Source organism: Cynocephalus volans, chromosome 4 (genome assembly GCF_027409185.1).
Source record: "Cynocephalus volans isolate mCynVol1 chromosome 4, mCynVol1.pri, whole genome shotgun sequence".
NCBI classification, from domain to species: Eukaryota; Metazoa; Chordata; class Mammalia; order Dermoptera; family Cynocephalidae; genus Cynocephalus; species Cynocephalus volans.
In genome coordinates this window covers 168,923,603-168,993,366 of record NC_084463.1, presented here as the reverse complement: position 1 = coordinate 168,993,366, position 69,764 = coordinate 168,923,603, and the positions used below count along the sequence as shown (strand labels likewise).

Here is a 69,764-nt window from a genome sequence, read left to right as displayed (position 1 = left end):
TATCAGTTAGCCATCAGGGATATTTCTGGTGGTGATGTGCAAATAAACGTTTTGTGCAACTAGAGTGACGTGAAACAAAACACTTGGCTAGATTGCAAACTTGCTTAACTTGAGTAACAGGAATGTTTGGATTGAGGGATATGGTAGACATCTAAAGTTAGGAGAGAGGAGAGAAAGATCTGAGATTTAGATGAGAGGCTGTATTAGTCAGTTTTCTATCGCTCATAACAGAATACCTGAAACTAGGTAATGTATAAAGAAGTGAAATTTATTTCTTAACAGTTTTGGAGGCTGGGAAGTCCATGGCTCATGGGGTGCATCTGGTGAGGGCAGTCTTCTTGGTGGTGGCGTTATGTGCAGTCCCTTGGTGATGCAGGGTATCACATGGCGAGAATTGCAGGAAAGAGAGAGCTAACCTTCTCACTTGCTCTCCTTATAAAGCCATCAGAACCATGCCTATGCCTATGACAACCCACTAAACCGTGAGCCCATTACTCCATGAATGGACCAATCCATTCATGAGGGCACAGTCCTTGAGATCCAATCACCTCTTCAAGGCCCCACCTTCCACTACCATATTGGGAGTTAAGTTCCACCATGAGCTTGGGGACACACTCAAACCACAGCATCAGGCTAATTTTTATCAATGAAGTGTCCCCTCCCACCCTCAGCTTTTAGAACTGATTTTCACTGTTCTTTTAAAAAAATGCCTGACATGATTGAGTAACCTAGTTCTCCCTTGTTTAATTAGCTGTTTTCAATTCTCTTTCCCCTCCCAAATCCCCAAAAAGCAAATTGCTAAATTTCATACATCTGTAGTAGAAAAAATTGTATGAGAAAAAAGTGCTTTGGCTAAATAAAAGTCAGTTGGTTTTTTTGGTAGCATCACAATTCTTGGATCACATGTCACATGTTATCTTACATAGATTGCACTATACTTTTAATTTTATTGTCAGATCAAGTTAATTAAAATAAAGAAATTCCTTGTTTTTGTGTAATGTTTTGGCTGGATTTAATAATAAACTTCCAAAGTAATGTGATAGCAGGTATTAATATTCAACTCTGTACCCCACAGATATGTACAATTATGTTTATTTTTTATTAATATTATTTTTTTACATTGTAAAATTTTGTTTCAATTTTTTTAAAAAAAGCAAAGACAGAACAAAACAGAAACTAAAATAACCAAAGTAATGTGATGGGGTTAAGGACATGTTACTCTAAAATATGACACCTGGGCTTATTGAAGAAAATGGCAGAAGCAGAAAGATAACTCACGTCTTCCCCACAACCTCCTCCCCTGTAGCAGGTTGTAAAACGTAGGAAGAATTTTCTGACCTTCCCCTGCAGCGAGTAAGCCCCTCCTGTGAGAGGTGCCCCCCTGTATGCAGAGGAGAGGAGTATCCCTGTCTCTCAAGATGAAGGGTCACCGAGAAGAGTCTGAACAGGCCTTGCTAACGTCCCCTAGTTTAGTACCATTAGATCCTGCCGCCTGCGTCCTGTCGTATTTCTTCTACGACGATCCAATTCTTCATCAAACTGGCATAAAAATACACAGGCTAAACTGTTTCTTCAGGTCTTCATTTTCTTATGAAGGCTCCTATTCCACATAAAATTTACACTATTTTGTTACAGGGACCTCAGCTGTGAACCTGTGATGGGTAAGGAAAATATTTTCCTCCCTTACGGTGATGGTCGCTGCTAGTTTTGAAAAGAGTGGATAACTCTGTGCCTATATGGTACCTTCCTTCTCTTAGCTCTGAAATTATGCCTTACGTTTAAACAGTACATTGTAAAGAAACAAGACATTCTGACTGTTCTCCTTTCCTGCGGTTAAGAAGCAAAGTACTTCACAGTTTGAAACAGAAACATCTGAGTAGCAGAAGGAATCATTCCATTTGTGGGTTTAAAACAATTATGTAATATCATCGAGGTATCTACAAGAAAATGTGGAAAAATTGTGGGGTAGACAATTAGTAAAAATTAGTCGTATTTGGGGATTCGTGGGAGAAATGGGGAGTTACTGCTAATGGGCGTGAGGCGTTTTATGGAATGATGAAAATGCTCTAAGACTAGATTATGGTGGTGGTTGCGCAGCTTTGTAAATACACTATAAATTGTTGCGTTGTATAATTTAAAGAGTTGAACTTTAAAGTATGTAAATTGTATCTCAGTAAAGCTGTTAAAAAACATCAGCCATAGGATAAAATCTGATGCTGTGTAAACCAGGTTGGCTATTAAGAACTATGAAAATATTCTTAGATGCTGTAATGTGACTTATGGGAATGTATATTAGGAAGTGACCCAAAATATGGAAAACTCACATCAATTATTTCCTCCCTCTTCTTCTCCTCCCTTCCTTCCTTCTGTGTGTACGTGTATGTATTTATGTGCAATATAGTGAAATTAAAAGTGATCTAAATGAGTGATAGGGGATGGTGACTAAATATCAATGCGTTGATTCAGTGGGTTATTATGATGCTATTAAAATTAAGTTTTGTTTGGTGAGATGAACATTTTGCTCATCAATCTTTGTCTACATTTCTTGATTATTTCCTTAGGATAGGATGGAGAAGTTATTAAGTCAGACAGTTTTGTACAGTATTTTTTTCTCAAGTTGAAAGTAGCTTTCCTCCTTGAGTACTGTATAAATAGTGAAAAGTACAGAACAGAGGAAGAAGAAAGTAAAAATCACCCTCAAGATGTGCACATTTCAAAAGAAAGCCCATTTTCTAAGTCTGATGTCTCTTGTGTGTGTTTAATGTGCGCCTCTTCTGGTCATTCTTTCAATTTGAAAACTTTCCTAGATTTGATCTGAGTTTAAAAAAGAAACAAAAATTTTTGTTTTATACCTTCTTCTGTATTTCATTCGGTTTTTTGTTGAATTATTACGTTGGGCAATCATGTTAGTAGTCCTCAAAGAAGTAATTGCGCAAAAAAAAAAAAAAGAAAAAACCCTAGCGCTATTTCATTTTATTTTATTTATTTTTAATTTTAAATTTATTTTTATTCGCCCCTGCCACCCCGCCCCCAGCCCTGTTTCAAACAAACATGTTTTAAAATCTGGGAAGGCAGTGGGAGGTGTGTTTTGTACGTGCATCAGAATGAAGTGCCACTAGATGGCAGTGCTCTACAACTTTGGGCGTCAGCAGGTATTGCCTTTGAATAAGGTAAGAAATCACTAATGGAAGAATTTTGATCCCCAAATAATGCTTTGCCTTTTACTAAAGATCAGTGTAACTTCTTCAAGTTGCAGAAAAGTAATGGAGAAGTTTTTGAAAAAAATTATTTATAATAAGTAACATCTCATAGAGTATGATATAGAAGTACTTTCTAACTGTGCTTCTCAAATGTTAGTTTGCATTCGTATCATAAGTGGATCATGATAAAAAGACAGGTCCTGACTCAATTCAGATCTGGGATTGGACCTGAGATTCTGAATTTTTGATAGTGTTCCAGGTGATGCAGATATTGAGAGGTGTGCCACTGCATCTGCCAAATGCTTGTTTCGTCCCAGGCAGTGTTCTAAGTGCGTCACAGGTTGAAAAATTTGCCCAAGATATACTTAGTAAATGATGAAGGAGGGATTCTGACCTAGGCTTTCTGCATCCAGAAGCTTGTGGTGTTAACCACAGTAAATTGCCCCTCGTATCTGGGCTGTGAGTGAATTTACCTCCTTCCTAATTGAGCAAAAAAACTTTCCTGTTAGAAAGGATTATAGTTTGGTTTGGCTAAAGTTAAGTGTATAACTTTGGTTCTTCATAGATTATGGGAAATATGTTAATTTTTTGGTCATATGTGTGCTTCTTCAGTTTCATTGTTTTGGTTGGTGCTTTGGTTTGTAAGAAAAGTCCGAAAAAATTAAAAATAAAACAAAAGTTAAAAGTCTCCCTCAAAAGTACAACATTAATGGCTGTATTGTGTTTTGTTTTGTTTTGTTTTTGGTAGACAGGGATGTGTTTGAAGTTATAAAATGTTTCTAGTTTTAAAAATTTAAGTCTAAGCTGGTTTTTTTGGGAGGAATACAACTATATTTTTATAAAAATATTAGTTTATCTTTGCTTTTTATATTCTTGAAAACTTAATGCTTGCGGAATTCAGTGCGTGGAGTAAGTGTGGACAAACAAGTTACAGTTAGGAAATGGACTAAATCAGTTTTGAAAAGGTGGATTTGAATTGATTTCAAAATGTTATTAAAATTGGTAGAATTTATTTGGTAATTTGAACTCTACTTGTTTTTGAAAAAAGAAACAAAATGATATTCTGCCAGAAATTTACTTTGCTTTTGTTTCATTGTGTTACTAAAACTTCCACTGGGTTAACATGGTATTTTTCTAGTTAAGATAAACTTGCCATTTCAAAACAATATTTAGAAAAGGACAGCATTAATATTAACTGACAGACAGCCAGTGGTGGCAGAAAAAACATTATCGTTTTAAGGTCAACAACTACAAACACTTAGTTTAATAAAATAAGATACTTCATGTAGTCTGTGTGATGTATCTGGCTACTGTCAAGATATTTGAGCTAGAATTTCCTTTACTCATAGTCCGACTTAGAGACTCTATAGTCTGTAGTTAGTTACATCCTCAGTTACCCAAAATTTGCCCTGCAGGGCTCTGACAGGTCGATGAACCTTATATAGGAATCTTTCAGGCGTGCAGCAGGGACACTGGGAAGGAATTGTTGATTCATTGGAAGTGCATGGGAACTTTCAGGGACTGAAGCAATTCTGGAGTGTTATTCCTCCCTTGCATCGTTTTTCTTTCCATCCATCAGTCCATCCACCCATCCTTCCTTCCATCCATCCAATGTGTATTTGCTGAGAGTCTTCTGAGTGTCCAGGCACTGTGCTAGTTTCTTGGAGGAAAAAGATGAGTAAAAGACAGTTTATGTCCTCAAGCAACTCACAGTTTAGGGGGCAATAAAGGTTAAGAATTAACTATAATATAATGAGTTAAGTCATAATGAGATGAATATGTGCAAAGTTATGCTGCAGCCCTGAGGACGGAGCAGCTTCCTCCTAAGTGCTGAGTACATGAGTGCATGTGTATTTGTGTGTGTGTGTGTGTGTGTGTGTGTGTGTGTGTGTGTGTGTGTGTGTGGAGTAATTTAGGGTGGGGAGTGTGCTGTTACCTTTTTTTTTTTCCAGTACTTCATTTTTATCCACACTAATCCAGAGGTTAGTAATCCTAGTTTCTTATAAATGAGCAGCTTAATGGTCATTTGTATAAAGACCATTGCCCAAAGGTTGAACCATTCAAATTCCTTCAGGGATAGCTTGTTCCTCTTGAGAAGATTATATTTCAGACATTGTAGCACATTTTTTTTTTTTTTTAATTATCACTTTGCTTTAAAAAACCTTGCTATTTTCAGGTTCCTAAATTGACTTTCTGACCTATAGCTTAAAGCCTTCAATAAGGCAAAACTCTCTTCTTTAGCTAGCTACCAGATGATCTTTAATGGTGAAGGTGTAGTACTCTTCAAGAGCACTAGGGCTGTGTTTGCTGAGAACAGTAAATTGAAGGGTAGACAGGAAGAAGAACTAATGCAGAGATTAAGAGATACAAATGGAGAGACAGGAGAGCATGGCTTCATGGAGGGGGAGGGAAGAAGGTTTCCAGAGGTAACGAAAGAGTCAGGAGTGTCAGACTTAAGCAGCTGGAGCACCGACAAGCAAATGTTGGATTTGGCCACTTGGCAGTTATTGGTGATCATAAGGAGGGCAGTTTTAACAGAAGGGTGGGGTGGGAGCATTGGTCAAGTTGCCCTGTAATGAGGACTCCATAGAGAAGAAATGGAAATCCTGAAGGAAAGCTGCTTTGTGAAGAGGTCTGGCCATGAAGGGTAGGAGAAATTAAAGCCATAGCTGGAGGGGTAGAGGTTTTATAAGGAGCATGCAGGATGAAATCTGCATTTGATAAACAAAATGCTTTCCGTAATATTTTGTTGAAAAAATTAACTTGCACACACTTTGTTTTAAAAATTATGTTGTTTGGATTATGATGTGCCTATTTTGTTCCTTAAAATTTTGTTTCTCATCACATAATTTGTGCTTTATAATCATGTTGAATTATTGCCTTCTATTCATAATGAATTTGTGGTTTATGGAAAAACGACTCTTTATTGCTTCATTAGAGATTATCAACACCATCTGGTTCTTTTTCCATTGTTACTCTTTACCAACATTTTCCCCTTTTTAAAAAATTTTAAAATTTCTTTTCTTGATTGTGAAGCTTTGTTTAACATGGGGGTATTTATATTTTGAGCTTACTTGGTAACACACAACCCAAGACTTAAAAGAAATGTTGCTATCAGAAACCAAAACCTCAAGGCCAAGGGTTTGGGTACCCATATTGGCCTGCCGCAAACAAAACAAAACAAAACCCTAACCCTCCCACTCTCTGCAGAGGCCACAATTCCATGTGGATTTGGGTGTGCTTCTGTTCTCTTTCCAACCTTGCCTTTGGTACAACCAGGATTCCTTTGGTTGCAGCTCACAGTTGGCTTAAGCAACAATAGGAAATTGACTGGCTAATGTCATTTGGGCCTTCACTGTGCGGCTTTTCTCTTTTCATCTCTTGCTTCCATTTCCTTGCACAGGCTTTTTTCTCCTGGTTGCAAGATGGCTATAGCTGCTCTAAATCTTACTTGTTGGATTCTCATTCATGTTAAAGTATGTCTGCCTTCCTCCTAGAAGGCTCACAAAAAGTCTCTTTCCAACTCAGTGGCTCTGGTTGGGCCTTCTCTGAACCAGTCATTGTCACCAAGGAATGTGGTTAAGCTTGGGCCTGAGTTACAGGTGCAGGGAGTAGGGTCAAGCATGGGGAGGGGTGGATCTCCAGGGGAGTATCAGTGAATAATTAATGGTGGTGAATTTGAGGGTCTTGGAGCTGATCAAGGAAAAAGACATGACTGTGAGATGGCACCAGAACACAAGGAGCTTTTTTGGGTGATTCTTTGACAGGATTGCATGCAACGGGAAAGTCCCTCACAGCAGGAGACCTTCCAGAGACAGTGATAGGGCCATAACCCAGAAAGGGCAGAGGGCAAGGCCTCCCGCACACCCCTGTGGGGAGAGAGGAATCAGAGTGAGGCTTACGTGTCTAGGTGTTGTTGCTCAGGAGCAAGATGGGGAGTCGCTGGATCAGAGATCTCTAAAGGGCAGCAAGCAGCAGCTTGCAGTCCTTTACAGTCCTGGAGTTTGTTTTATCAATGACTAACAGATGTTGGGTGCAGTTTTGTGGGGTATGCAAAGCAGCCACATTCTAAATGGCTAAAAATATGCTTATTTGGGTTGTATCTAAAGCAATATGTGTAAAAAATTGAGTTTGGTATCTGGGCTTTGAGTTCACGGTCTGCTCGTTTGAAGGAGTAAACAACATGGGGCCGATATATACATGAGCCACCTTTAACTCAGTTAGATAACATTAACAAAAGAAAGTGAAATAGGGTGGCCAAAAAACTGTAAGTGTCTGTCTAGCTTTTGGTTTCACTTTCTCTCTTAGATCTTTCCCTGGGATGCTGCTTTAGAACTGTCAGGAGAGGCAAGCAGTGGTGGTCTGAGAGCGTGTCCTAAGGTGTCTGTGGGTTGGAGAAGGCAGGGCCAAGCACTTAAAGGCTGTGCCCTGCCCTGGGCGGTACCAGCCTCATCCCGGCTACATTATGGGGTGGTAATTGCTTCAAATGTTTATTGTATTTAGAGATTTGTTGTAATTCAATTCAGTTGAATGCTTTGCAATGCTATTTGTCATGTTTTTATTCCCACTATGCATAGACATTTTAAATTTTGGAGTTAGTATGTCTCAAGTTCTTTATAGAATAGATTAAAACTTGAAATAATATAGGACCTGATTTTTATTTGATCTTCTCCTCTCTTTCAATATTCCCCACCCCAAACATGTGTACTTTTGTTATAAAAGTAATCATGTTCACAAAGGAATAATTTAGAACACAGGGACTGTAGAAAAGACAAAGTGGATGATTCAGCTCCATCTCCTCATCACAACCACTGGTAACATGTTGGTGTACAGTAGAAAGCATCCCAGAACATTCCAACCTGAGCTAATGCAGAGTGATTTTAGAGTAATTTTATATTTCTGGAATTTAGTTATCTAAACCCCAAAAGGGCACAACCAGTGAAAAATTGTGTTTATCATGTAAAGTCTGGTGCTGTATAACATGGGATTCAAGCAAGATATGGCAATAAATATGTCAAGTGGATATTATTTCGTAGAAAAGCTTTTACTTCATATGCATGTATTTTGAAGTCAGCTGAAGAATTTATTAAGTATTGGCCCTCATTTTGCATCAGTTGAAAACATGGATTTACTACAAAACAGAAAAAAACCCCACATTACTTGGGTTTACCTGCAAACAGGAAAAATATCATGTTATATATGTTATTCCTAAATATTTAGTGATGGATATGTTTTACCTGTCAATTCTTGCACTTGAAATCAAAACTTGCCTATCCTTTAAAATGGCAAAAAGCCTTAATGTATAAACTATGCACATTTTATATTCTGGAAAAGTCCTCTTGAACTGCATGTATGGTGTGTCCAAATCGCAGCTCAGGTCTCTGATAACAGTGTCTGCAGGTACTGACGGGGAATGTGTACGACTTGCACTGTGCTGTTGTCCTCTGCTTATTCTTGCTACTTTGCCTTGCAGGTTCCTTTTTTAGTCTATATAGTTAGAGTAATGCTTGTAAATGACTTCTGTTCCATGAAATTTGAGATTTCCTGACATGAAGTAGTGTCTTAGTCCATTTGTGCTGCTTTGACAAAATACCTGTGACTGGGTAATTTAGAAAGGACAGATATTTATTTCTCACATTTCTGGAGCCTGGGAAGTCCAAGACCAAGACACTGACAGGTTCAGTGTGGGGTGAAGGCCTGTTTCTCATAGATGGCACAATCTAGCTGTCCTCACACGGTTGAAGGGCAGAAGAGCCAAGGGCCTAAACTGCTTCCCTCCAGGCCTTTTATAAGCACTAATCCATTTATGAGGGTGGAGCCCTCGTAACTAAATTGCTTCCCAATAGGTGCCATCTCTCAATACCACCACACTGGGGATTCAGTTTCAACATATGAATTTTGGGGGACATTTAGACCATAGCAGGTAATCTCTAATAGTCATTTTAGATCTGTTCCTTCTTCATCCTGTCTATTGTATGTGGATTTGGGCTGCCGTTGACCGACTGATCACTTGAGATTTGGTAGATGACACCACAACCATGTTTCACTTGTAAACAAATTGTTACTACATTATAATGTACCCCATCTATGGAAAACAACGTTATACACATACATATATAAAATATACCTGTTAGGGGTTTTGGTTTCATTTTGTTGTTTTAGTTCTCCAGCCTCCCATATCATCCTGTCATTGTGTGCTTGTTTAGTTTAATTCACATTCTTGATAAATTGCTCAGTAGTGTGAAATGTTTTCAGAAAGTTTTCTTCTGGTTCTTGTTTTGTTTTTTCTTCATCTGTCTTTTGCATGTTGTCTTCCCGTCTCCCTCTCTTCTTGTCTTTTTTCTGTAGTGCATTTGCGGATTTGCCAGGCCAGTCTCTTTCCCTCACTCAAGCTTAGCCTGTCCAGCTCGGTCTGGGCCAGTTTGCTTTTTCATGGTGCTGGTGAATTTTCCTTGCCTTCTGTCCCACCCAGTCACAGATGAGTTTGTTTTCCTTCTGACATGCTGCTTTGAGGGCTGGATATTGTCCATTGTCTCTGCTTGTCACCTAGCTATGGGGGCAGTGGGGAAGGGATGGGGAGGTGGAGAGGTTATCTGTGGTGTGGCAGCCTTCCTGGAGGATCTGGCCTCACCCTCTCTCCTGCAGTTTTGTTAAATGTCTTGAATCAGTGTTTACACTTCCTGGGTAGTGTGTAACCTGTTATCTTGCAAGGCAGGGGAGATGCTCTCAGACTTTGGATCTTCTCTGTGAAGACTTCGTCATCAGGTTTCCCAGAGCCTGTCCTGTTTGTTTCCTCCCCTGTTGCAGTTCTGCACCCATCACTTGGCTTTCTGGCCTCTCGTGGGTGAGTGTGTGAAGGCTCACATGGCAGTTCCTCATGTTTGTCATAATTGCTGGAGATATTGAGCCTGGCTGCTATTTTTATGGTCTATGGCCTTTCTTGCACTCTTCGTTTTTGCAGAAAAATACCAACATGGTAAAATCTGTGTTTTTCTTGTCTGCTAAGATGGGAATGTGGTGACAGTAGGGCTTTTGCTATTATAGACATTTTCATTTCTCCAGGCTGTCTACATGCCCTCTGGATCTGTCTTGCTCTAAAACTGGGATTTCTAGCGAGATTTTCAGGATTTTGTTTATTCACAACCTCACCATTCCTCCTCCTTGCATGTGGAGTTTAAACTTAGCAGCTTCTCAAAATGCACCAAATCTAGCCCTGGAGATTCTTGGGAAAAGTCTGCGTGATGGCCACCATTTTTCAAAGATGGTGGCGTGAAGCTTTCACAGCTGGAGGTGTATGTTTGTTATTCTTTATCATTTACTTATTTATTTGTTTAATCCATGATGTTACATTTTTGAAAGTCTTGAAACTAATTTCAATGCTAATTTGAAAAACATGTTCATAATAAAAATCCTTGTGGATTCAACAGTTCAGTTGTTTGGATGTTGCTGGTAGTCTCCTGCAGAGGCAATCTTTTATTTCTATTATTTATATTTATTTAGTATAGATTAATTTTGCTTATTTGTTTTTTTAATTGAAACATAATTGATTATACATATCTGTGGGGTACAGAGTTGAATATCAGTACCTGTGCACAATATGTGATGGTCAAGTCAGGTGTTATTTTTCAGAACAAATGTTAGCTCAGTGCCATCATTCTAGCCAACTTCTAAGTTTTGTTTTCTTTTTTAACAGACTTGTTGAACATCTGTTACAGTGTATGGGTTATGGTAGTCACTGTCTGTCATAGTGGTAAAGTGGGGGTGATCATGTGGCCCTTCTGGGTTCACCTTTACTCGCATTATTTCTCAATCTGCCAGGGATGCAGTGTTTATGTACGTCAAGCTTACCAGTAGAAATAAGTTTGCTCATCTACTCCTAGCTGTGTTTCGATATGTTATTCTTCCTTTTGTTATTAATATTTCTTCAGCATAAAGTGTGATATTCAGAACTGCTGTATTTGTGATAATGTTCACAAATCAAATGTTTTTAGTTTTCAAAAATTATTTAAAGTCTTCGCTTGGGAGAGCATGGTGCTGATAACACCAAGGTCAAGGGTTCAGATGTTCGTACCAGCCAGCTACACGCGCGCGCGCACACACACACACACACACACACACACACACACACAAAATTTAAATTCTTTAATAGTTAGCAGAAAAGGCATTTATCTTCCTCTTTAACACTTTTACCTCTGTTCTCTCTGCCTTGTGAAAGCTAATTTTCCTTTAACTCTTCCAGTTATTCTACTTGTTTTTTTTTTTTTTTTTCCCTCAAATAGAACTTTAGAAAAGTAGAATTTTTATCAAGGAAAGTTTAATGTCATAGAGTAGACATAATATGGGCATGGTATAGATTATAGAGGTCTGACAGCACAGTAGTCCCACATTTGTGACCAAGATGGAAAGAAAATACAGTATATGTTTGGACTATAATTGTCAGTAAAGGAGGTGAACAGAATTTTACCAATAATATATGAATGTGGCAGAATATTTTTTAAATCATAAAATGACTTCTACAAGCTTGTATGGGATTATATTGTTGCATAAATAAAATTTCATGAATTCTTTGGAATAAAAGGCCCGCCAAAGAAGACAGTAAACTGAAGGATAAGTCTGTCGCCTTTTGCCTCATTTTGAGATAACCCTAGATAATCAGATCCTCAGCCTTCAAATAACTTCTAATTGTCTAAACTGGAGCCTTTTTCTTGTCTGCCAAGGAAACGTATTAGTGGCCACATGTGGTTGCTGGGAGACTGTGCTTCCCAGAGCTGTCTGGATTCTTTGATTGCCATCCAGAGAGTGAACTGATATGCTTAGCTGGGGTGAACGAAGAGCCAGAACACAGCCTTGTTTTTTTGTGTGGTGGTCCTAGTGCTAATAAAAGATTAATGCTATTTTCCTCGTAGAGAATCAATGGATAATGTTTCGATAGCCCTTGTCTCACCAGTGAACCGTACGGCCCCTATTTTCTAATACATATGGTTGAAATGTTAGAGAATAACGTTTGAGAAGAATCTCTGCAGTGTATTGGCTCCTGTTCCTTACCTATGCATTAAAGTGTAGGTGTTTTATAATATTGGAGAACTTCCCTCATTTGTTTTTAAGATCCTTTATGGATCCACGGTGAGAAGTCAGAAGATCAAGGGGTAGTAGGATTGACTCTCGTCCTGTGCTGGCTTTTCTCATATATATGGCCTTCATTTATAAAATCTCTGGTCCAAGACCCATAAAACAGTGTTACTCTCAAATACCCTCTTCCTGTATGTTATGTTGTATAAAACCTTTAGTTCTTGGGGGAAGGTTGTAAAGAGAGTTCCCTGTAGTCTGCAAATTTGGTTTTTACATAATCATTTAAAGTGTTACTTTTCCTAAAAGGTGAATTCTGATTCCCTCTGTACATACGCTATAGAAATTTACTTGCCTGCTATTGCTAAGAGGGAGAAAGGCTAAAAAGAATATTTGAAGTTTCTTGGTCATTTTTGAAAAAAATAGTAATTTCTTTCATGGTGGCTGAATGTCAAGACTGGAAAGGCATTGTTGTAATGTTTGTGGGCAGGACTGCCTTTGACAAGAAGATGGTTAAGTGTGGTAGTCTTTTTTTTTTTTTTTTTTTTTTGTCTTTTTGTGCCCGGCCGCACCGCGCTCAGCTAGTGAGCGCACCGGCCATCCTTATATAGGATCCGAACCCGCGGCGGGAGCGCCGCTGTGCTCCCAGCACCGCACTCTCCCAAGCGCGCCATGGGGTGGGCCCAAGTGTGGTAGTCTTGATAGAATTTGACAACCATTTTTGATTTACATCTATATTTAATCATGGTCCCCTTTTAAACAGTGGGATAACTAAGCTATTAAATATTTTACTCAATTGAAAAGGAAAAAGTTTACCATAAACTACTTTATTCTAATGACGCTGTGATGTAAAGGGTTCTAACAGTTTCAAAATTCATCTACGAAATACATTGCCCTGAGAAACCACAGTCTCTGCTTCCCGCCCATCTCTCTGGAATTAAGATGATTCAGTAGACCTTTTCCATTCTACATGGAAACTCTTGCTTGCAGATTTAAATTCTAAAGCCAACGTAGAGATATACATGAATGCGTAATATGAAAAACAAATGTTCATGTTGACTACTAACATGTTAGAGCTATTTTAAAAGTAAGGTATTTTAAAAGTAATATTTGAGTAAGGGATTATATACATAAAATTTGAAGAGATTGCCGTTTTGATGGACTTTTGGCTAATATGAATAAAGCTATTATGAACATCCTTATGTAATTCTTTATGAGGACAGCACAAAAATAAAAGTGTCATACAAATGTAGGATGATTTTTTTATGTTGTTGAAAGAATTTCTCAATCTTTTTCACCTTTATAAAATTTTACTACACCCAAGAATATTGAGAGTAGAGTTTTGATATTAGTAGGCCTGTTTTATGTAGATGAATGGTATTGTATGTGTTTACCTCTTAAACTTTAAAGATACAAAATTTGTACCCTGTGTATTTCATACTGTGTATAATTCATCACTTCTGGCTAATTTAGAATATCAGAATAGTTAAGTGTGGCGTATCAACATAGGTCCTCCTATATTACATTAATATCAGTATTTGAATTGTATTTCTATCTAAGTTAAAAATGAGCTGAATTTTAAAGCCAAACTTCCTTACCTTGAAATTTGTAAGAACCTTTAAATCAGCATTTCTAGATCTTTGTTAAAATAAGACCGTGCTATTTAATATGGAAACAGTAACTGAGAAGTATTCCTAAATCTAATTTGGAAAGTCAGACTACTAATTTTAGGGGACTGTGAACATAAAATGTGTCAGTGGAAAATTAAGATTTCATATGGCTTTTTGCGGCTGGTTGATTAAGTCCTATATAATTCATTATCTTAAAGATGAAATTTGTACAAGGTTTTGGAAGGCAGGAGTTGTATATTAAAAGGGCTTGTTTCCAGGGTTGTACAAACTGGTTTTAACAATCTATCATCTCTCATTTACCAAAGGAAATACGTAAAAAGAAAAGGAAAATGTTAAGCAGGAACAAAACGGTGAAATGATGAAAAGCTACAAAGAGAGAAAAGACTTTAGAAAGACTACTAAAAAGATACTAGCTTTTCCCCTCAACAATCTGTCTGAATTGATTTTGCTTTCATTATATATCTAGCCTGGAGGCAACGTACGCAGAGTATTACAACAAAGAGGGTGTTATAAGGAGGACTTTTTTTTTTTCAATAATAAAGTATAACATATGTGTAAACTATGCAACCTTGTAACAGGAAACTTTATAATAAGGGAGGACTGTGCTTAGCTTTTCCACAATTTTGAAAGAATGAATTTTATTAGGTGTTAGACAAAGAAATTATCAACTGAGTTTTATGCTGTAAGGTTGAAAGATTTGTTATGACCATTTCTAGACTTCGGCAATGGTTTTAATGTGGGTCCTGATGTGTTAGGAATGGTGCCTAACACTATTAATATGTCTACTGTTGCCAGTTCTCTTAAGGTATATGATGTTTAACTTCTGCCTTTCAGTGAAAGATTATTCACAGTTCTGTTATTCTGTGGTTTTCTCAGTATCAGGCTGTTCTTGAATTGATCAACACACAATATAATTTGGGAACCCAATAAATGGCTCCTTTCTTTTTGAAAGATGGTGACAGATTCTTCTGAAACTTGGGAAACTGGCTCCATCATTCATCTCATTCTTTCTTTGCTGTTCCTGCCCAGCTTCCTGAAAACCATATTGTTTTGATGTCAATAGTAAAATAGATTATCTGTTGGGAAATCAATGTGTGTTAATTGTATTGTAATAAATGAAAGCCTGACAAATGATATGAGTTAGTAGGCATTGGGCCTAATGGGTTACTCAGTTAATGAGGAGACTAAAATCAGGGACCTCTAATATGCCTGAAACTTATTTCCTGTAAACTTTCCCCAGTTTCAAGATTAACTGGCAAGAGCTGTGTTTTTCTGGCTTTTAATGGCTAATATATCATGGTAGAGTTTTAGGCTTTATGTAGTGCTTATTATAGAATAGTTGAGCTCTTTATATTTATCATACGGTTATCGAAGCAAGCTAAAAGTATAGAAGCTATCCCTCTACCTTTTAACTTTTCAGCCGTCTACTTTTCTTTTTTATATTATACCTAGTCACTCTCCTCTCTTCCTTCTCTCATTTAAGAATGATTACACACACACACTTATGTATGCTTTTATTTTATTTATTTAAATTAAAAAATTTTAATTGAAACATAACTGATTATACGTATTTATGGGGTACAGAGGTGACTATCAGTATTTGTATACAATATGTGATGATCAAATCAGTACTGTTAGCATGTTCATCATTACAAATCATAATTATTCTTTGTGTCCATTTTCTCCCTAAGTCCCCTCTCCGTTATGTATGATTTTAAGTGAAGGTGGGAGAATTTAAAGACACCCTTTAATATGGTTCAGTCCATTGTAGGGCTGTTAGAAAATTAAGGATGAAGTTTCTAGGAGGTGGGATCATAGAAGGAGAGAGATGTTAGAAGCATACTAGCAAGGTACAGTATATTTTTAAAAATAGACCACTTGCTATAAACCTTGCAAGATCACAGAAACATTCAAGATAACTTTTAACCATGTGCAGTTAACTTGATAAAAAGAAAAAGAGAAATAGTACACACAAGCTTATGAAGGCATCAGTCTCCCCTCTCTCCCCTCTGCTCTCCAATATGAGTCACTACTGCCTGTGATGATTCAGTTCTTTAGGTTTTCTGCTTGAAAAATCCTGTAAATGGTCCTTTACTCGTGGCTCTCCTTAATGACTGAGTGAAAAATTAGTATCTATATACCTGACTAAACCTCTTCCTAAGCTATCCATCATGGTTCATATTTTGGGTTTGATTTCTTTGTTGCTGCTGTTTTCTTTGTTTGTTTGTTCAATCGTAATATTTAAAAGGGAAGTCCTCTGGGTCGCCTAACAGTCAGTCAGAGGTCAGCATCTCAGCGTGAGGATTACAGGTGAAATACAGAGAACCTGTGCCACTTTTATTGTTAGTCCAAATACAATGCACGGGGTTACTAGAAGTTGCAGATCAGGTATGAGTGTTTGGAAGCGGTAGATGACAGACACTAAAGCAAACCTCCCCCCCCATCACGTAACCAACCGGTCCCGTGGTGTAATTCTTTGGTTTGGATCAGGCTCGAGGGGCTGTCCTTGCCTGCATTCTTTCCTAATTCTACTTGTAACACTGAGGCCCCAGTGTGGAGAGTGAGGGGTCGGTAAGCTCACTATGCACCCTCCGATGTTCCACACCATTTTAGGAGATCTCACATGTGTTGAGAATCTCACATGTGTTGAGATTCACAAAGAGTTGTAGAATAACCAGCTGTATGAAAACCTGGAGTATGTGATGGTGGCATAGAGTTTGCATTTCCCCTCTTGCAATATTCACAATGGAGTGTTCTATTACACGGTAAGAGAAACATACGGGCATTTTTACGTGTTGCGTATATTTTACCTCAAATTGAATTCTAAATGTAGGGTAATAAATAAAATCTGTGCACACCTTTCAAGAAATGAATGAATGAATGTGCTGTGTCTGGGCATGTGCTGTGTCTGGAATTTCTAAATTGCCTCACTCCTATAGGAGGTTGTTTTTAACGCCCAAACCTAGACTTTCCAAGTTTGGCTCACAAAGAAAGAAAAAGTGATACTCACACACACACACACTGTCACACACACACACACAGGCTTTTAAAAGAAAATAACGAGGGGCTTTTAAAGAGGGGGATGAGGAAATAATACAGCAGCAGAGAGGGGTCACATGAGTAGCTAGAGCTTCATGCAAGGAAGGTCCCAGGTGCAAAGCCTCACCGTGATTCCATCTGGTTCATGCTACTGTCATTCCCTATCTCAGGGTCTGGGTCGTCCATGCAAGTGTGTAACTCCTGGCTGCCCGGAATGCAACTTTACATTCATCTAAGTCATGTCATCTCGTCCTATAACCAAGAAAGAGGGAAGTCAGAGGAATGCATGCCAAGAAAGAATAGAAAGTCTTTAAAAACTCCTTTAGAGCCGTTGTGGTTTTAGGTCCCAATATGGCTTCTGTCCTGATCACTCCAAGATTGTCGCCAGAACAATCCTCCATGCACTCAAGCTCATGACAGAATGCTAAGCCAGAAAAGTATCAAGAGCTTTCATAGCAGGCCTATATGGGACACCTCCTGAGAAGCTTCCTCATGCCTCGCTCGAATTCTTTCAGCGTTGTCTTTAAGGGCCGAAACTATCATGCCACCCAAGCCTGACCTGTCACTCCAAAGGGCCTACCTATTTCCCTATATGTGTCATGAGAAGGTCAGGTCATATCATCATGGCTAAGGCTTTTATGAGCAAAATAGGCAAGGAAGGCAACATCTTAGTTTTCTGCCACGATCAGACCTTCCTTTTTGTGTCCCCCTTTGAAAGGGCTGAATGGGAAGCAAAGCTAAACGAAAAAGAATTTGGATAGGAAAAGTCAAAAAAGGAAGGCCTCTCTCTCTCTCTCTCTCTGTCTGTCTGTCTCTCTTTCTCTCTCTCTCTCTCTCCAGCAGTCTCCCACAGGGTAACCAAAGTTCATCTGAGAGGTTAAAACTGGAGGAAAAATTGGAAGGCGGGGTCGGGGCATGGCAGCAGGCGGCTGGCACAGGGAGGATAAAGTTTGTAATGTGTCGATGATGGGATGTCCCTAATTATCTGAGTAGGCAATCATTCCTGGAACTACTCCTTTGCTTTGTTTTCATTTGTGTGTCTGTTTGTTCTGGAGGCTGGCCTGAGAGAGGATCAGAACCCTTGGACCTTGGTGTTATAACACTGCGCTGTAACCAACTGAACCAAGTAGCCAGCTGTGTGTGGAACTATTCCTCGTACACAATGAAATTTCTTCACAAAAATTCAACAATGAAAATGAGGCTGCAGCCAAATGAAGTCTCCAAGTGGCTCATTTATTTGTCACAGCCAAGCAAGGAAAGCCATTTACTGATGGTGACTTCATTCAATCATGTTCCAAGGCAATGGGTGAAGGAGTATGCCCAGAGAAAAGAAATGGAAGGCTTTCAGCCTTTGGATGACATGGGCTGTTGTAAGAGTTGAGAATGTCGAGAGCAATGTCAATATTGCATTCCAAATAGCAGGGTGATGTCCATTTTATTAATCTTTCAGAAAACCAACCTTTTTTAAAAAAAAGATGACTGGTAAGGGGATCTTAACCCTTGGCTTGGTGTTGTCAGCACCACACTCAGCCAGTGAGTGAACCGGCCATCCCTATATGGGATCCGAACCCATGGCCTTGGTGTTATCAGCACCAACCAACCTTTCTGCTTCATTGACCTTTCATATCATTTTGGGGGTTTCTATTCTATTTCGTTTACTTCAGCTCTGATCTTAATTATTTCTTTCCATCTGCTAACTTTGGGTACGGATTGTTCTTGTTTTTCTAGTTCTTTAAGGAGAAGTCTTAGGTGGTCTACTTGCCATCTTTCCATTCTTCCGAAGTAAGCATTTCGTGCGATCAATTTCCCCCTCGGTGCTGCTTTTGCAGCATCCCATCCCACAGGTTTCGGTAGGGTGCACCAGTATTCTCATTAGTTTCTATAAAGTTTTTGATCTCCTGTTTAATTTCTTCTCGGACGCCTATGTCGTTAGGTAGAATGTTTAATTTCCTTGTGTTTGCATAGCTTCCAGAGTTTCATTTGCTATTGATTCCTAATTTTAACCCACTGTGATCTGAGAAAATTCATGTAATAATTCCCATTTCTTTGAATTTGCTGAGAGTCGACTTGTGACCAAACACGTGGTCTATCCTGGAGAACGTTCCATGTGCCGATGAGAGGAGAGGACCAAATATCCTGAGGTTGTCAGATGGAACGTTCTGTAAATATCTGCCAAGTCCCATCGGTCTAAAGTAGCACCTAGATCTTGTGTCAGTCTATTGATTTTTTCACCTAGATGACGATTTGTCCAATGTTGGGAGTGGGATGAATAGAGCCCCAAAGGTACAGGAGATCAGAGGAAAAACATTCTATCAAACTAAAAAGCTTCTTCTGCACAGGAAAAGAAACAGGGACCAGAGTGAAACCACAACCAACAGAGTGGGAGAAAATATTTGCAACATACACATCTCACAGAGGATTCCTATCCAGAATATACAAGGAACTCACAGCAAAAAAACAGATGGCCCAAGTAAAAAATGGGCAAAGGAGCAGAACAGGCATCTCTCAGGGGAAGAGATACAAACGGCCAGCACACACACGCAAGAAAGGGCACAACATCCACACCCCTCAGTGTTCAGGAAGCGCAAATCGAAACCACTCCGAGATAACATCTCACTCCAGTTCGCGAGGCGAATATCCAGAAAACCGAGAACGATCAATGCCGGCAAGGCGGCAGAGAAACAGGAAGTCTCGTAGACCGTCGGCGGGACCGCAGGGCGGTGCAGCCTTTACGGAAAACGGCACGGAGTTTCCTCAAACGATTTCTGATAGACCTACCATACGGCCCGGCTATTCCACTGCCGTGAATATAGCCGGGGGAATGGAAATCATCACGTCGAAGGGTTAACTGTGCTCCCATGTTTATCGCAGGACTGTTTACAATAGAAAGAGTCAGGCACAGAAAGAGAAGCACCACACGTTTTCACTCACTCATCCGTGGTAGCTAAAAACAACCAACCAAACAAAGTAATAAACAGTGTGTGTGTGGGGGGAGAACGCGAAACAATCACAACAATTCCTTGACCTCTTTAAGACAAGCCAACAGATAGGAAGGACATAGATGGGGGAGGGGTAGAGGGAGGGGGGAGCGGAACCGGGCAAGGGACACGGAAAACAACTACACCGTACATCGATAGATAGAATTTTTAAAAAATTAAAATAAATAGGTAAAATGAAAAGCAGTGTGGATGAGTCAAAATCCTTCCCCCCAGCTCTCATTTCTATGAATCCAACAAAACAGATGTCACCGACACCCCGCTCAGTAGCCGTTTTTCGGGGATGAGGGCGACTACGGGTACAGAACGAGCCTCCACACACAGTCCACAAGGAACAACAACCGCAGCAGGCCAGAATGTCTTCAAGGTGGAGACAAGGAACTCCGTAGAACCCGAGGAGAAATCCTTCCCCGTGTGTGTCAGAACCAACGGTGGTAGAAATCTGCCATCAGTGTGGATGGCAGCCAATGAAGTGAAGCCAAAGGACATCCATTCTTCTCATTCTTAGACCCACATCACAAAAGCGACACTCATGGCATTATTCCATTTTGAATTTCATGTGTTATACCTTGTGGAAGTTTGTGATGTCGTCGTTATCGTTGTGGTTGTTGTTGCTGTCGTTGCTTTATTTTTACAATTTTAGTAGTAGTAGCAGTAGTAGTAGTAGTAGTAGTAGCAGTAGCAGCAGCAGCAGTAGTAGTAGTAGTAGCAGCAGCAGCAGCAGTAGTAGCAGTAGTAGTAGTAGTAGTAGTAGCAGTAGCAGCAGCAGCAGCAGTAGTAGTAGTAGTAGCAATAGCAGCAGCAGCAGTAGTAGTAGTAGTAGTAGCAGCAGCAGCAGCAGTAGTAGTAGCAGCAGCAGCAGCAGTAGCAGTAGTAGTAGTAGTAGTAGCAGCAGTAGCAGCAGCAGCAGCAGTAGTAGTAGTAGTAGCAGCAGCAGCAGTAGTAGCAGTAGTAGTAGTAGTAGCAGTAGCAGCAGCAGCAGTAGTAGTAGTAGTAGCAATAGCAGCAGCAGCAGTAGTAGTAGTAGTAGTAGCAGCAGCAGCAGTAGTAGCAGTAGTAGTAGTAGCAGCAGCAGCAGTAGTAGCAGTAGTAGTAGTAGTAGCAGTAGCAGCAGCAGCAGTAGTAGTAGTAGCGGTAGCAGTAGCAGCAGCAGCAGCAGCAGCAGCAGCAGCAGCAGCAGCAGCAGCAACAGCATTAATTTTTACCTGTTTAACTGTTAACCTATTTATTTTGCATTTTACTAGATTTTTAATCTTGACAAAGGGTAAAATGTATAAAATATTTACTATCTGGCCCTTCCTTCCTTCCTTCCTTCCTTCCTTCCTTCCTTCCTTCCTTCCTTCCTTCCTTCCTACCTACCTACCTACCTAGGGGGTGGGGGTGGGGGTTGAGGAAGAAGTTTGTGAGTCCCTGAAATAAAGTATTATCATCGTCTCCATTTTACAGTGAAGGAAATGACGGTAGAGGCTCAACAACCCGACCGAGGTCTCCAAGTTAAGGTGCGGTCAGAGGGGCATGATTCGGTCACGAGATGACATGAGACCACCTGTGGGAGTGCCTTCCTTTATGGGTGTTTCCAGTATGACTGTGGGCCGACTGAGAGGAGAGGAGAGAAGAGGCGAGGCCCGGCGAGGTGTGGAGAGGGCAGGGGAGGGGAGGGGAGGGGAGGGCAGGGAGGGAACGTTGTGGGGCTCAGGGAACGACAGCGAGGGCAGACAATATCCGCCGCCTGGGGCGAATGCTTCCTCTCTGAAAACTTTATTCCTTCCGCAACAGGGCTCCTCAGGCACCGGCCTGCTTTCCGCCGTCATCTACTCAACCCTCGGCCTGCGATCGCACCTTTTTAGGTCACGTCTGGTAGGCCCGGCTGGCCGGTACGGGGATCCGAATCCGTGACATTGGGGTTATGAGGCTGTGGTCTATCTAACCAACCAAATGACCAGCCAGCCCCGTTCACCATCTGTAACTGTCCACAGCAGCGATGCGGGCAAAAAAAGAAAAGAAAAGTGGGGGGGGAAGCACGAGTGAGCCCAGAAAACAACCCACTCGGGGAAAGAGGCCTTTAAAAATAGAACTTCCAAACCTTAATTCGTGCAAGCTAGACGTGTGATGCACATTCCAGTGGTTTTTTTCATAAACTTAACCTAGCTCCTAAAGGGCGACCTCACCTCACATCAGACTTTTTCACCGACCTGTTCTGTAGTGTTTTCTCAGCCTGTCTGAAGGGCCTTCGTGCCATACGGGATGTCTCATAGAGGTTGAAAAAGGCACGTCCGGGGATCGATCTGTGTTCCGGTTGTACGCAACACTTCTCCAGTAAACTGAGTGACGGAGGGTTCTAAGGGGTGAAGTTTCCGGGACTCTCCGTCGCAGAGCGTTTCAAGGCGTGTGCTCCGCCCTATCCTCAATACTAGGCCTTTCCCTTAGGACACCCAAACCTTAATTCCGCAAGTTAGATATCCGGTGCCTACTCTGTAGCATGTTCCCACAGTGGTAAACTAGCTTCCACACGGGCAACCTCCTGTGAGTCTTTTTCACAGAGGTATCCAACAATGTTTTCTCGCCCTGCTTGAAGGGCGTTCGTTCCACGTGGCTTTTCCCGCGGATGTTGGAGAACGCAACTCCTGGGGGCCGCATGCCAGTCCTACATAGCACTTCCTCAGTGCACCGGGCGATGCTGGATTCCCAAGGGAGACTCACGTGGGACTATTTTCAAGGTGTCTTCTACGCCCCACCCTCAACACTGCCTCCATAGGCCTCTAGCATAGACCGTCCAGACCCGAATTCCCGCAAGTCAGATTCCCGTGTGTTTTTCCATAAGGGTAGAGTAGCTTCTAAACGGGCAACCTTATGTGTAGGGAGGGAACGTCGTGGGGCTGGGGGAACGGCAGCGAGAGCGGGCAACGGCCACCGCCTGGGGCGAATGCTTCCTCTCTGAACTTTATTCCTTCTGCAACAGGGCGTGGCTCCTCAGGCACCGGCCTGCTTTCCGCCCTCACCTACTCAACCCTCGGCCGGCGATCGTACCTTTTCGGGTCACGTCCGGTCTGGCCGTTAACACCAGCGATGGGATATTTTCGAGTCACGGCTAGTTCTACTGACAGTACACCAGGGGGTAAGGGGGAGTCTGGCTAATGCGACCTGACAGGATTCTCGATGAAGGCCGGCCAGGGCGATCAGATACTGGAAAACCTCGTGGGCCATCCAGGAGCGTGATCAGTGTGATCAGATACTGGAAAACCTCATGGGCCATCCAGGAGCGTGATCAGAAAGGAAGGGTCGGGGTGGAAGTGGATGTCTCGGCACGCTGATTTAGCAGGGTTCTCTGCTCAATCGGGATCTCACAAGGTCTTCCGCGACAGGTTCCGGGCGTGACCGGCGCCCTCATACACACACTCCACACAAAACGGCCACTGGCCTCTCCCTTACGAGAAACCCCGTGGTTTCTGAGGAAGAGAAGCTCCTCCACGCCAGCACCAAACCCCTCCCTGCTTCTACGTCGCCTTTCCCGGCAGTCTATTGAAGCCCTCCCACCTCCAGCCCCGGTGCTGTCCTCCATTTTGAGCGCAGCCCAGCACATTGTTTTCCTTCCATAAAGCGTGGTCGGTACCCGGCATCTCGGCTCACTTTCTCGCAGTCCCCAGACGGGCCTAACTCGGGTCAAGGTTCAGGAGTCTGAGTCACGTTGTGCCCAGCCAAGAATCTCTGTCGGTTGTTCACCCTGTTCCGTTCCATTCCGTTCCGTTCTGTCGTTTCCTGTCGTGTCCTCTCGTGTCATGTCCTGTCATGTGGTGTCCTGTCCTGTTCTGTCCTTTCCTGTCCTGTCCTGTCCTGCTGTGCCATGTTCCGTTCCAGGGCACGGCGTGGCATGGCGTGGCATGGCGTGGCAGGTGTGTTTTGGTTTGGTGGGGTGGTGAGCGGCAGGCCCGGCTGGCCGGTACGGGGATCCGGATCTGTGATGTCGGGGTTATGAGGCTGCGCTCTATCTAACCAACCGAATAACTGGCCAGCCCCGTGCACCGTCTGTAACCGTCCACAGCACCGATGCGGGCAGAAACACGACCGAGCCCAAAAAGCATCCCACTCAGGGAAAGAAGCGTGGCAGGTGTCACAGCGTCTGAGGTCGCACGCCGAACAATGACTGCATTTCTATGAAACGATCCGTGGTCGTCAGATGCCAGATAAGGGAAGCTGGCGGGTGCTGCCGGGCGACCCCGCCCACCGGCAGTAGCGGCAGAACATCGGTCGCCACGGTCGTTCTCGTTCTCGTTCACTAATCTTACCGGTAAAGAGACAGAACCCTGCGCGTTGGCTTTCGGTTTCGGTTTCGCCTCTGGCGTTTTGCTTTCCGCTGTCAGTCTGCAGTCTCAAAGGAGAGACAGGAGGTCAGGAAGGCCCGGCAACGAGCAGCAGGAACCCTTCCTCCCGCCGAATTACTCACGCTTCCCCAGGACGGAGCTCAGGTGTTTCCAGCCATCCCGGGGTGTGGGTGTGTCCATCCCCGCATCTGTGAAATCCACCCATCCATCCGCACACTCGACGTTTATCTTGTGTCGTCTCAATCGACCCCATCACCGTGACTCACGGAACCCCCGAATCCAATACCACCCGCCCGATCAACACAGGTTCCAGACGCGCGTGTTCGCCTTTTCGTTTTATGGACATCTGTCAGGTTTATTTGACATCTGTACACATCCCATCCGAGAGAAACCGCCCTCCGTTCCCACCCAGAAAGAAACACGCAGCAAGCCAAGGTGTACACAGAGGGGGAGAGAGGGGCCCCCGGCGACCCTCATCCCCGACCAGGAGAGGACCGGACCAGAGCGTCCGAGGGGCCGGAGCACTCCAGCGAGCGTGCGTCGGTTCGGTCCCGGCGGCGCAGCGGCCACCCCTTCCTCGGGAGCAGGGATGCGCGGTCAGCCTCACCCTCTCTGGCGGACGACGGTCAGGGTGACGACGATGGCAAAGTGCCCTGGGGAAGAAAGATCACAGGAGAGGAAGTTTTCAGATTCAGGGTTTCAGACAGAGGCTACAAGTGGGTCTGGGGCCGTCGGGTACCCGGCAGAACGGGAGAAACCAGGAGAGCCGTGATAGGGCGGCTCCCCCCAGTTTCATAACATACACAATTCGCTTCCGTGAAACCGCTCACCGTGTGACAAGGTAGGTCGATGAAGTTCAAATAGCGCACTGGGGACAGTCCGCCCCGCCCCCGCCCCCCCCACGCCGCCGCCGCCAACCCGGGCAAGGGGGCCCGGGGGAGATGACGGAGAGGGGGCAGGGGGTGCTAGAGTGGTCGCGCCGTGGGAGGGGTGGCCCGGCCTCCCCGGAGACGCCGGCATGCCCCCGCGGGGGTGGGCGCCGGGAGGGGGGAGAGCGCGGCGACGGGTCTTGGCTCCCTCGCCAGGGGATTCGGCAAGCGCTGCTGCCAGGGGGGCGGGTCGGGGGGTGAGTGGGCCAGCCCCCCCAGACTCCCCATCGCCCCCGACCCAACCCCACACCGCCCGCCCACCCGCCACCTCGGTAGGAGGATTGGGGGGAGGAAGAGGAAGAGAGGGAGGGAGGGAGAGGAGGGGATGAGGCCCCCCAAGCCACCTTCCCCGCCGGGCCTTCCCAGCCGTCCTGGAGCCAGTCGCAGCGCACCGTCACGGTGGAAATGCGGTCCCCCGCCGTCCCCACCCCCGGCCCCGCCCGCCCACCCCGCACCCGCCGGAGCCCCCCTCCGAGGGGCGGCGGACGAGGGAGGGCGGGTGGAGGGGTCGGGAGGAATGGGGGCGGGAAAGATCCGCCGGACCGCCGGCACGGCCGGACCCGCCGCCGGGTTGAATCCTCCGGGCGGACTGCGCGGACCCCACCCGTTTACCTCTTAACGGTTTCACGCCCTCTTGAACTCTCTCTTCAAAGTTCTCTTCAACTTTCCCTTACGGTACTTTTTGACAGTGTTTAGCCTTAGATGGAGTTTACCACCTGCTTTGGGCTGCATTCCCAAGCAACTCACAATGTGTCAGGTTGTCAAACCAGGATTTAATACAGAAGCAGAATTTCACATGCTGTCATGTGAGTACAGACCAGAGGCCTGTGGAAATGTGTTCTCGCAAGCAGAAGACCATGAAAAAGATCTTTCGTATTTCTCCTGCGCATGTGCTGCTTCATCCATTCTCGCCATCTTCTGCCAGGACATTTCAGACCCTGCAGCTCTCTGATGCTGCTCTGTAGGCTGTGAGTTTGGGTTTTGTGTCTCTGAAGTTAAGTGTGAGAATGGAAGAGGAGCCCTCGAGGACCTCGGGGAACCATGGTGAGTGGGTTGTGTGTACCACTACTTGGTGAAGTAGAAACCTTGGTGGATCTTATTTGGGCCAGACCTGACATGCCATTGTGAGCTGAGGGCCCAGGCCAGGCCGGGTGGCCAACATTAGCATTAGGGTCTGCAGATCAAGGTCTGTGAAAGGAGTCACTTGAGCTGTACTTTCAGTGATTGCTTTATCAGAAGAAGGTGCGCTGCCAGGACACAAGGCGCTTTTGTCTATTTGTACAAAACCTGGTTCCTGGAGTTGAGTGAATGAACAGGGGAACGTTTTTTTCAGAGAGCGTGCATGTGGGAGGTCTGTAGTGTGGGTTCACATTACAGCTCTGACTGTGAAGGATGTGGGCAATGTTACTATTCTAAATAACATTCAGTTTACCCATCTGTAAGTTGATGAGCCTATTAACAGTATTACAGAAATGTCCCTGGATTCACACAGAAATAATTGTGAAATGTATTTAGACAACGACTTATTATGTGGCATTTGTATTTATGGGGTTTCTTGGTGTCTATTCAGCAACTGAAATTTCTGTTCCCCTCTGGTACTGTGTAGCCTGCCTAGCATTCCTTGCTTGAGCTTACAGAAGATTGATTACACAGGACCTAGTTTCCCAGGACAATGAATTCTAGGAGAGAAATTTGGGTACTAGATGATGGTCTGGTTTTCTTTGGAGTAAAGGAGGTTTACAAAGCTTGAAGGAAGTCACCTTACGAATAGACCTTTGACATGAAAGAATACTTTTAAGGCCGAACCCTCTCACAAACATTTCAGAGCAGAGGCAAAAGAGCCCCCAAAAGGGCAAGACCCTTTAAATAAGTCATTTAAAAGCAATGTACGTAAGTTGACTTCAATGTAACAAAAATGACTTCTTTTAAACATCCATCTCTATTTTTAATCCCAACATCTTCTGGAGATTATCTGAATATAAAGTGTTGATAATGAGCGTTTTTGCCGAACATCAGTTATCTGTTCCTAAAAATCATAAATTGTGCCCCAAAATAATAATCCTACTTTACATCATTTGAAATGGGAAAATCAGACTGCATCACACTTCTGCTCGAAACCCACAAAAAGTAAATAAAACACAGTATAGTGCTCTGGTATAAGTATCAGAATGCAGTCTGATTTTCCCATTTCAAAAGTTCTTTACTCTTCAGGAAATTGCTTGTTTATGCACATAGCTTCAACCACATTGAAGTTTATTAAGTTGATTTTTTTGTGGTTTTCAAAACTTCTACATGTGGTTATGTTTCTAGTTAATGTATTTGGCATGTAATTGAAAAGGTTCTCTTGCACTCTTCAAATGGATAAAAATGTTGACTTTCATGTGCTTAGCTATATCACCCTTTCCTGTGTAAGAAATGAACAAAAATGTATTAACTTAAACAGGATCATTTAATTTAATCTTCTTTCTGTGGATCAGAATTTGGGCTGAGCTCAGTTGGGACATTCCTCCACTGGTGTTGTCTGGATTACAGATGAGATTGTAGGCACTTTGTGCTTTCACTGAGGCTGGCTGGTTCAAGATGGCTTTGCTACATGTCCTGTGTGTGTTGACTCTTGGCTATTCCCCTTTTCTCCAACAGAATAGCCAGAGGCTTCATCCTAATATGAATGTTTCCAGGAATGCAGGCCCTAGTATCAGGTACTTCTGAAATGTATGTTTGCATCACATTAGCTGATGTCCTCTTGGCCAAAGCAAGCCCAATGGCAAAGCCCATGCAGTCAGAGGGCACTACATGAGGGTGTGGATAACTGAAGGTTTGTCATTTGGAACCATTACTGGAACAGTATGCCACAAGAAATGTAATCGTATATTTTTTCTATATAAATTTGGGTAAAAAATATTGAATTGCAACATGCATATGTTCCAGAATATTTACATATATAAATGCTAGAAGTGGTGTAGTGGAAACACTTATTTGGAGTCCTGCCTTGTATCACTGTATTAATAAGAAAATAGATCATATAGCCCAAATTTTCTATCTGGTTGCCTTTTATTTTTTGTTTTCCTCCCAAATTCTCTGGCTAGAAATCTTAGCACTATAATGAATAAAGGTGGGGAAGGCGGACATCTTGATCTTGTTTCTGATCTTCCAGGAAAAGTTTTTAACTTTTCACCATTGGGGATGATGTTAGCTTTGGGGTTGTCATATGTAGCATTTAACGTGTTACCGTACTTTTCTGTTAACCTAGAAAAAATACAGTGGAGAACAATAATCTCCAAATATGTTGAGGTTATTCACGAATATAAAATTGGATTAAAATCTGAAATGCACACCATGACAAGCCATGAAGTCATTCTGTGAGGGGAGGGTGAGAGAAAGCTTTTATTGGCATAAAGGGAGAAGTTCACATAAGCTGCTTTGAAACAGTTCATTGGTTTTGGAGGCTCAGAGTCAGATTTTTCATCAGTTCAGTGGTTGAGATACCATTACTGGACAGCTTGATTTTGGAGCATTTATTTGAATTAGTGCCGTGACTAAAAATGTCTAATGATCAACTTTGTTACAAAAATGTGTGCTTGTACAAAGCTGGAGATGCATGGAAAATGTGCAGAGATTTCTGATGAGTTCTTAGAAGGTCCTTGGGAAAAATTCTTACATCAGAGAAGCAAACATGAGCCCCCGTCTTTTGTGCCTTTTCTGGCTCTATTTTTCCTGTGTATTACAGAAATTAGCTCACTTGGGAGAGTGTGGTGCTGACAACACCAAGTCAAGGGTTAAGATCCCCTAACTGGTCATCTTAAAAAAAAAAAACAAAAACAAAAAAAAAAAACCTTACAGAGACCCAAGGAATATTTTAAGAAGGAAGAACCATTACACATTTCTAGGGTTCTGAAACTGGGTGCCTTGACTCTGCCTGAGGCCTAGGTCAGAGTGCTTCCCAAACCTCATGGTCTCTGGACTGCTCACATTCTGGTCCCCCAAGGCCGAGTGATAAGGCCTGAGACAATCTCACCATGAGCTCAGAGGGTCTAGAACCCACGAGACCCTCAGAATTAAAAAAAAAAAAAAAGGGTGAACAAGCTGGGATCCAAAGCCAGTCAGTTCCATGCTATAGTTCCCACTGGTTTACTTAGGAAAAGAAATGTAACTTGAGGCTATGTGTAGTTTGCACACTTATGGGCACAAGATATATAACTGACACTTTTGACAGGAATATGTGAAAAATTCAGAGTGTGCAGAAAGTCAATCAACTTGGTCTTCAGTTGTGTGTGCTTGAGGTAGGTTTCAAATCACCCAATATGCATAAACCCAAGGAAACTCAATGAAAGTAGCAGAGGTGTGTATCTCCCGGGCCCAAATACATTAAATTAATTATAAAGAAATCTCTCCTCTGGACAGGCTCCCATGCCAGGTAGGTCAGTGACATGATGTGGTTAATGAGAAGCCCACCCAGGCTTCCAGGCTGGAGAACATGGTTTCCATGAAAGAATGAGAGAATACAGCATGTGGACCAATTCTACAGCCAGCCTGAGACCTTGAGCAACAAACCTAAAACTCAACTTCTCATTTTTCTGTCTAGGAGATGGGGTTAATCACACCTGTGTTAGACATGAAATTTTGATACATTATCAAAACAGCTTTGGGGCCGAGCCCGTGGCGCACTTGGTAGAGTGCTGCGCTGGGAGCGCGGCGACGCTCCCGCCGCGGGTTCGGATCCTATATGGGACTGACCGGTGAACTCACTGGCTGAGTGCCGGTCACGAAAAAAAAAAAAAACAGCTTTGACATCCAGTGCAAATTAGAGAATACACCAAATAAGAATAAATAAATCACATGTACAAACTGGTATTTAAAGTAACTTGTGCTTCTGCACAGAAATTGAAACAATTAACAAAGTGAGGAGACAACCACAGACTCAGAGTAAATATCTGCAAACTATATGTCTGATAAATGGTTAATATCCAAAACATATAAAAGATTCAAAGTACCCTATAACAAAAAAACCCACCACTCTATTCAAAAAATGAGCAAAGAACCTGAATAGACATTTCTCAGAAGACAGTGAAATGGCTAATATAAGTATGAAGAAAATTCTCAACTTCACTAATCCTGAGAAACGCAATTTAAAAACCACAATGAGAACACTTCACACCTGTTAGAATGGCAATCACCAGAAAGATGAAAGAACTGTTCATGAGCATGTGAAGAAAACAGAACACTCGTGCACTGTAGGTGGAAGTGTAAGAACACCATTTTGGAAAGTAGCATACATTTTTCTCAAAGTGCTAAAAATAAATCTACCATAGATCTAAAAACTCCACTTCTGAGTATATATTCAAATGAATTGAAATCTGTTTGTCAGAGATGTCACCATTCCAATGTTCACTGCACCATTATTCACAACAGACAACATATCAAAACTACAGAAATGAACAGATAAAATAAATATCGTGCATATAAAAAAATGGAATTCTATTCAGCTTTAGGAAAAAAAAAATTGTCAGTTGTGGCAAGATGGCTGAATCTAGAGGACATGATATTAAGTAAAATTAGCCCAGCACAAAAAAAGCAAATACCACATAATTTTATTTATATGTTGTCTATGAAAAAGTCAAATAAGAGAAACAGAAAATAGAATGGAGGTTACCAGAAGCTGAGGGTTAGGATGAGGGTCAACGGTAAATGTGGACATGATGTTCAAATGGTACAAAGTTTCAGTTTGGCAGGAGGAATAAGTTCTAGTGATGTACTGTACAGCATGGTGAATGTAGCTAAGAGTAATGCATTGTACATTTCAAAGTTGCTAACAGTGGATTTTAATGTTCTCACCATGAAATAGTATGTGATGTAAAGAATGTTAATCAGTCTTATTTTATCATTTCACAATATATACATGTGTTGAAACATCACATTGTACCTCGTGAACATTTGAAGTTATAATCAGTCAATCAAAATAAAATAAAATTTTTAAAAGGCAAGAACTGTGTGAATGAATTTTTAAAAAATAAAAAAAAACCTAAATATTGTGCATAAAAAAAGACTTTAAATTCGAAGATACAAATAGGTTTAAAGTTAATGGATGGCAAAAGATATGCAATGTAAACAGAACCTAAAGACAGCTGTACTGGCTGGCCATACTAATATCAGACAAAATAAATATTAAAACAAAAGTGTAACTGGGGATAAAGAGGGACATTTTATAATGACAAAAGTGTCCATCATGAGAACATCATGACAATTATACATACACAAGCATCAAACACAGACGCCCAACGTTAAATGAAAATAATTAGGAAAGAAGTTAAGAGAGAAGTAGACTATTCTATATAAATATTTGAAGAAGTTTAGGACAACTTTCACTAATGGATAGAAAAATTAGGTAAAGCACTGACAATGGTTTAGGAGTCCTGGACAACATTATAAAGCAACCTGACTTTACAGATATGTATGCATACAACACACCACTCAACAACAGAACACAGATTCTGTTCAAGTGCACATGGAAGGATCCCTGAAAACAACATTTGCTAGGCCATAAAATAGCCTCAACAAATGTGAGGACTGAAATCACAGAAAGTATATTCTCTGACTACAATAGATTTAAATTGAAAATGAACTGAAGGATATTTCAGTAGTTCACAATTATGTGGAAAGTAAACAACAAACTCCAAACAGCCAGTAAGCCATAGAGTCACACACAAAATATTAGAAACATTTTGAGACTGAAAACAAAAACATGACATACCAAAACTTATAAAGGGGTTAGAATAAAATTTATAGCTGTAAACATAGAAAATAATACAGAGTGGATAATGATAAAGAAACACTGGTGCTGTAGTCTCTGCCCACTGGTACTAGAGTTTTGGGGACAGAAGGCTGCCAGTGGAAGTGGCCAACAGGGCCCTGCAACACCTGCATTCAGCCATACCTCAGGTTCTATGCTGGATCCTTTTGTCTTACTCACTTTTACCCCTCCTTGGGGCCTGGGTTTTCTCCCCTCACTAGGGCTCTGAGGACAGAGAAGGGGACACTGCAGACTCCAGGAGACTCCTTCAGTGAAAACAGGCTCTGGGGCCATTGCTAGGTCTGCAGACCTGTGCGCAAGTAGAACCATGCACAAGGTAATACAAAAGTAGAACTGGGATTTACTCTGCTGCCCCTCTTAGTGGCAAGATACAAACATAGCACTCCATCACTGCGGATATAAACACAAGATATTCCTGAAGCACAGAGCACATGGTACATAATCATATCTATTATGTGGTCACATTTAAAAATATGAGGAATAGGAATAAAGGATACATCTTCCTTCCAGACACTACTTCTCACTAAATAGAATATGATAAATACTACCGTTCATAGCAGTTTAAATAATTGCAGATTTAATCTCTTAACAGTTATGTGCCTGATCTGTGCATTCTCATGGAAGTATTTCTATTCAACCCACTGACTGGCTCTGTGCTAGCTTCAAACATTATACAAAAACACATTTACTTGAGATAGTTTTGTAATAATGGCCATACAAGTTTCCTACAAATTTCCTACATATAAATCTCCTACAATAGGAGAGTAGAAATAAAGAAGCAAAGTACTTTAGGCAATAAATTTAACAAAATATATAGAAGTGGCATTTAATATCAAAAATTCTGAGGTAAGCCTTCCAGTCAAGATGGCAGAATAGATAGTCCCCTGCATCACTCTGTCTTGCAAATCAATAAATTTACAACCATTAAAAAGCAATGACAGTCAAGCTGGGGCTGCTAGAGCTCAGGGGAAGAGGAGGAAAGACATATGGAGTTCATGAAGGCAGGAGAAGCCATAATGAGAGAAAGAAAGGATCACTCCCATTTTGAGCCCCAGACACTTTAAGGCTAGAGCTTGTGAACACATGGAGCAAGAGATGTCAAAAGCCACAGCTGTGCCCTTTGTATGAAGTTGCTTGAAATTGGCAGGGGAGAAGGACTTAGTGGCACCCAGGCCAGCAAGACCACTAACAGGGTTTCTATGGACCCATATACAAGTGAAGAGCCACAGATAACAGAAAAAAGTAACCACTAAGAGGCCAGTGAGTCACGAAAAGGAACCAGTGCATGGCCTGTCCTATGGGAAGAGTTTGGAGTGTGGGCTGTGGGGGAGATGGCCCACCAGGGGAACATTGGTGCACAGCATAGACAGCTGATCTGCTCCAATCAGCACAGGATCACTCAGTGTAGACTGGTCAGGAATACAGAATTGCTAGGGTTGCAGTTTGCTGAAAAGACTCTGGCCCAGACCAGAGTTTCCACACAATCCAGGTGAACCAGACCTCATGAGGTCGACCAGGAAGTAGATACAAGGTCAACCATTAAAACATGATCTGCACAGAAAGCCCTCCCCAGGGAATCAGCAGCAAAGCAGCAATTTAGCTCAACCACAGATCTCAAGTGCTGGTCCCCATGGGAAGTTCCTCCATTTTAGAAGCCAAAAACAACAAAGTACAGTGCAGAATTTAAGTGGTAGGGACAGTGAGTAATCCAACACAGAAGTGAAAGAAAAAACAAAATATCCACAGATTAGAGACAAAGTTTGATCTTTACTAGTAAAAGGCTAACACCACCAAAGAACACCTATAAAACTTTGAATGGCTGGAAGCCCCTGGTCTCCCAAGCCAGGGAGGTGGGAGGGCTGAGGGCCTCAGCCATGCCCACCCAACATCCACAACCAGCCAGTGATGACCACTGAGCCCCCACAGGAACCACCCTGAGCCCCTGAGCAAGGGCATTGAGGGGCCAAGGGCCTCAGCCACAGACCCCCAACATCTGCATCCAACCAAGCCACTGCAGGAAGCACCCTGGGCTCCTCAGACAGGGCTGTGGGGGAACAAGAGTCTCAACCCCGCCCCCCCAATGTCCATGAGCACAGTGATAACCACTGTGCTGCTGCAGGAAATGCCTTGGGAACCTGAGCCAGGGCTGTGGTGTGCCAAGGGCTTCAGGCATACCCTGCCCCCAAATTCATAACCAGCCCAGTGATGACCATCATGCCACCATAGGAAGTGCCCTGGTCTCCCAAGCTAGGGCAATGGGAGCCAAGGGCCTCAGCCACATCCCCTGGACATTGCGAAAAGCCCAGTGACAACCAGTGAGCTGCTGTAGGAAGCACCCCAGACTCCTGAGCTGGGGCATTTGGGGCCTGAGGGCTTGAGCCACACCCCCTGACATCTGCATCCAGCCCAGTGACAACCCAGCCACTGCTAGAAGCCCCTTGGCCTCCTGTGAAGGAATGAGGGAGGTCACAGGCTTCAATCATGCTCCACCTCATTCCCCCTCTTCCCACCTTATTTCCCCTCCCCCTTCTCCTCTCCAACTGCTCCACAATATCTTATAATGAGGCATGGAGCCAGGGGAAGCTGAACACAGCCATGACTAGGCAAGCAGCTGCCAAGGTCTGGGCCCTGCTAGGGTCCAGAAGTCTGGAGCTGTGGAAAGCTGAACCAAGCTGGAAGTAGGAAAGCCACCACCACCACCCTGGGCCACCAGGGTACTAAGGCATGGAGTCAGGGGAAGCTGAACTGAGCCACAACAAGGTACAGAGCATACCAAAAACACCATTTTCATGCAGGTAGCCCACACAGACACCACGATTGACGTGGCCACTGCAAAAGCAGCTATGCTCTATAGCAGCAGTCACAGCCACTGTGCACATGATACACCAGACTCCCAACTGCACTGACACAAGGAGAGGCACCAGTGGAGACAAAAACAAACAAACAAACAAAACTACAAAGCACATTATAGAGTAAATGAAGCACCTGATTTATAACAGGGGAGGACTTGATCACATCTGTCTCAGTACTGGATAGATCATCTACACAACAAACCAACAGAGGATCAGTTAATCTATCAGATGGAGAGAACAAATCTATGGTGACTGGAAGGGGAAGGGTAGAGATTGGATAAGGGGCATAAAGAATAAGTATGATTTGTAACACTGAATAGGCTAATAAAAAAATTCTGATCTAAGTCACACTATTATCCTATGTGTAAGTATTTCTTATCCATACTTGTGCTGGCTTCTATCAAGATAAATTTTTAACAAATAATACTTATATGCATAAGTGCAGCATACTTGGAGCTGTTTTGCGCATTGCAGGCTGTGTAGCAGCATCTCTGGCTTCTTTCCAGTAGACCTTCTAACTTCCAGTTATGACAACAAAAATGTCTTCAGACACAGCTAAATGTCCCCTGGCAGGCAATATCCCCACTCATATTTAACTGTTGTTAGTCAAAACTTTTAAAATAGTTTTGATCCTACATTTATCAATTCTATTTGAAAATCTGCATTCACATTACATAAACTGAGTTTTCATTTCAAATTATCTGATATATAAAAATGAAAGTTATGCTGAAAGCTTTGACACATTAAATATATTGATGAAGATAAACTTATTGTAACTGTTCAATGAGAAGTCCCTGCCTGGTAAGTTGTTCCGTATGTATTGCATTGTTTCTCCTCATAACTGAATCTTCCCATAAGCAGACTTGGATGTAAAAGGCAACAACACAGGTTTCTCTCCTGTGTGAATATTCTCATATTCAAGAACTGGTAACTTCCCTCAGAAAGTTCATAAAATCAGCAGAGTGGACTACTTGTGTTGTAACACAAAGAGATCACACACGAAATGGCAAACCACAGTAAGCATTTCTTACATAAAGTATGAATAAAGAATTTGGGGATAAGAGTTGGAAAGAACTATCATTTCTTCAATTCAGTCTCTCAAATTATGGTGAATTTCTCCCACCTATGGCCCTGACCCTATCCTAGGATTCATCTGCCCTTCAGTCCCAGAGAATGAGAAATCAGGGACAATTGCATATTTTTTTTATTGCCTGGCCTGGAAGTAATGTTTATCATCTGTATCCATACTCCCCTGAACACAGCTAAATCACATGGTTCCACACACAATTAAAGGCTGAGACTGAAGCCATGTGTACAAGAGAAAAAAGGTGCTTTTAGAAAATACGTACCCAGTCTAATCCATGCAGAATTTCCCCCGTGTAAATTATCTCATGCTTGCTGTAATGTGGGTTCTTTTTACTTTACTTTTCTTTCTTTCTCCCCCCATCCCCCCCAGTGGTTGGCCAGTACAGGGACCCACAGTGTTATTAGCATCATGCTCTAACCAACAATACACTATGCCCAGCCCTATAACTGCTGAAAAAAGATGTTTTCACAATTATTGACCCCCTTCTACATCTGAGGGCTGCACATCTACTTATTCAACCACTTATAAAAATGAAAAGAAAAAAATATATAATACATGTAAAAAACAACACAGTATAACAACTATTTACAAGGAATTCTGTATTCAGTAATAGAAATATTCGACTCAAGATGTTAAGGACATGAAAAAAGTTCATAGGCAATATTGCAACAGTACATCATTTACAGAAGGGGCTTCATCATTTGCAAATGTTTTCATCAACAGGGGCTCCTGGAACCACTCTCCAATACCAAGGGACAGCTGTACATTTATAGGGCTGCTTCTTGGTGTGAGTTCTCTTATGAAACATGACATGATTTATGTCAAAACTTTCTCCCGCAGCCATTACATTAGTTGGGATTTTCCTATGTGTGAATTTGTTCATGTCTATTACGGTGAGTTCCAGCAAACTGTTTTCCCACATTCTTCACATTCACATGGTTGCCCACCTTTGCGAACTCTCTGATGGCTGCTGAGGTGACTTTTCACTAAAGGCTTTTCCACATTCTTGGCATTCATATAGTTTCTCATCTGTGTGAGTTCTCTCATGCCTCCTGAGACCTAACTTTTTCTTAAAGGCTTTTCCACATTCTTTACATTAATATGGTTTCTCACCTGTGTGAGTTCTCTGATGAATGCTGAAGTATGACTTCTCACCAAAAGCATTTCCACATTCTTAATGCTCATATGGTTTCATACCTGTGTGAATTCTCTCATGCCGCTAAGGTGTGAGTTTTGATTAAAAGTTTTTCAACATTCTCTACATTCGTATGGTTTCTCACCTGTGTGAATTCTCTGATGAATGCTGAACTGTGACTTCTGGTTAAAAGCTTCTCCACAGTCTTTACATTCATATGGTTTCTCACCTGTGTGACTTCTCTCATGCTTCCTGATGTCTGACTTGTAGGTAAAAGCTTTCCCACAGTCTTTACATTCATATGGTTTCTCACCTGTGTGATTTCTCTGATGAATGCTGAGGTTTGACTTTTCCCTAAAAGCTTTTCCACAGTCTTTACATTCATATGGTTTCTCACCTGTGTGACTTCTCTGATGCCTGCTAAGGTGTGACTTTTGGTTAAAAGTTTTTCCACATTCTATACATTCATATGGTTTCTCACCTGTATGATTTCTCTGATGAATGCTGAGGCATGACTTTTGGTTAAAAGTTTTTCCACATTCTATACATTCATATGGTTTCTCACCTGTGTGAATTCTCTCATGCTTCCTCATGTCTGACTTGTAGGTAAAAGCTTTCCCACAGTCTTTACATTCATTTGGTTTTTCACCTGTGTGAATCTTCTGATGCCTGCAGAGGTTTGACTTTTGGTTAAAAGTTTTTCCACATTCTATACATTCATATGGTTTCTCACCTGTGTGATTTCTCTGATGAATGCTGAGGCATGACTTTTGGTTAAAAGTTTTTCCACACTCTCTACATTGATATGGTTTCTCACCTGTGTGAATTCTCTCATGCTTCCTCATGTCTGACTTGTGGGTAAAAGCTTTCCCGCAGTCTTTACATGCATATGGTTTCTCACCTGTGTGACTTCTCTGATGAATGCTGAGCTGTGACTTCTGGTTAAAAGCTTTTCCACAGTCTTTACATTCATATGGTTTCTCACCTGTGTGATTCCTCTGATGAATGCTGAGGCTTGACTTTTCCCTAAAAGCTTTTCCACATTCTTTGCATTCATATGGTTTCTCACCTGTGTGAATTCTCTCATGCTTTCTCATGTCTGACTTGTAGGTAAAAGCTTTCCCACAGTCTTTACATTCATTTGGTTTCTCACCTGTGTGAATTTTCTGATGCCTGCTGAGGCATGACTTTTGGTTAAAAGATTTTCCACATTCTCTACATATATATGGTTTCTCACCTGTGTGATTTCTCTGATGAATGCTGAGGCATGACTTTTGGTTAAAAGTTTTTCCACATTCTCTACATATATATGGTTTCTCACCTGTGTGAATTTTCTGATGCCTGCAGAGGTGTGACTTTTGGTTAAAAGTTTTTCCACATTCTCTGCATTCATATGGTTTCTCACCTGTGTGACTTCTCTGATGAACGCTGAGGCTGGACTTTTGGTTAAAAGTTTTTCCACATTCCTTACATTCACATGGTTTCTCACCTGTTCGAATTCTCTGATAACTGCTGCAGTGTGACTTTTCAAGAAAGTTTTTACCACATTTATTACTGTAAAATGTTTTTTTATATTCTTTACATGGTTTCTCACTTGTGTGAACTCTCTGATATAAAGCGAGTGCAGACTCATGGCAGAAAGATTTTGTATATTCATTACATCTATCTGGTATTTCACCTGTGTGAATTCTCTCAGGATGGCTAAGTGAATTCTTACAGAAGCTTTTTCCACAGTTAATACTTCCACAGTAAATTTCTCCTGTATGAGTTTCCTGATGAATTGTAAGGTCTGACTCCTGACAAAAAATTTTCTCATGTTCATTACAACCATAAAGCTTCTCCTGTGTTGGTGTTCTCTGATGTGAGGTAAGGTATAATTTCTTAATAAAAGATTTCTCACATTCGGTATATTTATGGTGTTTCTCTCCTGTGTGCATAATCTGATGTTCACTGAGTTCGGACTTTTTATAGAACATTTTCCCACATATACCACATTGGAAAGTTTTCCTTTCTACCTGACTTATTTCTTGGACAATGACAGCTGCCTTACCACAGCCTTTCCCATATTCATTATACTTACAGGTGGTCTCATCGATATGAATCTTTTCATGTGTAAATATTATTGGCTCTGTGTTGGAGGATTTCCCTTTTCCACTGTATTCCAAAAGCTGCTTCCCAGTTTGAATACTGAGATGCTGACTAAGATGCTCATGATGTCTGGTCAATTTTCCAGTTATATGATGGTCATCAGGTTTCTCTCCAGCAGGCATATTATCAGGATCTCTAGGAAGAAGTGCATTCTGACATATGTAAAACTCCTCATGTCCCTTTCCAGAATACTTTCCATTATTTATAATCAGATTTAAAACATGATATGAATTCAAATAAAATGATTTTCCTAACACAACTCTCTCCTCAGCTGATGTGTTGCTCTTGGTGACTACAATTTGCTGCAAGCAGCTACCATGACTTTCTTGGTTCCTCTCCTCGAGGTCATCATCTATCTGGACATCTGAAATGAGAAAAAAATAACTAAGAATGTTCAAGTAAAGGTACAGAAGTGCCTTCCAATCCTAGTAACAACAGATTTTATTAAAAAATCAATAATGGATGTTGGTTTCATGAGTTTAAGGAATTTATTCTTACTGACAATGTAATATTGGACTAATATATTTTCTAATGTTATGTCATGTTTCTTTCCTTCTTTGTTCACTTTTAAATTTTAATTTATGAGTAAATACTTGTTAAGAATTTTTATTTTCTGCCTACATGTAGTTTTCAACTAAGCACCTTTCATTTCTTTATACCATTTTCTATGTTTCATTTTTACAACAATGGATGTCTCCTGCTATTTTCTCATTCTTTTACAATGAAGATCGCTAGATTTTCCATCATCAGCTACTTTCAGGTACAGAAGTGAGCCAACTTTTTATTATATATGCAGGAACATTGCTGAGGATAAGGATTTTGCACTTATGTTTATATGCTTTACACTTCTCCCTTAGTAAATGGCTATAGGAATGTGGAAGTTTTCCAAAGAATAAAATATCCTTTCCCCCACCCTAGATAAAGACAGGTTCCTCCAAGTTTTTCATTTAACCTGACTTCCTCTGCTTCTCATAAACCATTAGAATAAAGGAAACATCACTTCTCCACCCTATAACACCCCCTTCTGTTCTAAAATATTTGGTTCTGTATCCAAGGCTGTTCCCACCATCTTTGAAATATGTTCTTCTGACTCCTTCTCAAATCAACTTGTATTCTATTCCCAATTTCTGGTACATGGACCACCACTTGATAATTTATTTCTTGTGAAAGCTTTTGTTTTGTGCGGTGAAGTATCGGAGGTCTTCTATTCTCATACAATGAGTCTCCTGCACATTTCTTATTTTTGTTTTTTTCTGAATGATTTCCACAAAGAAAACAGAAAAATGCTAACTTTGAACTCCACTCCCAATCAACAATCTTATCCCCTCAACATGGAACCCTTAGTTCACATTGTCTTGGCACCCAGAATCTTCTGGTTTTCCCTCAAAGTCAAGGACCACCCCTTTCCATTCTCCCATGCAGGGTTCTCCTCAGCTTCATGATTTTTGATGTGGTGGTACAAAGCTCATTGCTGTACCTCTTTTCCTATTTTCTCAGTGAATTGCTACATAATATCGTGCACTAATTTGGGACTCTGTGATGAGTCCCCACCAGAACAAAAGGCCCTCACCAGATGCAAACACTTGAACTTGGAATGGTGGGTCTCCAGAACAGACATGTAAGAAAAATATTTTTTTCTTTATAAATTACCCAGTTGCAGATATTCTGTCAGAAACAACAGAAAACAAACAGATACAGTATGAAAAAAATGTACATGAGAATTGAAGACACAAGTACAAGTGAAAATGTTAAAAAAGCAAATAGGAAAAATAAATGTCCAAAAAGAGAAATGTAGGAACACACAAAACAGATTCAGCAAAATAAAATACTGGGATGTACATGGGACACCCTACCTTGGAGATCATGTAAAACAAGATTGCAGATGAGCCATCCTCAAGTACGGGACTTTGGGGGAAAATTGCTAGAAACAGCTGAACACTGCCAACATCTAATGAGCTTTACTTTTCTTGGCTTCTACACTGTATGTGCTGACAAATCGTGCAGGATCTAGTTTGGGCATTCTTCTTTGTCCATGGCTCTGCTCCTTCTAAGTTGACAATCATCTCAGTTTTGTTAACGCAGTGTTCTGTTAATGGGAAGTAATGTAGGACTCCGTAAAACTGCTAAGTCTGATCCTTGGAAGAATGGCAAGAGCTCAACTTCAGAAATAAAGAGGCCAATTTGAACCTCATGAGAAAGAGAGAGCACATTTTCAAGAAATGTAATCTGACCAAAATAGCGTGAAACCCTATAAATGGTTCCTATATTTATGAATAAAAAAAAAAACTGTTTCTCCTGAAAGTTACTGGGGAGTTTTACTCACTCAGTGACACCAGGTTGCTGTAGGTCTCCAGCATCACATCCCTATACAAAGTCCTCTGAGCATCATTCAGGTCCTGCCACTCCTCCCAGGTGAAGTCCACAGCCACATCCTCAAATGATACCAACTCCTGGAATGACACATTGTTCTCAACTCAACATTCCTGGGTCACAAAACAGAAATCTGGGAGTTCACACCTCTGTGTGTGCATGTGTCTTATATAAGATGCCACTTTGTTGTATTCCATAGAATGGGAGGAAGAAAAATCAAAGGACAAATATCCTGGTACTCTAATAAGTTATCAATCAATAAAAATAATACTACAAAACTTAGTTTATACCTTAAGAAATATCCTTGTTGCTAGTGATAAAAGTGTGAATAAAATTTTTCTTTTCCAAGGAGAGTATAAGCAGGCATGAAGACATAAGTATAAATACATACCTGAAATACTGTGTTAGGTGAACAAATTTAAACACAAGTTCAATATAGACTGGCATAAGAAAGAAATAGAAAATATAGTTTTATTTTGTATTCAGTTTGCACTTCACTAAAATACCAAAGATGTTAAACCCTTCCACGTGAACAGCATGGTCTCATGAATATGAGGCCACAGCAAAAGTCCAGTCACAAGAACACAAAGAACACACCCCACATTAATAGAACTGCACATAGCACCATGTCTGAGTGAATGATCTTGGGCAGCATAAGAGAAAAACAATATTGAAGCAACTGATTATGGAATGGTTCTGCACTTAAATATGGGACCTATTTCAAACATTAAAACATTTTATGTAGTCATCATTTTTTTTTAACTACTTATGAATTAAAAGTACATAAAAAACGTCATTCCAAAATTTCCTTCCTATGTGCCAAAGGATTGTTTGTGTCCACACCATGGTGTACATTGCAACTTTCTAAACCACAGGGAGCAAATAACGTAGTCCTGTAAGTACATAACTTTATTTGCATTTTAATACTCACTACAAGGAGAATGGAAAAGGCTTTTAGGGAGAGTCAGAGGGAAAAAGAAAACAGGGTGACAGAAGACCAACTACATTACAACATAGAGAAATAAGCACACAGAAGAGAGACTTAACACTATATAAAAAAAAAACAGGGAATGAAAAAGCAGAAACAGAATGTGGTAGTAATTTGCTGTGCAGAAATTAAAAAGAACACTTTTACTCTCAGGCTATCTACATAAGCACAGCTAGTTAGGTCCTGGAACTGCAAAGCAAAGTTTGAAAAATGGGACAAAAATAGAAAGAGCAAAAGTGAAACAGACTTGAATACATAATTCTTGAAATATCTGTGGAAATGTCCAAGTGGCAATTGGATATATGATTCCAGCATTCAAGAGAGAAAGTTAAGCCAACAATAAAGATTTGAAAAGTATCAAAATTTCCATGTTATATGAAGACATCAGACTGAATGAACCTAAGAGGTTGAAAGTAAAAAAAGAACAAAAAAAAGATTCTATAGAATCTTCAGAAATACTTTTAAACATGGAATAGAGGGGGAAAAAAAGTGGCATTTTTCCCAAAGGACAATTCTTAATGTGTATGTGCCTCACAAACGATCATTAAATGATGTGACACCAAACCTAATAGAACTTCAAGGAGAAATAGAAGAATCCACCATCAAAACTGGAGATTTTTACACCCTCTATCAAAAATGAACCAATTCAGCAGACAGAAAACCATAAAAGACATAGTTAAACTCAATAACATGATCTAGATATAATGGATCTCTACAGACTACTTCTTCGAACAAAAACAGAATAGATATTCTCAAACTCACATAAACAAAATCACTAAGAAGACCATATTCAGAGTCATATGACACACTTTAGGAAAATTAAAATAAGAGAAATCACACAACATGTGCTCTCAGACCACAAAAGAATTAAACTAGAAGTCAGTAACAGAGCTATGACTACAAGATCCCCAGATAGAGTGGGATTAAACAACACGCTCTAATACATGGGCAAAAAACAAACAAACAAACAAAAGAAAAACCAAGAAAGATTAAAAATATTTTTAATAAATGAAAGTGAAAATGGGGCTGACCAGTTAGCTCATCTGGTTAGAGCACAGCCTTGTAATGACAAGGTCAAGGATTTCAATTCCCATACTGGCCAGCCACCAGATAAAAAACAAAAGAGAAAATGACACCAAAATGTGTAGGATACAGAAATAACAGTGTTCTCAAAATTTTTTATGGCACTGAATTCATACTTTTAAAAAAACACATCTAAAATCAATAATCTATGTTTCCACCTTTGGAAACTAGGGGAGAAAAAGAGCTAATTAAATTGAAAGGAAGAAGAAGAAAATAAATAAAAACTGGGACAGAAATAAAATTGAAAAAGAAAATCTGGAAAAAAAATAAACATCCAAAAAGCTGATTCTTTAAAAAGATCAATAAATTTGATCAGCCTATAGCCAGGCTAACTAAAAAGATAATGAACAGAAGAAATTACTAATATCAGAAACAAATGACAGGACATCACTTCGGATCCTGTGGACATTAAACAAATAAATACTATGAACTCTGCACACATGTGACATCCTACATGAAATGGACCAATTCCTTACAAGACACAGTTTACCAAATTTACACACACAAAAATACACAAAGTGAATAGGCCTCTATCTATTATGAAAACTGAGTAAACAAATAATGATGTTCAAAACAGAAAGCCCCTGGCCCAGATGTGTTCACAGGAGAACCGAAGTCAACACTGAAGGAAGAAAATATACCAACTTCCTACACTCTATTGCAGAGAACAGAAGATGAAATACTTCCCATCTCATTGTATGAGGACAGGATTACCTCAGTACCAAAACCAGACAAAGATATTATGAGAATGGAAAACTACAAACTGTTATCTGTCACAAACATACATGCACATAAGCTTGATAAAATATTAACAAACCTTATCCAAGAATATCTAAAAAGAATTATGCACCATGACCAAGTGGTATTTATCCCACGTAGGCAAGGGCAATTCAACATATGAACATCAATTAATGTAATCAATAACATGAAAATACTAACAAGAAAAAACAAAAAACCACCTGATCACATCAATAGACGCAGAAAAAGCATTTGACAAAATACAGTATCCATTCATCATAAAAATTCTCTGTAAATTAGGAATAGAGGGGAACATCACAACTTCATAAAGATTATCTACAGGAAACTGAAGTTAACATCATTCTTAATGGTGAGAAACTCAAAGCTTTCCCAGATAATCAGGAACAAAGCAAGAATGTATCCTCTCATCACTCTTTCAACATCGCACTAAAAGTACTGGGTAGTGCAACAACACAAGGAAATAAAATTAAAAATTTACAGATTGGGAAATAAATAAATAAAATTGTTGTTAGTTGCAGATGATATGATTATCTGTGCAAAATATCCTAGCAAGAAAATATAAAACCTCCTGGAATTAATTACTGATTACAGCAAGATTGCAGGATACAACATTAATATACAAAAGTCAATCACTTTTCCATACCCCAGCAATGACCAAGTAAAACTTTTTTTAAAAACACAATACTATTTACATTAGCAACTCCAAAAAGAGAAAAGAAAGTTGAAAGTCATCTACCTCATAAGAAATTAACATCAAGAATACTTTTTTAAAATGCCTACAACCAAACAACAGAACAAATAATCTGATTAAAAAATAAGCAAAGGGCTTCAACAGACATTTCTACAAAGATGATATACCAATCTTAACAAGCTCATGGAAAGATACTTAACATCATTAATCATTAAAGAAATGCGAAACCGCAATGAAATATCACTTCACATCCAATAGAAAATAACAAGTACTGGCAAAATTGGAAACTTTGTACACTTTATGTGAGTATAAAAGTGATGCAGCCCCTATTAAAAAAAAATAGTACAGTGACTTCTCCAAAAATTAAAGAAAGAATTACCATAGGATTCATAAATCCAAGTTTTGTGTATATACCCAAAATAATTAATAGCAGAATCTCAAAAAGATATTTCCACACCTGTGTTCATAGCAGCATTACAGAGTTAAGAGGTGAAAGCAACCCAAACATTCAGCCATGAATGAATGGATAAATAAAATCTGATATATACACACAAAGAAATAATATGCAACCTTAAGAAGAAATCTTAACATATGCTATAACATGGAACCTTGAGGACATTATGCAAAGTGAAACAAGACACTCACAAAATGACAAGTATTGTATGGTCCCACTGATAAGAGTCAAATTTTTAGAAACACAAAGTAGAATGGTGGTTGCCAGAGGCTGGGAGAAGGGGAAATTGGGAGTTGTCATTTAATGGATATGGAGTTTCAAATTTCCGAGATAAAAAACTTGTGGTTATCTCCTGCATGACAGTGTCAATTACTTAAAACTACATAAAGGTTAAGAAATGATTCATATGGTAAATTTTATGCTATGTGCTTTTTACCAAAATTAAAAATAAATTATTTTAAAATCCAATAGATGAACCAAAATAAGATACTGTTTAAAAATTAAATAATTGATAAAAAGTTAGAAAATAAAAAGCAGAGGATTAAAAGGCAGATGAGGCAAATACAAATAGAAAATAGCAAAATGGCACACATAAATTAAACCTTATCAATAATTAGTTTAAATGGAATTGCATTAAATATTCTACTTAAGACAAAGATTGCCAGATTTGATACGAAAGTAAGACCCAACAATATGTTGTCCAGAGAACTACACTTTAAATACAAAGAGACAGGCTAAAAGTAAAATAATGAAAACGTATCTACCACAGCAACACAAATTATGAAAAGCTTAAGTGGAAATATTGATGCTAGCAAAAGAATCCTCAAGACAAATTTATTATGAGAAATAAATGGAACACTGAAGGATGTGGGCCACACTACCACCTCCCATAACATGGAAAACGGAAAGGGTGTCTCACCATCTCAGGGTCTGCCAAAGAAGACTTTTGGGCACAATGGGAAAAGTGCTACTTGGCCTCCTCTCTGTCAGTGAGAAAATAAAACAAGGATGTTCAATTTTGAAGCAGAATTTACAGAAAATATGAAGGAGCCAGGACTTGCTGAATTTGAAATAAAACTATTTTTCCATCCATTTTTCCAAGAAAAATACTTTCAAACTGTTTTATGGCAAAGATCAAATCCATCATTTTCCAAAAAAGATAAAAGACCAAATATACTTCTAAATTTCTAAGTACCTTAGGGTCTGACACATAGATAGTACCTAGTAGACAATAAAACTTCTAAGGAAATAGCCACCTTGGAGAGAAGAGTAGGTCAGAGAACAAAGGGCCTGACTCAGAATGTGTGGGGGTAGCATTGGTCTAATGGATTTTAGCACAATGGAAACCCATGTTTTTATGGCAGTGATTACACCAGATAATTTCCTGTATCAAAAGGCCAGAGTCAAGGGCCGGCCCGTGGCTCAATCGGGAGAGTGCGGTGCTAACACCAAGGCCACGGGTTCGGATCCTATATAGGGATGGCCGGTTAGCTCACTGGCTGAGCGTGGTGCTGACAACACCAAGGGGTTGGTTCAGAACCCCTTACCGGTCATCTTTGGAAAAAAAAAAAAAAAAAAAAAGGCCAGAGTCAGAAAAAAGTAAAAAAAGAGGTCGTTGGATCCCCCAACATATAATAACCAAAAATAGGTAAAAGTCAGTGAACTGCAAACCCAGGCATTCAAAGAAAATACATATTGACAGAGATTGGTGAGAGCCCAGAGGACAGTGAAGAGGCACAAAGCATCTTCTCCAGGGACCAGGACTGGGCCCTAATGAAACACTAAAGCAGGTTCCTGATGGGAAGAAGTAACTACTCAGACCAGTGCCTGCAGGGTGCTGCCCCTTCCCACCAACCCTGTCTGAAGAAAAGTGCATACATGGTCATGCCTGTCTGTTCACTGTAAGCTGGATGTGTGTTAAAAAGATGACAGGACACTGGAGCTTATTTAGTTTGGCTTTTTGTCACCTGCACAATGCTAGAATATTTCTAGTGCTCTTGAGAGGGGCAAAGTATATTTTGCATGTGGTAGAAATTTATGGTCAGAGAGAGGACTGTGGTCTATTAAACAATGCAGCAAAGTCTTGCTATTCCTTTTACTGAGAGGTAGAATCTAATTGCCTTCCCCTTAAATCAAGGCCGGTCATAGTGATGTGCTTGACTAAGAGAATACGTTGGAAGAGATGCTTTGGTATCTTAGTGGAGGTAACAAGAGCCCTTGCAATTTCTGCCTGGGCCTCTTGAACACTTGCTGTGGCAGAATACAGACAAACCTGACTACTCTGAGAATGCCACTCTGTGAGGAAGTTCAACATGGCCACAAAGAGAGGGCTGGATGTCTGCTCAGTTTTCCCAGCCACTAGAGATTGTCCAGCTCAGAGCACAGACATTACGTAGCAGAGAATCCACACCACCCTGTCCAGTTTACTGACCCAAAATATTGTGACATGCAATAAAAAGACCTTCTTGTTTTAAGCCATAAAATTTTGTGATACTTTGTTGCTTAGCAGATCACTGGAACACCAAAAAAATTATTAGAGACCTTAGGTAGTACTTTGATTTGAAACATGAAGAGTGTAGGTTCACACTGAATATTAGATTCAAAGCAAAGAATGAAAGTATTTCACATCTTACATTAGGTCTCAAACTACAAATGTGAATGTAAATGTTCAGTTCACTGGTTTGTCAATTTCTGTTCTTAACTAGCTGTTAGCTATAGTTCTACTTTAAAAACATACTGATGATTAATTTTCTCATTCATTTTTAAGTAATTACCTGAAATAGGAGAAGAATAAAATACAATCTGCAAGAAAGTATAAAAACATGATGAGTCTTATTGAACTACAAACAAATAACTGTATATTAATAAAAACTACACATAGAATCACTGATGTAAATTTATAGAGGCAAAGGTAGACATTATGAAAATTTGTACATCCTGTTTTTATTATTTCATGTCTTTTTATTGACTGTTGTTCAAACATGTCCCAGTAACTCCTGAAGGTTTTCTCCCTATTGACTCCTAAGGATGTCACCACAGGTACTGGCTAGAAGCATAGGTCACCAGGGATTGAACCTCACAGCCCAGTAAACATAATGTTCAGATTTTTACAAGAATGATATTTCCAGTGGAACAAAGTTACTGTCTTTATGAGTACAAACATCTCCCCCTATACTGACAGTGTACATAGAAATTACAATAAAATGAAAAGACCAAACAAACAAAAGTAGCAGAATTTACACAAAATCAAATTAGACCCAAGAAACAAGGAGGAGTCCAGGAGAAATCTCATTTTGGTAGCTTGTGTCAGTGGGTCGGTGGTAGTGATAACACAAGTAACAGAAGAAAGGGAAGTGGTTTTAATTTTAGAATTGTTGACCTTGAAGTGATATTTTGGTTTTTCTTCCTGGCAGCTGGCTGGTGCAGAGATCTGAACCATTGACCTTGGTGTTAAAACACCATGATCTAAACAACTGAGCTTACAAACCAGTCCCTTGAGGTGCATTTTGAATAGCTACAAACAAGCATTCAACAGAGTTCATAGACTAGGGAAGAAGTACAACCTGGAGACAAAGAAGAGTGCAAACTACAGAGGACTGAATCAGTGAGAAAGAATTTCACATGAGAAGAACAGGGCCCAGGATGAAGCACTTTGACAAGCTATGTTATAAAGAAGAAAGTAGAAGAATTCAGGAGAAAAGAGCAAAAATCATCAGTGAAGTAATGAGAGAAACTAATAAACTAACACAGAGGAATCTCCAGGAGAATGTCATGAACAGTAGTTCAAAATGTAGCAGAAGACTCAAGTTAGAAAAAGACTAGAGAACAGTCATTAGATTTCACTATAATTTAGGTTATAATTCTAGGTTTTGTCTATGAATCTAGTACAGTCTTCCAAAGCCATCTGGAACTAGATTTACTTTAGAAACTTTATAAAGCTTCCTGAGCAACTTGTGCCTTATCACTAGGTAACTATTTCCATTGCAGAAAGTGAGAAATGTTTATTTCCAGGCCAGCAGTGAAAAACTTTCTAATACTGATAGTGTTGCAGAATTTGGTGCCACCAAGTCTTCACATCCCAAGAGAATTTGGCAGATTCTCTTCTCAGGTTCCATTCTGTCTTTTTTCCATGACATCACAAAGACCATAGAAAAATTTTTATCCGACTTAGATGACTCTGAAGTCTTAGAAACTGCTATAGCTACATGCCAGCTTTATCTTATGAATACACATTTCTTTCAAGTTGAGTTTTACTCATTTGTACTTTTCAATTTTAATTTATGCATGCCATAAAGCTCACATAATACAACAAAAAAAGAGTGAGTAATAAATAACCAAAAAACTCACCGGAGATTTATTCATCTTTTGTTGCTCTTGTAAACCCATAGCACACTCTGGCAGCATAGCTGGGAGAAAAGAGAATGGAGTGGATTAAGGAGAGAACTATTGTGGCCTGGCTCTAGATTCTCCTTCCCAAAACTTCCTACTTATTAGCTGAAAAAGACAAACAAAAAGCCTTCCTGTGGGAGAACAGTTCTTCACACCTCAATAAGGGGAAACAAGGACCCCATTAAAGATGTGGCTACAAGTACATTAATAGCTAGACATTACACACACAGTTTATTTTTGGGTCAATGAAAACATACATAGCCTACGGACTTAGCAAGAATTAATATCACCTAAACATATAACTTAATACGTTAAAACAAAGAAAAAAATATTGTGACCTCACTAAAATTATTGTTGTAGAAATAGGTTGGCTATATTAACTGTTACCCTATTAATACATTAACTTCACACATGACTCCAAAAAAGTGTTTCCATTACAACACATCTTCCTTTTATTATGTACCTAAATATCTGGAGAGCGTGCATCTTCGTAACCCAGCACATGTTGCCCATGATTATATAGGTTAAAAAAATACACATAATGTATATTTCTTCTGGTACACTGATCTTCCTGTACCCAAGACCTCATATTGTATGCTCTGACAATAAACTAGTCTCTGTCATGTGACCTGCTTTGGACACTGGCCCATTAGAAAATGTCATGCAAACATAGGTTTGAACAGTACTGGCCATTGGTGCTTGCCTCTTAAGCACAGTCATACTGTGAAGAAGGCTGGGGAGAAACAGGGCCCAGCCAAAGGTCAGCACAAAGCACAGTACATGTGAGTGAAGCCATCTTTAACCAAACAGCCTTAGTCAAGATACCAGGTGACTATATCCACATTTGTAATCAGCGGAACTCTAGAATGAGAACTGTCCAGCTAAATGCACCCCAAGATGTGGATCCATAGAACTTCAAAAAAAAATAAGATGGCTGGGTATTTTAAAGAATTCGGGTTTGATTTGTTTCTTACATAGCAAATACTGAATGATACACCTAAGTCCCTCAAACTCAAAACATATTTAACAAATTTATGTGGGGAGAAAGTCTTAAATTCCAAGTCAAATACATTCAATATACTTTCACAACCACAGGTAAAATTTTTGAAAATCACAATGAATGTTAACTACATGTATCTCAGTGAAGTTTCTAGCCGTAAAAGAGATTATGGGACTCATGAAAAACAATTATTTGCACATCAGTAAACTAAGTTGTAAGTTTTGTTTTGTATTGTTTTTTATATCACATACGAGTTGTTTATTTTAAAAACATAAAACATAGGGCAGGCCCGTGGCTCACTTGGGAGAGTGTGGTGCTGATAACACCAAGGCCAAGGGTTCAGATCCCTATGTAAGGATGGCTGGTTCACTCACTTCGGAGAGCGTGGTGTTGACACCACCAAGCCAAGGGTTAAGATCCCCTTACTGGTCATCTTTTAAAATAAATAAATAAATAATAAAAACATACAATATAAAAACGGTGTTTCTTATAAGAAAGTAATGCGTTGTACCAGCATACTTTCAAAAGTTTGAGGAAAAATAGAATGAAAAGAAAATAGAAATCTTTCCATGAACTTTTTGAAGCACACTACCATTTTAATTACATTTAAGAAATTAGTTTTGAGTAGAAAGGAAGTGCAGACTAATTTTCCCATTTTAAATGATGTAAAATTGCCTCCAATATATACCTGCAAAAGTTCTGATTTTAAAGACTGGGTTAACTGACATTAAGTGGGATACACATTATTTACCATTTGAGGTGACATAACCCAAAGAAAGTACTGAGTTAAAAAAGGACAGAGATGTTTAAGGCAATGTATGTTAAAGCAATGTTTGCTCTAAGCTGACTTCAGCATTACAAAAATAATCTCAAAAATGAACAAACACTTGTTTTGACTTAAATGTGGCAAAATGGAAGCTGCTAGCGAAAAAGTCAGGATGTCTAACATCAACAAATCATGTGACCTGGGCAAGTCACACTTACTCATATCCAATTATTTTCACTTTTCTTACAAGGTAGAAATAAGGGGAAAACCATACGTGAATGACCAGAAAAGAACAATGAAAATGGAGAACCATCAGCACATCTCTAGATGCCAAATTTGGCTATAGGCTGGGTTTGAGAGAGCTCAGATACTGGGAACAATGAGGGAAGACTGAAGGAATGAGTGTGTGTTCAGGGAGCACTATAGACAGATCCTCTCAGCTGTGACAGGTTATTCCTGCACCCCACGGAACACCTTCAAACCCTCTTCAATAAGTAACACCTCCCGGTCCTTGCCTCTTTTTCTCAGTCTAATTCACCTCTCCCTTCTGAAAGTTGGCCCAAACCTTCCGATACCATCCAGTCTCAGATACCCATTGAATGAGGTATTATCAGCCAACTCTGGTGCGCTCTAAGCACTAGACACAATCATTGTTTAGACTGTGCAAAGCTGGCATCTTCACCTTTCTGGGACGCTTTTGCCTCTGCCCTGAAGCAGTACTGAGAGGGTTCCGGCCACAATGATGCTCCCCCAGGTGGGATTCCTATTCACAGGGCACCGTCCTTCAAAGTTTGTCACACGTCCTTCACTCCAAAGAAAATGGGACCAACATCCAGTGCCCCAATCTCCTTCCTAGAAGTCACTGTCCTGGAAACAAGGTTGTGTATCAACTTCTGTAAATTCAAACCAGGAGCGCTAGGCAGGCTGCACAGGACGGGAGGGACCAGAAACGTGACGTCCTGAAGAGACACCGAGACACCCACGACCACAGCAGCCACAGAGTGACAGTCTGAACACACCTCACAATCCCAAATTCACCTCTGGGATCTGGGGCATCACACTAATGTCCACACGCTCACGTTACAGATGGTGAAGTGAGTGTCCCATAGGTCGGTACCAGGTTCCTGATGGCGGAGCTGGAATGTGGCCTCCCGCACACCTCCCAGGCTCGCCGTCTTCACACACCCCCACCCTCGTTCCCGTAGCCACCTTGGACCTGCGCCCCCGTCCTAGGACATCTGGAACCGGCTTCTGCACACCCGGCAGCGCCGTCCTCTGACGGAACCGTCTGGAAAGGGCAGCCCGGGAGCCCCTTCCCCGGCCCGGCCCAGGTCCGCGCTCGCGCCGCACGTCAGGCCCCGCCCGCGGCCCACGGCGCTTCTGCCCCCCAAATTCCGGGACATCTTCCCGCTCCCCAGGGCCCCCGAGGCCCGCGGGGCTCCTCTTTCACCCTCCACCCACCTTCAAGGACGCACAATCTACGGGGAGGATCTGAGGAGCAGCGTCCGGCGACCGCAGCATCCGGGATTTCCAGACAAAAGATGGCGGTGTGGGAGGAGCCGCACATGCGCAGAAGAAAAGAGGAAAAGCTCATCCCATAGTCCTGCGCTGGTGTCGTCACTGCGCACGGAAACTACATTTCCCAGATGGCAGAGCGAGCGGAGGTCCGCAAGTACAGAAGGAACTTGGAGCAGCTGTTTAGTCCTCCTGGGCTGGTGACGTCACTGGAGGGCGAGACTACATTTCCCACAAGCTTCTGCCATCATCCTTTAGGGACCGAAGGAGATTTTGTTTATTTTCTCAGCAGGGATTCTTGCTACCGGGAGAACAGGACCTGATGGATCAAGACTGGTCTCTTTCCACGTTATTACGAGGTAGAATTCTGATTCTTTACTAAATCCTGGTTTGACAACCTGAGGCATTGTGAGAATAATGGGGAAATTCGAATGTGGGCTAATTACCGCATGATATTAATAAGTAATTTCACTTTTTTTCAGTTGTCATATAGGTATTGCTATTAAAGAACCCATGTTTATTTTTGCAGATGCATTTTAGAGTATGAAAAAATCATGCATCTATTTTACTGTAAATGGTTAAACAAATGAGAAATTAACATGGTAGGTCTCTTCCAAGCCATTGGAAAATGTTTGTTCTCATCCAATAAACTAACTTGTCTTCAATGGATTGTACCACACAGTTGGAAAAACTTTGTGCCTCTCTCCTAGATAAACAGGTTATTCTTACAATGTGTTGACATGACCCTATTAAATTCTAAATTTTAATCCTGCAGCCATTGCAGGGCAATGAGCCATGTCTTTGCCACCTGAAGCAGACTAATACTAACCAGACTCATAGTAACGCAGCTAACCTGAGGCCTTGGTTTCTGTCTCATGTTGTGAACACCCCCTTTTCTCCTGGGTCTCCCTCTATTCTTACTAGATAACACTTCCTTTGCAGCAAGGGCACCTGATAGAGTGTGTTTCAGATTAACGCCTCGTGCACTTTAGGATTCATATTTTCAGTCTTGTCTGTACGCAGAAGTTTTAATTCTATAAATTGGCAAGGCTGGTAATTAAGATTCAGATGGGAGTTCCAAAAGGAGGTCACCTCGATCATTCTGACCCTAGAGAATCTGGTTCATGTCTCTCCTCTAGCTTCTGGCAGTGTACTGGCAACCTGTGACATCCCTTGGCTTGTAGAATCATCACCCTGACGTTTGCCTTCATCTTCCCATAATGTTCTCCCTGTGTGGTCTGTGCACAAATTCCCCCTATTTCTAAGGATATCAGTCATACTGGGTTAACTAATTACATCTGCTATGGCAGTACTGCAAAGTAACATCACATTCTGCGGTGGTGTGGTTTAGGACTTTAACATATAAATTTGGGGGGAAGGGCAAACAATTTAACTCATAACAGAAACTTATCACTGACTTTGGCAGAAGTTATGAATAATAGCACCTCCCCTTTAAATGGAGTATAACAAGTCTCCTGTTTGTATGAATAGAGACAGCCCATCACATTACTGTAGATTTCATGTTTGCTACTTGTACGGGTTTGCATGGGCTGCCATACACAACACCACAGACTGGGCAGCTTAAACAACAGAGATGTATTTTCTCACAGTTCTGGAGGCTGGATGTTGAAGATCAAGGTGCTGCAAGATTGGTTTTCTCTGAGGCTCTCTCCTTGGCTGGCACATGTTTGCTTCTCTCTTCCTCTTCACATGGTCATCCTCTGTGCACAATCACCCCTGGTGTGTCTACGTATGTACTAATCCCCTCTTGTTGTAAGGACAACAGTCAGATTGTTTTAGGGCCCAGACTCATTTAACCTAACTACCTCTTTAAGACCCTGTCTCAAAATGCAGTCACCTTTTGAAGTTCCTGGGTTTAAGACTGTAAAATAATTTTTTGTGGGGGGAGAAGAGGACAGAAATTATCCCATACAGTAGTCAGGGTGGTGTCCGTGTCATTACTATTATTTAGACACATTATAACTATGCCCCTTCACTCAGATACCTGCCAGGCACCTCAGGCTGGCAGGTCATATCCTGGACTCACACACACACTTTTCTTGTGGCCCCTCTCCTGGAGGTGACACTCCCCTCTCAAGCAGAAGTCTTGTAAACCCAGATCGCCGCACTTCCCTATCTCCCACCTAGTGGTTGCTGCTGAGTTTCTCACCAGGCAAATGTCTCCTCTTTTTCTTTTTTTTTTTTTTTCATACAAACTGACTGTGTTCTGAGAAGGTCATGATATCCTGGTCTAACAAGATCTTGGATGGGTGTGGAGGGTTCTATTGGGCAGGACTACTTCTGGGAGGACTGGTGGTCCTGCCCGTCAGAATCTACTCTCTATGGCTTCCCTGCAACCAAGTGCCCTTGACTCAGAATCATCCCCTGTGTCCTGAAAAGGACCATCTTGGTTTACGTAAATAGGGGCTTCCCCCTAAGCATGTCTCCTCGCCTACTTATGCCACTCCTCACTGGTCACTTCAACCTCCAGGCCTGTCTACACTTGGAAGGTTCTGGTGCCCCAGAAGGCTTCGGTCCTGTACATGCAGGACAATGGTGCCAGTTGGGCAGTGGAGTTTCCACCTACAGTGTGGATGTGCTCAGGCTGGACTTCACTGGATAGTGATTACATCAGGCATGGTGGGGTGCGGAAGTCCTGTGTGCCTCTCACCGTGAATTAAACATGCCCTTGGGTCCAAGAACAGAGCCTGTCTAACTGGCTCTTTCTAGAATGGGAATCTGTGCTGTGAGGACACCAGGACCTCAGTGTGACTAAACTGGCCCTCAAACTCTGTACCTGAATCTGACCTTGTCAGTATCCCCTTCTTCAGTCAGCAGGACCAGCATCTAACCACTCAGTGGAGATAGATGTCCAGATTTTATCTCCAATATCTCCTTTATCCTCACTGCCCACACCTGTGTAGTCAGCAGTTCTGCCCTAAAGGGCTTTCTTCCCATCCATAAATTTCTCATTTTGGCCACTGTCTTTGGAGGTTGGGACGATACCAACTTCCAATTGGCCTTGCATCTAATTCTTTTTTTTTTTTTTTCATGTCAGCTGGCCAGTACAAGGATCAAAAACTGGACCTCGGTGTTATCAGCAAAATGCTGTAACCAACTAAGCTAACTAGCCCCTTCTATTAATTCTTAACCCTAACCTCTGACACCTAATATTTAACCTCTAACCCTTTCCCTAACACACCATTATCTTCAACTCTATCCACTGAGCCTAAGCCCTAAACCATAAACACACCCTATTACCATAGTCCTTAACTCCTAACATGTTATACATATTACCTATTCCTAAACCCTACCACTTAACTCCAGTTCCAAGTCAAACCCCTAAACCCAACTCTTTCCCCTAAACTGAAACGTAACCCTAACCTTACCCTAACCCTAAATCTAAACCTTGAACTCTAATAATAAGCCTTAACCCTAACCTCTCAATCTAACTCAACAGCAAGCCTATCCTTAACCACTAACACTAACACTAGCACTTAACCCTACCCCAATTGTAATGATAATCTCTGACCCCAACCTACCTAACCCCTAACCACTAATCCTAACCCTACTCCCTTAAACCAACTGTAACCTGTAATCCTAAACCCACCCCCTAATCCTACCTCCAACCCCTCTCCCTAATTCAACCCAAACCCGAACCCCAACATCAACACCAACCCTGACCCTCACTCTACCTGGGTGGTGTTGGGCTCTGGGAGTGGCATCGGTTTCCTCTTTTCCCAAGGCTCGCCTGGTGTTTTCCACACATGAGTGTCCTGTTGGCCCTGCTCTCCTGCGTTCTTTCCCACCTACCTTCTGTCCTTTACCTTCACAGAACTCGTTCATGCTGCATTCTTTCTACTCTGGCCCCAAATCACCCCTGGTCCTGACATGAGCACCTGCTCGTTCACTCGGGGAGGTCTGTGCTCCTCTGCCACCTCCTTGGGTTTACTTTTATTCATGTTATCACCAACATGGTCATTGCCATTGTTAAAATCATCACTGTTGTAATTATTACCATTTTCATTTTTGTCATTGTTGAACAATCATTGAACACACCCTTGTGGTCAAGTTATCCTGGGTTCTAAAACTGAGTGGACATCACATTTGGGTGAAGAACTCCCAAAAGTTTAACAAAAGTGAGCTGTGGCCTTGGTCCCTCAAGCTGATGTGACTTAGGATCTGGGAACAGACTCTCTAAGGAGTTAGGATTTACAACTAGCAATTGAGTAAGGGAGTACATGGGGCCAGCCTGTGGCTCACTTGGGAGAGCGTGGTGCTGACAACACCAAGTCAAGGGTTACGATCACCTTACCAGTCATCTTTAAAAAAAAAAAAATTGAGTAAGGGAGTACAAAGAAGACAACTGGGCAGGACGGGATGTAACCTAAGTGATGAGGAGGACCATAAAATAGAGTCACTGAGTTCCAGGGACAGGAGACATTATCTTGACACACATCCTTGAGATGTCTTTACAGGACAAAATCCAGAACTTTCCCAGCCCCGCAATTTGCTGAGGAGGTGAACTGTCAAGAACACAGACTGATAGGAGCCTGGTAAGTGATAAAGGAAACTAAAAGTTGTGTCTTTGTTCATGAAGATCCTGCTTCTTTGTGCTCAGAGACACAGCCACTCAGAACAGTCAACTGGTGACTTACGCAGGCCCTTCCCCAACCCCCAGCACTTTCTTTAAAACTCCCTGCCTGTAAGCATTATCAGAGATCAGGATGTTTCTGAGCTTTAGCCACCTGGACTCCATTACTTGGCCTTGTGATTAAAGCTTAATTTCCCTCACTGCAACTCGTGCCAGTGTTCTGGCTTTAGCTGCACATCACGTGAAGTGACACAAGCGTGGTTCTATTACACTTGCAGCTCACAGCTGGCCACATCTCAGCCCTATGACAAGTCACCTCACATCAAGACCTCTTGGAGCCTCGGTGCCCTCTATGACATGGGGTCAGTGATTCTGCTCCCATGGAAGAGGTTGGGCATCCAAGCTGCCCTGACTGTGTGACCCCAACTTGTCCCACCACAGAGAGGGGAGGTCTGCTGAATGGGGACGGTCCAGGCAGACATGCTGGAGAAGGTGCTGGAGCAGGAGTGTGGCCACCTTGGCAGTGACCCCTCTACACCCCCACCTTCCTATGCCCCTGCTGAACCCTCACCTCCACCCACCAGCTGCTGGACCTGCTGCTGGCAGGGTGAGCACCACTCCTTTATGGCACAGAGGTGACCTGGCTCCAACTATCTGTGGCTTAAGAATGTCACTGCACCTGAGCTGTGTGTACCTCTGAAAAGTGGGTGCCAAATATACCAGACCAAGAGGGTCATTGCAGCGACCAGATGGAATGAGCCATGGAAACTGCCTACCCGGTGTCTGCTCCTGCAGAATGGACTGGAAGTTTGCTCATGATAACTATTTCCCTCTCCCCCATGAAGCAGCCTCTGCCTCAGCTCTCACTGGCCCCTGGGTTTGGTTAGCATGGGTTTTGCATTTGTAAAAGAGGTTTGGGATTCCATCTAGAGGTCCCTGGGGGCAGGCAGAGGGGCCCAGGTCCACTCAGGTGTCTGGGAGGTGCTGGATGGAGTTCATTCATTCAACAGACATAGATGAAGTGCCTACTGTTCAGTCACTTTTCTAGGCACTTAGCATAATCCATTAAACAGAGTAAATTCCTGTCCTTCTGGGCTTCTCCTGTAGTTGGGAGTCAGCCAGTCCCAGTAGGGGTCATAGCAGGTCTTGGCCAGACCACAGATGTGCCGCCTTCTGTAGATTTGGATGCAGTCTTCCCTGTTGTGAGAGGGATGGCAGACCTCAGTGTTACCAAACTCAGGTCCACCTGCCCACTCCCTGGAGTAGAAAAAAATTATCAGACGTCAAATGGTTCATGTTAGAAAAGCAGATGTATTCAGCTGAAGGAGATGGTAGCCTATCCCATCTGAGAGATTTAGATTTCCTGAGGGGCTCCTAAATGATGGCTTGAGGGAATGGAACGTGGGAGGTGAAAAGCAGGAGAGAAGGGTACCTGAGCTATGAGGGGTCCAAGTCTATGAGTCAGGAGGTCTCACCAAGTCTTCTTCTGGTTTCTGTTTTCACCTTCACCATTATCTTGGGACCCTGCAGGATTTTGATTTGCTCCAGTGTAGAATCGTCTTTTCTGCAGTCTTTTGCACAGTTTCACTTCACAGAGCTCTGGTTGACTTGGCTGGTGCCCAAGGTCAGCTTCCAGTCATTTGGCCTTGATCATCTCCCAAAACTCTAAAAGCGTCAAAGAAAGGACTGTTAGTTAGCTTTGCAAAGTACTGATTAGCTTCTCAGCCCTGTTCTCCTCTTTAACAAGCAAGATAAGAAAGTCAGGGGATGGGAAGAAAGAGTGGAGAGAGAAAGGAAAAACTGTTCTTTTAAAAATCCAATGCCCCTTGCAGCCCAGGAGGTTTTAATTCCCAACATGGCTTCAGTCCTGCTCACTCCAACAACAGGACCAGCTGGAAATGTGAGTGGACTCTGGGTCATGATTGAGGGTCCTGACAGTACCCTGGCCTCACACACCTTGTCATTCCCACTGGAGGGCCGAGGTCTAGGGTTCCCTACAGGAGGGAAGGAGTCATAGAGCTAAGAATGGAGTCACAGGTGCCCTGGGGAGGAGAGCCAGGCCCTGCCAGTATCAATCCCCACCCATGACTTGTGGGGCCCAGGACAGGGACATGGTGAGCCTCCTACTGTCACATCAGCCATGCACCTCAGTCCTTTGTGCCCAGCTGCATATGGGGCTGGGGTGGCTGCAGCCACCAGTCCTGAGAATCTCCTCAGTGGGAAGATGAGAATCTACATAGTAGGGAGCACGTTGGTGCATCAACTGCATGTTGAGATGCCTCGGGGTCCCTGTGAAGGGTGGACAGGGATGGACTCTGCTTGTTTTCTTTCTCAGAGAGTGACAAGGCACCTACTGTGTGCGGCCAGTGAAGGAACAGAGCAGGCACCACCCCTCCTTTCCCAGGAGACGGACAGGAGTGTGACAGGCTTCCCTGATGATGGGGACAGGTGGCCATTGATGGAGGGCTCCCTCGACAGAGGTTATCTGCCAGCCCCAGGCAGGTGGCCAGCCCTGCCACTGCCAGGACAGCCCATGGGCTTGGGGGGGGGCTGGACAGTGGATGAGCGGAACAGGTACAGCCCTCACTATGGTTGTCATATGCAGCTGTGGGGAAGGAGAGTCCAGGCCTTTGACTGTGCCATCCACCCACCTCCCCTAGCACCAACTCTCCATCCTAGGTGTGTTGGCTGGACCAGGACCTGGAAGGTGACTCTCTGCCCCCAGCTTCCCTGCCTCCAGATGCAGGTGACCTACACCAGCTCACCATGCCCGATGTGGGCCTGCAGCACTGTGCCCACCTCCTCCCCAGATGGCAGGAGGGCTGGGGAGGGTGCATGTGAGCATGTGACAAGGAGATGGGGCTGGGCCACACAGAGGAGCCTCCAGAGTCAGGCAGACTGGACCCTGTGGGCTCAGATGTCCTGGCCTTCACCTGAGGGGATGATGGGAGGGTCCAAAAACCCAGGTCTTGCACCACCACTCAGCTCCTGGTCCCTGGCAGGCTTGCTGCAGGTCACATGGACCAACATGCTCCCACCTGGGCACCTCTCAGTGGATCCAGAGTCCCTGTCCTTGCTGGTCCTCACCCGAGAACAGGGAATCAAGCATTGTCCATGCGCAGCCAGGACCCCATCAGATGCTAAGCAGAGGAGCCATCCCTGGGGACGCTGAGGACACGAGGACCAGCAGGAGGCACGTCTCAGGTCACACGGGTGAGGAGCAGCTTTATTCTGGGGGCCCTGAAGTAGGGCGGCTGCTTTCTGGCCACTCCTTTTAGGGTGCCCCATCCTCTGGCAGGCGCTAAAGGGACACGGTGTCACAGGAGCTCACAGCCAGCACCTCCCTATTCCCACCAGGTCTGTGGACACCGACCAGGGCCTCCTGAGCCAGGCCCGGTGCCCTGGGGTGCAGACGTGGGACACGCCGTGGGCCCCAGCCCTCTGTCACTTCCTGATGGCGCCAGCTCAGCAGGGAAGAGGGCGCCAAGCTGGGGTCCTGCAGTCCACAGCTGACCCCAAGCATTTGAGTCCAGGGCAGGAAGGTGGCAGGGAGTGACACACAGGGGCTGGGGCCTCAGCAGCGCTGCGGGAAGCCCCTTCCTACGCTGCGTCTCCTGGAGGGACGGTAGGGAGCGCAGCTCTGCCCCCTGCCTGGCACAGGGGCTGCCACCAGCAGGGGCCGGGGCGGCCTCAGGCGTGTCGCGGGTGGGGCGCCCGCCTCCCCGGGCTGTGCACCGGCTGCTGCCACCCGCCGGCCACAGACACCGCCGCTCCTGCGTGGCCTCCGGGGCGGCTGCGTGGGCTGCACAGCGCTGCGGGAGGACGCGGAGGCGCTCGGGGGACGTCACGTCACAGCGCAGGCCACCACGGCAGTGCCACCGGCCTCCTCCTGCCCCGGAGCAGCCAAGAAGCACTTCGTCCTCCTGCAGGTGGTGACGGGCCAGCGGAAGGGGCGGACGGCGGCGGCATGGAAGACGCCCGGCTGCCACAGCTCCTGATGGAGCTCAGCAGCCCCCAGGCCTCCGAGTGGAGGGACTGTCACTCACGCGGAACACCGGGACACGCACCCCAGCTCCAACACCACGGCCCAGTGTGTCCTCTCTTTTCCTGACGACCTTGACATGACAGCATGGTGAGCAGCCACTCCTCCCACCACATCCCTCAGCAGGGCCCTGTGGGGACAGAGTGGTCGTCGTCCACGTCCAGGGGGTCCCAGATGTCATTCAGTCAGTCAGGTGAGAAGCACACGGGCAGTGAACACGTCCTCTGCCACAGAGTCCCTGTGGAGTGACACAAGGCTGTGTCCGGAGTGTGTTAATCTTCTTAGTACCACTGACATTTTTCTTCTGAAAACGCTCTCCAGTTCTCTGCTACGTGGCCAGGCCGCAAGTTTTCCAAATCTTTGTGTTCTGCTTCCCTTTTAAATTCCGGCTTTCTGTCGTGCCTTTGACACCATAACTCAGCATAGGCTGTTGCCAGCAGCCATGCACCTTCCTTAGTGCTTTGCTGCTTAGAAAGTTCCTCCACCAAATTCCCTGGTTCACACCTGTTGAGTTCCGACTTCCACAGAGTCCTAGGGCACGGACGCAATGCAGCCAAGCTCCTTGCCAGTTCACAGCAGGGTTGATCTTTGCTCCGGTTTCCAAAAAGCTCCTTCTTATTTCTATCTAAAACCTCTTTAGAGTGGTCTTTACAGTCCGTATTTCTATCAGCGTCCTGCTCGCCACCACGTAACCGGTCTCTAAGACATTCCAAACTTCCCTCATCTTTTTATCTTCTTCTGAGTCCTCCAAGCTCCTCCAACTCTCCCCAACACCCAGTTGCAAAGCCATTTCCACATTTTCAAGCATCTGTTATAAGCAACACCCCAACTCTCTGGTACTAATTTTCTGTCTTGGTCCGTTTTGTGTTGCTGTAACAGAATACCTGAAACTGGGTAATTTACAAAGAACAGAGGTTTATTTGGCTTAGATTCTGGGAAAGCTGCATCTGGCACAGGCCTCAGGCTGCTTCTACTCATGGCAGAAAATGGCAGGCAGCCGGCAGGACAAGCAGATCACACAGTGAGAGGAAGCGAGAAAGAAAGAGAGGGGAGGTGCCGGGGTCTTTTTAAACAACCAGCTCTCACAGGAACTAATAAAGTGAGAACTCACTATCTCCAATCCCCAGGGAGAGCAGTAATCCATTCATGAGGGATCTACCCCTATGAATCAAACAGCTCCCAACGCAGCCACATTGGGGACCAGATTTTCACTTAAGTTTTGGGGGGACACATTCAAACTCTATCAATAGTGGATCACTACATTTGTGGATGAGCAGAATTTTATTTATACTTTTATCACTAGCCACAAGGATTTTTCTAATTTATAAGTTAAAATTTAAGGTAAATATTTGGGAGAGAATACTAAATACAGCTAATTTTAGTAATTAATAAATTACAACAGTGGAATATTTCTACTGTGATTTTTACTGCTTTCATCATATACAGTACACAGTAGCTGCATGTGGTGTAAGGTACATGTGACACACATATACACGCGAAAGGGCGAGCTTCCAGATTTCTGTTTAGTGACCCAGGACTAGTCACTTGTCTTGAGGAAAATGTGCCATTACAGGGGTTGGTGACATTTGAGGATATGGCTGTGCAATTCACCTTGGAAGAGTGGCAGGATCTGAACAATGCTCAGAAGACCCTGTACAGTGACATGATGCTGGGGTGTCATTGGGTGAGTGAATCTGCACAGTAAGTCCCAGGAGCATTAGTTTCCTCTTTATTGGTAAATACAGGAACAATTTATAAGGTTTAATGCTATTTAGGTGGAATTCCATTCCATGAAGAACGTTAGTGTCACCCATCTCCAACAAAAGGATCAAACTGGCCTCTTCATTGCACAGCTTCTGAAGCCGAGTTCTTGACGTTCTTCAAGGTACCCGATTTGGCAGTTTGGCAAAATCCTACATTATTTCCCATTAATAGGATGCTGCATTACCAAACCTGAGGTGATCTTCAAGTTCGAGCAAGGAGCAGAGCCATGGATGACTGGTGAACCCCCAAAACAGAGCCTCCCAGGTCAGGCAACACATACTGGGCAGAAGCCAGGAAGAGTAAAACCCAGAAGATATTGCCAGAGTTCAGCTATTTCTACCAATTTTTTCCATTTCCCAGAGCTGAGAATGACGCATTTGCATATGCAGGATCAAACACACACTTTACGTAACCTCCCAGGAGAAGTCACACATGTATATCCCACATTTTATTTGGCTGATTTTTTTAAACATTTACTCCAAATGTAACTTTTATTGCTCTCAGACTTTTTTTTTTGCTGTTTACTTTCTTAATATTCATAGTTGCCCTCTGTTTTTATTCCCATGCACTTTTTTCCTTCAGAAATTTATTCATACATTCATTTATTTTTTCTGCACATCTTAATTAAGCCTCTTTTATTTTTGGCAGTGCTGATTTTATAGTTGTACTTATAACAACAATTATCTAAATATAGTTCCTCTTTCATAGAATTTATATCCTCATCAGAGAGAGAGAAAGAAGAAAATAATGTATGTAACTAACTGTACAAGGACCATGAGGAATATTTCACCACAGTAAAGGAGACAGAGGAAAATGAGATGTGATAATTTAGGAATGATTATCAGAGAAGGCAGTTTTAGAGGGACTATTAAATGTTTACTTTGTTATAGCTTCATTTCAAGTAAATTTTTCTTAAATTTTGAACATATAATACATAGGTAAATATAAAATACAGATCTGAGAGTGCACATCACTATTAAAGATAAAATTTGGAAGTTATTTAGTCATACTTATAGAAAAGGTCACCTATGGAGAAAATGAGAAAAATCCAGGAGCAAGACTCTGTACCATGACATCAGAAATCATGGAGCTGAGGAGGACAGCATAGGAGTGTAGAAAGGGGCAGTCCTGGACTTGAGTGAAGAACCAGGAGACTGTGGCTTTGAAGGTCAGTGAACCAAGGGTTCAATGTTGTGAGGCTCAGGTTTCTGTCTGGGTATTGATGGAGTTTGGATGTGTAGTCCCCTCCAAAACTCATGTGGAAATCTAATCCCCAATGTGGCAGTGTTGGAAACTGATTGAATCGTGGGGGCAGATCCCTCATCAATGGATTCATGCTCTCCCTGGGGGAGGAGGGGTAGTGAGTGAGATCTCGCTCTATTAGTTCCCATGAGAGCTGATTGTTTATAGGACTCTGGCACCTCCTCTCTCTTGCTTCCTCTTGCCATGTGATCTGCTTGTACCCACCGGCTGCCTGCCACTTTCCACCATGAGTAGAGGCAGCCTGAGGCCTGTGCCAGATGCAGCTGTCCCAGAATTGTAAGCCAAATAAAGCTCTTTCCTTTATAAATTACCCAGTCTCAGGTGTTCTGTTACAGCAACACAAAACGGACTAAAACAGGTGTGGCATTTGGAGTTAACATTTTCCACTTCTCTTTGTGGAAATGATTCTAAAACAACAAAGAGAATGAGAATTGTACAGAAAACTATTTTCTGTGAAAGTGGGAGACAAGCTGAAGCTCCACTGTGCAAAACAAAAGCCTTCAGAAGCAGTGATTTATTAATAAGGGGTCTGTGTACCAAAAATTGGGGGGGGGGGGAGAATGCCAGTTGATCTCAGAAAGAGCTAGAAAAACATTTTTTCAACGACGGTGGGCAAAGCCTGGGGTTGCAGAAAGAAATCCTTTAGACCAGCAGAGAGGGGCTGCCTAGGGCGGTGGGCTGGGGCTTCCTGTGCCTATTACGGTTTTGAGAAGCAGAAGAAGTCAGGTTAAACCAGGAATTTGGAGGAGGCTGTCTTTATCTATTACGGGGAAAAAGAGAAAACCTTTCCTTAGAGAATGGCTATACGCACATTTCTGTTGAGCATACAGACAAAGGGCCCTCTTCTGCACCTGCAAGTAGCTGATCCAGGAAATCCATGCCATTGTCAAAACAGAACAATGAGAAAAATTACCAGCATAAGACGCCCACTGATGTTACAAGAATACAGCAGAGAAGAGGAACAAGGTAAACGAGTGGCAGGCGAGGAGCAATTACTTGAAAACTATGAATAGTCAGTGGATAAATATTTTTATTAAATATTTCTTTATGAATTAAAATATAAAATGATTCAATGGAAAACAATACAACAATTAGAAAACCATTAACATAATTTATTACATTATGTCAGTAGAAAGAAACACTATATATCTATGAAAACAATAACCATTATTGATTTTTATAAAATCTGATGTCACTTGGATAGAAAGAAAAATCTTTACCTTTACATGAGCATTCAATAAGATGTGCTTAACTGTGGTTTATGGATATGGTTACTTTGTTCTCATTTTAGATGTCCAGATAGTTGATGACCTATTTGAGAGGCGACAAGAAAGTCCTGATAGATGCTTGTATCAGATCGTAATCACCAACAGCAACCCATCAAACGAGGAGAGAGCCAGTGAGGAAAAGCATTCAGTTTGAAGTCAAACTGTATTTCAAATCTGATTATCAATAATGGAAGCTATTCAGGAATGAGGCCTGAGGAGTTTAAAGTATGTCAGGGTGTGCTTTCCTCTAGAAAGCCTGATAAGACACATGCTGTACAGAAACCTGATGACCATAATATATGCAGAAAATCCATGAGACACTGTGAGCATCTTAGCCAGCATCCCAAAGTTCAAATTAGGTAGCAGCCTTTTGAATATAGTGGGCAAGGGAAAGCCTTCAACACAGAACCAATATTATTGCCATGTAAAAAGTTTCATATGGGAGAGACCTGCTGTAAATATAGTGAATGTGGGAAAACCTGTGGTAAGTCAGCTCTGATTGCCCAACAGATAACTCACATAAGGAGCAAAATGTTTCAATGTGATATATGTGGGAAAACGTTTCACAAGAAGTTTAAACTCACTAAACATCAAAAAGTACACACAGGAGAGAAACTCTATAAATATAGTGAATGTGAGAAGTCCTACATTAATAAATCACCCCTTATAATCCATCAGAGGACACACACACACACACACACACACACACACACACACACACACACACACACACGAGAAAAACCCTATGGATGTAATACATATGGGAAAACCTTTCACCAGAAATCACTTCTTAGCAAGCATCAGAGAATTCTCACTGGTAAACCATGTAAAGAATATAAAGAATGTAGGAAATGTTTCTACCTGAAATCAGCCCTCAATGTACATCAGAGAAACAATATGCATGCATTGATTGTGGAAAAACATTGTGGTGGAAGTCATCCCTCACTAACCATGAGAGAATTCACATGGTGCGAAACCCTATGAGTGTAATGACTGTGGTAAAACCTTTTGCCAGAAGTATAGCCTTACAATGCATTGGAGAACACACACAGGTGAGAAACCATGTGAAAGTAAAGGATGGAGGACATCTTTCTACCAGAAGTCAGCCTTCAGTGTACATCAGAGAATTCATACAGGTGAAAAACCATGTAAATGTAAGGGTCGTAGGAAATCTTTCTATTACAAATCAACTCTCAGTGCATCAGAGATGGTACACAGGTCAGAAACCCTTTGAATGTAGTGAATGTGAAAAAAACCTTTTCCCCAAAGTCAATTCTCACGGTGCAGGGAAGAACTTACACAGGCACTAAACCATATGAATGCAAAGTAAGAATTTTTTCTTCAAGGAGTCATAGTTCACAAAGTATCTGGGAATTCACGCAGATATCTCTACAAGTGTATTGAGTGTGGAAGAACCTTTCACCTGAAGTCACATCTTGGGATGCATCGAGGAACTCCCACAGGAGAAAAATGCTAGGAATGTACAGTTGTCTCAATATTAATGGGGAATGGTTTCCCAACAATTTCGACTACCAAAATTTGGAGAAGCTCAAGTACTTTCTATAAAATGATGTACTATTTCTGTATATCCTATGCACATTTACTGCAAACTTTAAGTCATCTCTGAATTACTTATAAGACCTAATACAATGTAAATATTATGTTGGTAGTTGTTATACTCTTGTTTTTAATTTGTGTTATTTTTATTGTATTTTTAAAAACATATTTGTGCATTGTTGATTGAATCCATGGTTAGGGAACCCGCAGATATGAAAAGCTGACTGTAATGAAGGTGGACACTTCTTTTGTCAAGTCCCACCACAGTAGGTATCGCGGAAGTCACATAGGTTAGAAATCCTGTGTGGCAGAGACTGGCAATTTGTTTCCAAAAACACTCTCAGGGCTGGCTGGTTAGTTTGGTTGGTTAGAGCATGGTCCTGATAACACCAAGTTTCAGGGTTTGATCACTGTAGGCCAGTTACCAAAAAAAAAGAAAAAAATCGTTGTGGTTCTTCCTGATTTCTCATGCCCTTTGGGTCTGAAGTGCAAATGACCAGCAGCGTAGCCATTGGAGCCATAGGTGGGAGAAGGCTGCCATGATTTAAGCCAGAAGAAATTGATTAGAAAAAGCAGTGATCTTCCCATCTCTCTCAAAATCCTCCATTTGTACTTTATGTGAGTGAAAAGTAAATACTCCATTAAGCAACTGTATTTGTTATCTGTTTGCATTGCAACACAACAAGCTCATTGTAGCTAACTTACTTCATGAACTTTCTGAGCAAAGTTACCTGTCCTTGTATATCATACAATTCATACAGGAGAGAAAACTGTGTTGTCACCTTTTATCCCTATTCAGTTTATGGCATCTTGGGAATAAACAACACAAGAAATAGGCTATGCCTTATTAGTCAGAAGCATCTCATTGAATGCTGGTAATAAAGTAAATCTTTGTAAATATCTTTAATGTGTCAAGGCTTTCAACAAAACTTTCAATTTTGTATCAGAATATAAAATATTACATCAACTTATGTAATATAAATGGAAATGGAAATTTAAATTCAAATACAAATATTAAATACAGTATAAAGATCTATTTTTAAAATATTAGACTGTATGCCAGTAGTTAAGTCCAAGTGGTGATATTGCCTGCATGGACATTTGGCTGTTTCTGGAGACATTTTTGTTCACCATAACTGTAGTTTAGAAGGTGCTGCTGCATCTAGTGCATGGAGGCAAAGGATGATGCTAAAGAGCCTATGGTGCACAGAACACAGCTTCAACACATAGCGATTATGCACACAAGGACTCCATAAACTCCTTTATGGGTAGAGTTTAGGTGTCCCCACTCCCAACATGTTTTGCTGTTACAATTCTGTGGAGACCATTCTTGTACATTCATCTTTGTGCATACATGGAAGAATCTGTCATTTAAATTCTGAGAAGTCTACGTGCTGTGCCAAAGGGCACGTATATTAATAGTTGTCATATAGAAAATTATTTTGACACTTGTAAACATAAGCAAGTAAAACTTTATCCAAGACTTTTCCAACAGGAGTCTACTCTACTGCATTGGGGTGCGGGGGTTGGAGGAGATTGAGTTCAATTCCTAATAAAGCAGAAATAAGTGGGAATTTATAGCCAATGGCAATGGGAGGGAGTCAGCAGCTGGGCTATTTCAGAAAGCTCAGAGGAGCCTAAGGAGGGAGTCTTTGTCACACTTTTGATTGATGTTACTAAACTGTCTTCTGAAGACATTTTGTGCTACTGTGAGCCTATCAGTATGTCCACCGTTACCAACCAGTTGCTTTCAATCGTATTCATTCTTGTCAACAAAATATGAAAAACTAGTGTCTCCTTACAAACCTTCTCATAGTAAATACCATAGTTAATAAATGGGTGCAGCACCTTTTCTAGGAATATAGCTTAAGAAAATAACAAATGGTGATGTTCATCACTATATTGCTTAAAATGGTAAAAACAAACAAACAAACAAAAAACTAAAAGCCTAGAAATGACTGAGGGGATTTTTCAAAAATTATGCATGTTCGTAGGATAAAATTTGTTACAGCCATTAAACATCATGCATAAAATTTCATAAATTAGCAGGT

General features: G+C 42.0%; 1 protein-coding gene across 1 annotated transcript; it reads right to left on the bottom strand.

Moving 5' to 3' along the window:
- Positions 1–36,545: 36,545 nt before the first annotated feature.
- LOC134376738 (zinc finger protein 135-like) lies at positions 36,546–53,277 on the bottom strand. The gene is made up of 4 exons (XM_063095214.1): positions 53,172–53,277; positions 49,903–49,961; positions 41,534–41,660; positions 36,546–39,574 (listed from the first exon to the last, which is right to left on the bottom strand). The coding sequence occupies exons 1-4, from the start codon at positions 53,275–53,277 to the stop codon at positions 37,176–37,178; spliced, it is 2,691 nt and encodes an 896-aa protein (XP_062951284.1). The 3' UTR covers positions 36,546–37,175.
- Positions 53,278–69,764: the final 16,487 nt, after the last annotated feature.

Excerpts from the sequence above, each read along its gene's own strand:
- LOC134376738 (XM_063095214.1), bottom strand. The coding sequence starts at position 53,277 with ATGTGCGGCTCCTCCCACACCGCCATCTTTTGTCTGGAAATCCCGGAT. Across the intron at positions 49,962-53,171 it reads TAGATTGTGCGTCCTTGAAG|CTATGCTGCCAGAGTGTGCT; the intron begins GTGGGTGGAGGG and ends CTTTTCTCCCAG. Across the intron at positions 41,661-49,902 it reads AAAAGATGAATAAATCTCCG|GAGTTGGTATCATTTGAGGA; the intron begins GTGAGTTTTTTG and ends GTGTCATTCCAG.